General features: G+C 50.9%; 3 protein-coding genes and 1 pseudogene across 4 annotated transcripts; 3 read left to right on the top strand and 1 right to left on the bottom strand.

The window, feature by feature from the left end:
• Nucleotides 1–2,419: 2,419 nt before the first annotated feature.
• On the top strand, nt 2,420–3,334 carry LOC309448788 (olfactory receptor 14J1-like; the record flags this gene model as incomplete). The annotated part of the gene is made up of 1 exon (XM_082070540.1): nt 2,420–3,334. One exon carries the CDS (start codon nt 2,420–2,422, stop codon nt 3,332–3,334), a length of 915 nt encoding a protein of 304 aa, XP_081926666.1.
• A 21,182-nt stretch (nt 3,335–24,516) lies between these two features.
• On the top strand, nt 24,517–25,451 carry LOC309448659 (olfactory receptor 14A16-like; annotated as a pseudogene). The gene has a single exon. The product of its transcript is annotated as an olfactory receptor 14A16-like (transcript).
• Nucleotides 25,452–47,926: 22,475 nt separating this feature from the next.
• Nucleotides 47,927–48,883, bottom strand: LOC309448660 (olfactory receptor 14A16-like; the record flags this gene model as incomplete). The annotated part of the gene is made up of 1 exon (XM_082070390.1): nt 47,927–48,883. The coding sequence occupies one exon, from the start codon at nt 48,881–48,883 to the stop codon at nt 47,927–47,929; it is 957 nt and encodes a 318-aa protein (XP_081926516.1).
• Nucleotides 48,884–60,455: 11,572 nt separating this feature from the next.
• LOC309448661 (olfactory receptor 14J1-like) lies at nt 60,456–61,418 on the top strand (the record flags this gene model as incomplete). Its single annotated transcript, XM_082070391.1, has 1 exon — nt 60,456–61,418. One exon carries the CDS (start codon nt 60,456–60,458, stop codon nt 61,416–61,418), a length of 963 nt encoding a protein of 320 aa, XP_081926517.1.
• Nucleotides 61,419–70,871: the final 9,453 nt, after the last annotated feature.

The following is a 70,871-nucleotide window of genomic DNA, read 5'->3' on the forward strand; positions in this document are numbered from 1 at the left end:
AGAAAGGGACATCATGGGCTGCTCCTGTGCTGCTGAGCTGGGCTGGGCTCCTGGGACACAGGGAGCGCATGGCAGCGGCAGCGCTGCAGAGAGACAGCTCTGCCCAGGAGCAGCTCCTCTGCACACGCAGCAGGGCTGAGGGCTCTGCCTGCAGCACCCAGGGCACAGGAGCCAGGCACAGAGAGGGAAACGCAGTCTGGGCTGGGAGGATGCTGAGAGGTCACTGGAAATGAAATCCTCTCAGATATGAAGCCTGTGGCTGCAGGGCATTGCATCTGCAAGTCTTGGTAGGATCTTAGAAAGCTGTCCCATTGCAGAGCCTGCGAGAGATGTAAGTACAGCTCTCAGAGGTTCTCTGATCAGAGGGGAGGATGTGCTGCAGAGCAGGGATTGCCTTCTGCACTGTCAGTGACAAGACGTGAATGCTGCGTTCTCCCCAGGGTGGCTGTGGGGTGGAAATGTCAATGTGCAGGATGGGTGCCCAGGGCTGTCCTGCAGAGCAGGGTCCCTGCACCCCAGGGCTGTGCCGGGCAGGGACTCTGCCGCCTGCCAGGGTCAGTGCTCAGCCTGCCCGGGAGAGCCCAACAACACTGAGGGAAGAAGCTGTGGGGGGAAGGAGCAAACCCTATTGTGCAGGAAAGGTACTTCTGCTGTGGAGGGTGCTGTGTGGGTCAGGGCTGCTCACAGCTCCAGATCACCCCCAGGATTTTTCCAAGGGGATGCCTCCAGGAGAAGATCAATGCAAGGTTTACCAGACAGATAAGGAGTTTTCCTGAGCCTGTCTTTTCAGTTTCGTCTCCCAAGGGCTGGGGGGTGCAGGAAAGGATAAAATGAAAATGAGCTCTCATGCTTAAACAAGTCACTGAGACTCCTGAACTGCAACTCTGAGTGATCAGTACATCTGCCAGCAGGCTCATGACATCCCTTCCCCACCCCTCTGCCTGTGCACAGCACCTGCATCACCTTGGCTGGACCCGTCAGCCTTAGTCTGACCTGTCCTGTTTTCCAGCCTGCAGACAGGAAGATGCCCCCAGGCAGTGCCCTGTGAACAGGCAGGATCTGTAGGGCCAGGGGGAGGGCACAGAGGGTGGGATGGTCTGTGAGCACTGACAGGGAACAGACATGGACAGGGAAACACCTCCCAGGGGAGAATCTCCAGGCAGCAGGGAAATGATCAGAAAGGAGAGGAAACTGAACCCGGAATGGTTATGGGAGGGAGAACAGAGAAAAGTCCCTGTGACCCCCTGCAGTGCAGATCCCTCCTGTGAGCAGCCCCCTGGCCTCCTGTCCCACCCAGCAAAGCCTCTGCCCTCAGGGCCGGGGGCTCCAAGGCATGAAGCAGCTCCTGTGCAGCCAGAGCTGCAGTTCCTCTGCAGAGCACAGGGGCTGAGAGCAGCTGCCCGGCAGTGTTGGTGTCTGGGAGGTGGCTGCACAGCTGGGGAAGGGTGACGCTGTCTGAGTGCCCGGCTGCCTCTGCCCTGGCCTCTCTCACACCCACCCTCACCGCATTGTCCTTCTTGCTCCCCTGCTCTGGGTCCCTGCTGTTGGGATCTTGTTCTTGCTGTCAGGCTCTCTGGGGATGGCAGTTTCAGCTGCAGAGTCACAGCCTGATCTTGTGGGTCCTTTCCTGCAGGTGTGTCCATGGGAACACGTGTCCCAGCTTTGCTCTGACCTGTGGGCTGTGGGCAATGCAGTCTGTGGGGCTGGGGAATGAGCTGAGTGTGTCCTGGGCTAAGCATGGGGTGCTGAGACCTTAGGAAAGGGTGAGACCTGTCATGGTCTGAGGTGGATCGCTCTGCTCTCAGCAATGCCTGGTGGCTTTTCAGGGTAACATGGGAGTGTGATCAGCCCCCATCTCAGAAAGGTGCCAGCCCAGGGCAGCTGGAGCAGGACAGAGGGACAGAGCAGCTGCCCTCACCCTGCACTGACCCACAGGCACCCTCTGGTCTTGCAGGACTCGCTCTGTTCTCCCTGAGTGCAGCAGAAATGCTGAGGGTTTCTGACACCCAACAACACTCTGCAGTGAATATGAAGGCAGATGTAAAAAAACCTGGAACTCCTAAACTGCCGTCACCATCTCTGTTCCCTATCACTGGGAAAGCAAGTGCTGGCAGCCCTTCTGTGTTAGCAGAACCAGGACAGTCCCCACCATTCCCATGGCCCCACTTCTGCAGATCTGGGCTGACTTATCGACGGCCCATGGGCACAGGCCCTGCTCTTGGTTGCACATTTTCCAGCCCCAAGCAGGGCTGCAGCCACAGTGCTGAAAAAGGTTCTCCTAGAAAAACACAAGAGTGTCTGTGTGTGACAGGGGAGGGTCTATGGGAGCTGGTTTGATTTTTGTCAGAGAGCTCTGCCCTGGATTCTCACTGTCTTTATTTTTTTTCTCATGACAGCACCCCATGCTCAGGAAAAGCAAATGTCCAACAGCAGCTCCATCACCCAGTTCCTCCTCCTGCCGTTCACAGACACACGGGAGCTGCAGCTCTTGCACTTCTGGCTCTTCCTGGGCATCTACCTGGCTGCCCTCCTGGGCAACGGCCTCATCATCACCACCATAGCCTGGGACCAGCACCTGCACACCCCCATGTACTTCTTCCTGCTCAACCTCGCCCTCCTTGACCTGGGCTCCATCTCCACCATCGTCCCTAAGTCCATGGCCAATTCCCTCTGGGATTCCAGGGCCATCTCATACTTGGGATGTGGTGCCCAGCTCTTTTTGTTTCTCTTCTTGGTCACAGCAGAGTATTGTCTCCTCACCATCATGTCCTACGACCGCTACGTTGCCATCTGCAAACCCCTGCACTACGGGACCCTCCTGGGCAGCAGAGCTTGTGTCCACATGGCAGCAGCTGCCTGGGCCACTGGGTTTCTCACTGCTCTGCTGCACACGGCCAATACATTTTCACTGCCCCTGTGCAAGGGCAATGCCCTGGGCCAGTTCTTCTGTGAAATCCCTCAGATCCTCAAGCTCTCCTGCTCACACTCCTACCTCAGGGAACTTGGGCTTATTGTGGTTAGTGTCTCTTTAGCATTTGTCTGTTTTGTGTTCATTGTGGTGTCCTATGTGCAGATCTTGAGGGCCGTGCTGAGGATCCCCTCTGAGCAGGGACGGCACAAAGCCTTTTCCACCTGCCTCCCTCACCTGGCCGTGGTCTCCCTGTTCCTCAGCACTGCCATGTTTGCTGACCTGAAGCCCCCCTCCATCTCCTCCCCATCCGTGGACCTGGTGGTGTCTGTTCTGTACTCGGTGGTGCCTCCCGCAGTGAACCCCCTCATCTACAGCATGAGGAACCAGGAGCTCAAGGCTGCCCTGTGCAAACTCTTGACTTAGTGTTTTCTGAAGCAATAAACTGCCCATCTTTTTCTACATAAGAGTTTAATGTAACTAATTACAGATCCAGCCTTTCATCTCTATTTTTTCTTGTTGATGGTAGTTTTTTTGTGATAATGTTGTCATCCCCCATTCACTGCCTGCTTTTCTGGTATAACTACTGTCCATTATATCATGTATTTAAACAAAATAAAGGGCTCTGTCGTGACTCATTTTCATGGTATCCTTCCTGCAAGGCCTATTTGGAGCTGCAGGGACAGTTCCTGTATGGAGGGAAAAGAGTCCATCCTGGCAGCCCTGCCAGGGAGCAGCAGCGCTTGTTCTTCCAGAGCTGTTCTGGTTCCACTCCACACTCTCCTTCTCATCCCTGGTGTTGGTGCAAGGCCTGAGTGCTCTGGCAGCTTGGTCACCGTCCTGCTGTGTGTCAGTCCTGTGGGCGCAGGCAGGGACAGGCAATGGGCACTGCTGTGACAGAGCTGGCCTCCGTAACAGTACTTGCACAAGGAAAAGTGATCTTCTATGGGGAGTGCATGATGGTTTATATCTTCTTGCAATGTTTCTCTCAAGCTTATTCCTACAAAAGTCACCCACTTAAAAAACGCCATTGTGCATCTGAGCAGTGTGTGTGTGCAGGGCTGGCACACCGCAGTGTCCTCTCACAGCCAGGCTCCTGCCTGAGACCTGCAGGACCAGCAGAGCAGGGGCTGGGCTGTGCCCCTGTGCACTGGACACCCCACAGAAGCTGCCCCAGGGCATTGTCATGAACTGGTCCTCACAACCACCATTTCCAGCACTGGCCTCTCTCCCCAGCTCACAGAGGTTGTTCTTCCCTCCATGGAGGGACACTGAATGAGAAGGTCAGCAATCCATGTTTGCATTGTACAGATGAGATGTGAGCACGCACATGATGGATGTGAGGTGAGATGAACCCAGTGAGTGCAAATAACATCAGCTCTTTTTGGGGGTTCCATGAAGGCCTGTGGGACAGACAATGTCTCAAGGTCACTTCACGTTGGGAGTAACAGCCCATGGGAAACCATCCACTGGGTTGTGCTTCCTTGAACTGTGATCCCCATGTCCATTCCTCATGACGTGAGACATCTCAGATGAGTGCAGAGCAGGGTGACACACCACAGGGCTGAGGTGCCTCTCATCACTTTGGAGTGGCAACAGGAGTCCAAGGAGAAACTGAGACCATGACCTCTATGTGCAAATTGGAAAGATTCTGTCTCTTAACACCCCTGGGTGAAGAAGGAGTTCCAGAGTCCAGTTCAGACATGGATGCTTGACGGAACGCTGGCATTTTTCTGTGTGACTGCAGGAACAAACCTCAGTGGTTTAGTCAAATTCATCTCAGCTGCTGGGATAGGCTCACTACAAGTGGTTACCCGTGATTCTGGATTGTGGTCTCAATGGAACAGCAGAATCAGAGAAGTTCTGAGTTCCTTGGGAAAGGAAGATGTCAAACCCATCTTCAAGAAGGGCAGGAAAGAGAATTTGAAGAATTATGGGCTGGTCAGCCTACCTCCATCCCTGGGAAGGAGATAGTCCGCGTCTTCCTGCACCAATCTGCAGGCACCTGAAGGAAAAGGAAGGAATTGCTGAACAGAAATGAGCAGAAAATCCAATGAGTCCCAAGAAATGTTGTGAACTCATTCGAGAGCTTTAGACCCCCAGGAAAGAGCTCAGTGACAGTGCAGCCCATGCTGTTGCATCTGTGTCCCTCACTGAGCAGCACAACCAGTGTGCAGTCGCCCCATGGTCCTGCAGCCAACCTGCTCTGCAGAGCATCAGTGCCAGGTTGGGGCCCTGTGGGGAGCACAGGATGGGGCCAGGAGCACCAGAGCAGATCAGAGGAGGGATGGGGGAGATCAGACAGGAGCTGACCTGGGCTGGAAATTGCCTTGGAGAGAAAAGTGCTGGTGTTCAGCTGTCCCAAGATAATACCCAGAGTTTAGGGTGCAGGGCCAGAAGTCCTTGCTGTCCTGGTTCTTCACCAGGCCTGGGAAGTAGCTGGAGAAGGATTGGTGTCCCCCACTTGCCATCTTCTAGTGCATCATCCCTCGTGAAGGGTGGCATGGAAAGCAAGTCTGGGACCCTGTGTCTGGACTTGCACCGAAGAAAGTATTCACCCAGAAGCCACATCATTTTGCTCTGGTACTTCAGTCCTGGTGCTCATCACATGTCCTTAAGACAAACTTATGCACCCCTCTTGTCAACCTTACCCCAAACGTCACCCCTAGGCTCATGAGCTGGGTCCGAGCTGGAGAACTGGTGTCCAGCTGTGACCAGAGGAAGGACAAGGCCTGTCCTGGGTCCTCTAATGGGGTGGCAGCCTCTGTGATCTCCACCAGAAAAGGCAGCATGCAGGAAACTGTAGACCATCCCCATGCCCCTTGGAGGCCCTTAGGAAGAGTTCCTCTCTCCAAATATCCAGCCCATCTTGTTGCTGCATGAACAACGAGGAGAAACTGCCCCAGGACCCTCATGCCAGACCCCATCTCCTCCACCCCATACAGGCAGTGCTCTCCCCCTTGGCACTGAGGTGGTTCCAGGGACCCAAGAGACACCTGTAGGAGGAGATGTTGGGTAGGGATATGGTGTCCTTCAGTGCTCCTCATGGTACCTCCTGCTGGGCTTCGTGCCACTGGTCACAACCCTCTGAGCCTGGATGTTCAGCCAGTTCTCAGTGGTGCTAAACAGGAAGATGCCCATGAGCACATTGGGCTGCACTGGGAGGAGCATGGCCACCCAGACAAGGGCAGTTATTGCCCATCGTGACTCAGCACTGGTGTGGTCACACTGGAGCCGTGTGTCCCAGTGTGAGGTTCCCCATTCTGGAGGAACGGGAGGAGCTGTCGTGTGGCCAGAGAAAGTCTGGGTCATGTGTGGAGATGTTGAGAGACCCAAACTTCTTTAGCCTGGTGAACGGGAGCCTGAGGAAACGTGCTGGTTTTACTGAAATTGGGTTAATTATCTTCATGCATTTTGAACCTCTCTCCTTCACAGCCAGTACAGTCTTTTGTTTAGATTTACTATGAGAATAATGAGATAACGCTGTTTCTTCCCTGGGATAGAGTTAATTTTTAATTTCAACAGCTTTACAGTGTTTGCCACTTGCTATGACAGGAATGTCAGAACTCACTGGTATCTTGGCTGTTGTCAGGGAAACCAAGGACTTCTTTGGCCATCCAGACACAGATGGAAATTGGCAGGAGGGGACACAGACAGGACAGCACCTGGATTGACGTGCAGGCTGATCAATGAAATGTTCCCTATGATTAGCGCCACGCTCAGTCTAAAGCTGGAGCCGGCTTTTAGGGCTTGTTACATCCGTTACTTTGGGTTTTCCAGCTGGTTTGGTCAGTTCCATTCAGAAGTTTCATCCTGTCAGGAGTTCGATGTCAGTTCGGCCTTTTGCCGTTCTGCCATTTTGCCATTGGCCTTTGGGCCTTTCTGCCTGTTGCCCTTTTGCTCTCTCTCGCTGGGATGGGCTGTTCAGAACCAAGGTGCTCCCTTCTGCAGGACTGGCTGCTCTGTGTGACTGGAGTTACACGGGGGATTGCACTGAGTATATATTTCAATTTAATTTATCTATTTCTATTTAATTTACCTTGACCATTGTCAGTGAAACCAAGGACTTCTCTGGAGTGCAGCTGCAGGTGCAAATTGGCAGGAGGGGACACAGACAGGACAGCACCTTGATTGACATCCAGATCAATCAATGAGCTATTCTCTACCATTAGCGTCATGCTCGGTATAAAGCTGGAGTTGCCTTTTCCAGCCCATTAGTTTTGGCTTTCCGGCTGCTTTCCTTAGCTGTGTTCGGAAGTTCCATTCTATTGGGAGTTCAGTGTTAGTTCAGTTTTATGATGTTTTGCTGTTTTTCAATTGGCCCTCGGGCCTCTCTGCCTTTGGCACTTGTACTTTCTCTTGCTGAGATCAGCTGTTCAGGACCAGGGTGCTCTCTTCTTTTGGGCTGCCTCTTCAGCACAACTGCAGTTCTGAGGGGGATTGCACTGAGTATCATATATTTTACTTTATGTAAACATAAATAGTATATTATTATTAGTAGGGTGTGTTATTTTTATTGTCGTATTATTTTTTTGTCTAAACCCACAAGTTTCTCCCTTCCCATTCAGTTCTCTCCCTTATCCCACCTGGGGACTGTGAGCAGGATGTGAGCAGCTCTCATGGTCTTAGTTGGTGGCTGTGGTAAAACCATGACAAGAAAGGGCAGTAGTAGCTTCAGAAAACTTGAAAATCACTTTCCAAGATGATGCCTTTTATTTTAATTTATTTTACTATTTTTGGTAGAGGGAACAGCATGAGAAAGGAAAGCCACCAGAAACTGCAGCTCTGGAGGTCCAGAGTAGACCTCAGGATAAAGAAATGTCATTCTGAGCACAGTGCTGTGGTCACTCAGAAGGACTCTGGATCAGCCATGACTTTGTGTTTCCAGGAACAGCTGGTGAGGATGGAGAGACAGCAGCACAGGTGGGGACACACTGGGGTGAGAACAAGGTGGGAAAGCGCATGGGGTGTCTGCAGCCTGTGGGGAAACAGCCATAGGCCTGGGACAGTGCAAAATGGACCATGGTGGACGTGGCCAAGGGCGCTGGCAAGGCTGGATATCCCTGAAAGACACAAGGTCTTTGTCCCCTTGGCTATGGCTGATGTCCCTGCCACCAAAGACTAAAAGGAGACACACTGTTTTCATGGCCATGGCACCCCATTGCCTCCTTGCACCCCCAGGGAGTGTCACACCATTGTCCTGCACTGGGCATCACACTCCCCACAGCCCCAGGAAGAACCTGAGCCACACGTGAGGAGCTAAAGGCTTGGCCATTGTCCTTCATCAGACAAACCAAGGGCTTTCTCAGCATCAGAGCTGCTGCACTTTGCCTTTGCCTGATGCAATCACAGCCTCCAATTATCTGCTCTAATGAGTCCCTGGGGAGGCTTTGTCAGTAACAGCCCTCAGTGGGGCCCATTAATGCTTCAAGGTACTTTGGAGTTTGCTTCTGACTTGGTCTTCTTGAGCAGATTTTTCAGTCTGTCTTTGGTATCCGAGGTTCATGGACTCAGCACCAAATACGCCATGGGGCTCATTAAAACACAGAAAGCCCTAATGAGCAATGTTTCTTCCTGTAATTTTCTTTAAACCTTCCAGACTTGTAGAACTAACTGGAGAGGTTTCAATGGGACACCTAGTGATGAAGATTTCAAAGAAGATTTCATAAAGGAAGGCTTTTCTTTCCAGGGTGTTTTCTGTCATTTTCCAGTGTATAGAAGAAGTGACAGCAGCATTCTACACTGGACATTGATCCCAAGGGTCTCCTGAAGACATCTGGACAGGCAGGAGAACAGTCCCTTGAGGCTGGACACTGTATGGACAACCTGGCTCCTCACCCCCACCCCCAAGTCTGCCGGTTCCCTCATTGGCCACCAGAGATTGCATCACTTTTCCTACATCAGACTTCTCCACTGAGCTCTGCAGGAGATGCTGCAGCTCCTGTGCACCAGATCCACCTGCTCTCCTGTGCAAACACCGCACAGTTCAATAAACAGCAAAACACTTTCCTCAGCTGTGTGTGTAAGTGGATCTGATGAGGTCCAGCATCCACAAGGGACACCCACACAAGAACTGCTTTAGACAGAGAGATAGGAGAGGATAGAAATAAACACAATGAACGTGTTGACTGCCATGTTAATTAGAGCTCTGAAGAATGGGGCAAGTTTGTAACTCCCTGAAGCTCAAAGCAGAAACCAGACAGTTGAGAGGCCACTGAATGACCAAAGAGCAAGTGGAGGAGAAACCTGAGAGCACTGGGAAGGGCAAACGTCCAGACAGTGCTGGAAAGTTGTCCTTGGACAGGGACATTTAATCAGGAGAGGTGGGAACTCCTGAATGACGAGGGAGATGAAATACTAGAGTGTTGGTAATAGAAGTACAGGGGAAGACAAATATTTCTTCTCCTTCCGTTATTAAACTTCCCCATAATTCCCTTTTTGGCCTTTTTCTTTTAAATTTTAATATGTTAAAAAAACAACTAAAGAAAAGTCTCCAATCAAAGAAAATAACAAACCAAACAAAATAATCAAAAACACTTACAAAACCAAAGCAAAACAAAAATCAAACCAACCAACCAAGAACAACAAACAAAAACAAAACGCAAACCAACCAACGAACCAACCAAGCAAAAATCCCAAAACAGAAAAAACAACAACAAAAGAGTGGAGGTTTCCAGACAGACATCAGTCATCAGCTGTCTCACCATAAACAGCCAGGGCCATTTTAGGGCCGCAGTGTACCTGAGGTGCTGGCCTGGGATTGGCATCTGTCACAGAGGACCTGGGGAGACCAGAGCACCTTGCAGTGCAGTTGGAGCCTGGGCAGGGGTTCCAGGGGCATCTACACTGGCACCAGGTGTTTGTGTCCCTGGAGCTGAAGACATTTGTGTCCTAAATTCATGCCCAGATTTGGAGAACTCTTTAATTTCCAAAGAAAAGAAACTCCCCTACAAAGACTTGAAAATAAATAAATAAATAAATAAATAAATAAATAGTATGTTTACACCTTCCTTTGCTTTGGATCTTTGTTTTCAGTTCTTCTTATTTTAACTTTCATTGACATCAACTGACATCTGATGGGCCTGCAGGCATGAAGCCAAGATCATGTTGTGTCTTGCACAGCGCCCCATGCCCTCTGAACCTTCCCTGCCCAGGACTCCTCACACGTTGCCCAGAGCGAGTCACACTGAGGTGTTGGCTGGTTCACTGGCTGAGATGTTGGTTTAGATGGTCACCTACAGCACAGGTGGATCCTGCCCCATCATCGCCTGCTCTGCTCCAGTCTGAAACAGAGCCCAACATCACAATGGGATCATAAGAGAACTGAGGTTGAAGGGGCCTCAGGAGTCTGCAGTCCAGCCTGTCACCAACTGGGTCACACCAAGGTGTTCAAGCCTTGATTCAATCAGAGCTTTAGCAGGACTAGAGAAGTGATCATCCCTTTGTACTCGGCACTGGTGAGGCTGCACCTTGAATCCTGGGGTCAGTTTTAGGCCCCTCATGGCAAGGAAGACATTGAGGTGCTGGAGAGAGTTCAGAGGAGGGTGACAAGGCTGGTGAAGGGTCTGGAGCACCAGTCTGACGAGGAGCGGTTGAGGGAGCTGGGGCTGTTCAGCCTTGAGAACAGGAGGCTGAGGGGAGACCTTGTCGCTGTCTACACCTACCTGAAAGGAGGTTTTATCATGGAGGGTGTTGGTCTCTTCTCCCAAGTAACAAGTGATAGGACAAGAGGAAGTGGCGTCAAGTTGCACACGGGGAGGTTTAGATTGGATATAAGGAAAAAATTCTTCAGGGAAAGGGTTTTAAGCAATGGAGCAGACTGCCCAGTGAGTTTGTGGAGTCCCCATCACTGAAGGTGTTTAAAAGACATACAGAAGAGGTTCTTAGGGACATGGTTTAGTGCCAGATTTAGGTTATGGTTGGACTCGATGATCCTAAGGGTCTCTTCCAACCACAATTATTCTATGATAAGTCATTTTTGCAATTTTCTTTCTCAGAGGACCATGCAGCCTCCCTGAGAGCCAGGACTTTTCTGAGGTGTTGGAGAGATGTCTCACGGTCACACCAGCCAGTTCCACCAGCCCCTGTCTGTCCCTTCCCAGACCAAACCTTTTCTCCATAACCCAACCTTCCAGGCGAGTTTCTGGGACACAGCAAATGCTGTCCAGGTCCTCTGGGCCTGTTCAGAGAGAGCAGCTTGCCAACATGTTGATGGGCTCTCTGTGCACCTCAAAGCTTCCCTGACCATTTTTCTCAATGTCCCGCTTGTACCCAACCTTTCTGGTCTTTAGGCAGTGGATGAGGGGATTGAGCAGGGATGTGGGGAAGGTGTAGAACACAGGAGCACTTGCAATGAGCCGTCCCAGCACCTGAGATGAATGTCACTGGGCCACTGGGGTTGTTCCTGGAGTCACACACAGAAATGCCAGGGTTCCATCAGAGCTGGCCTCGTGGACTCCTTATGCACCCAGGGATGTTCAGAGACAGCCCTTTTACACACAAAGGCAGGAATCACAGTGTCCCTCTAGCCTCCTGTTGCCACTCACAAAAGGACGGGAGACACCTCAGCCCTGTGGTGTGTCACCTGCTCTGCACTCATCTGAGATGTCCCACGTCACGAGGAATGGACACAGGGACATTGGTTAAAGGAAGCACGTCCCAGTGCTGCATTCAAACAGTTTCCATGCTATGTTATTCCCAATGAGACCCTGTCTGTCCCACAGGCCATCATGGAACCCCAAGGAATAGCTGATGGTGTTTGTGCTGACTCAAGTTCATGTCAACTCATGTACCTGTTCTGCATGCTCACATCCCATCTTTACAATGCAAACATAGATTTCTGTCATACTCATTCCGTGTAATTCCATGGAGGGACAAAGACCTCTGAGCTGGGGTGAGAGGCCAGTGCTGGAAATGGTGGTTGTGAGGGGCCAGTCCAGGTGATTGACCTGGGGCTCCTTCCATGGGGTGTCCAGTGCACAGGGGCACAGCCCAGCCCCTGCTCTGCTGGTCCTGCAGGTCTCTGGCAGGAGCCTGGCTGGGAGAGGACACTGCTGTGTGCCAGCCCTGCACACACACAATGTTCAGCTGCACACTGATGTTTCCTCTGTGGCCACTTCTGTAGGAATAAGCTTGACAGAAACGTTGCAAGAAGATATAAACCATCATGCACCACCCAAAGAAGATCACTTTTCCTTGTGCAAGTACTGTTACGGAGGCCAGCTCTGTCACAGCAGTGCCCATTGCCTGTCCCTGCCTGCGCCCACAGGACTGACACACAGCAGGACGGTGACCAAGCTGCCAGAGCACGCAGGCCTTGCACCAACACAGGGATGAGAAGGAGAGTGTGGGAGTGGAACCAGAACAGCTCTGGAAGAACAAGCGCTGCTGCTCCCTGGCAGGGCTGCCATGATGGACGTTTTTCCCCTCCTCTCATGAACACAGGAGCCATCCCTGGAGCTCAAAAAATGTGCTTGCAGGAAGGATATAGTGAAAAACAAGTCACTAAAGAGCCTTTTATTTTGTTTAGAGACAAGGAGAGCACGGCTCCTCATTTACACAGCCAACAGTTATAAAAGAAAAGCCAATAATGAATTAGAAAGGGGATGACAACATTATCACAATAAGAAAACAACTACTAAAACCAAAAAATCCAGATTACAGGCTGGACCTGTAATTAGCTACATTAAAACGCCTATGAAGAAGCAGATGGGCAGGTTATTGCTTTACAAAACAATAAGATATGAGTTTCCACAGGGCATCCTTGAGCTCCTGGTTCCTCATGCTGTAGATGAGGGGGTTCACTGCTGGAGGCACCACTGAGTACAGAACAGACACCACCAGGACCACAGATGGGGAGGAGATGGAGGGGGGCTTCAGGTGGGAAAACATGGCAGTGCTGAGAAACAGGGAGACTACGGCCAGGTGAGGGAGGCAGGTGGAAAAGGCTTTGTGCCGTCCCTGCTCAGAGGGGATCCTCAGCAAGGCCCTCAAGATCTGCACATAGGACACCACAATGAACACAAAACACCAGAGGTCAAAAAATACACTAACCACCATAAGCCCAAGTTCCCTGAGGTAGGAGTGTGAGCAGGAGAGCTTGAGGATCTGGGGGATTTCACAGAAGAACTGGCCCAGGGCATTGCCCTTGCACAGGGGCAGTGAAAATGTATTGGCCGTGTGCAGCAGAGCATTGAGAAACCCAGTGGCCCAGGCAGCTGCTGCCATGTGGACACAAGCTCTGCTGCCCAGGAGGGTCCCGTAGTGCAGGGGTTTGCAGATGGCAACATAGCGGTCGTAGGACATGATGGTGAGGAAACAATACTCTGCTGTGATCAAGAAGAGAAACAAAAAGAGCTGTGTCGCACATCCCAAGTATGAGATGGCCCTGGAATCCCAGAGGGAATTGGCCATGGACTTGGGGAGAATGGTGGAGATGCAGCCCATGTCAATGAGGGAGAGGTTGAGCAGGAAGAAGTACATGGGGGTGTGCAGGTGCTGGTCCCAGGCTATGGTGGTGATGATGAGGCCGTTGCCCAGGAGGGCAGCCAGGTAGATGCCCAGGAAGAGCCAGAAGCGCAAGAGCCGCAGCTCCCGTGTGTCTGTGAATGGCAGGAGGAGGAACTGGGTGATGGAGCTGCTGTTGGACATTGGCTGCCTGTGGGCATGAGGATCTGTCATAGGAGGAAAAGATAGTGAAGGTTTAGATGAGACTTCTCTGGGAATAATCTAAACCATTTCCCACAGACCCTCCCACCCCGTCACACAAAGAGACACTTTTCTTTTTCCAGGAGAACGTCGTGGCTGGAGCCCTCGTCGGTGCTTGATGAGTGTGCAATGAAGAGCAGGGTCTCTGCCCAGGGGCTCCTGAGGAGTCAGCCTGACCCTGTGTGATCGGGTGGGCAGGGGCCAGTCCTGGGGTTCAGCTTTGTCAGCTGGAACCGCTCCTAGTGCAGAAGGGACTGTCAGCATCTGTACCCCCAGGCCTGAGAAACGGAGTTTGAGAGGTTTGAGGTTTCTACAGCTCCTTCTCCCCTCCCACCCTGGGGAGTGTTGTTGGGTGTCAGAAACCCTCAGCATTTCTGCTGCACTCAGGGAGAACAGAGCGAGTCCTGTGAGAGCAGAGGATTCCTGTGGGTCAGTGCAGAGTGAGGGCAGCTGCTCTGTCCCTCTGTCCTGCTCCAGCTGCCCTGGGCTGGCACCTTTCTGAGATGTGGACTGATCACACCCCCATGTTACCCTGAAAAGCCACCAGGCACTGCTGAGAGCAGAGGGATCCACCTCAGACCATGACAGGTCTCACCCTTTCCTAAAGTCTCAGCACGCAACGTTCAGCCCAGGACACACTCAGCTCATTCCCCAGCCCCACAGACTGCATTGCCCACAGCCCACAGGTCAGAGCAAAGCTGGGACACGTGTGCCCATGGACACACCTGCAGGAAAGGACCCACAAGATCAGGCTGTGACTCTGCAGCTGAAACTGCCATCCCCAGAGAGCCTGACAGCAAGAACAAGATCCCAACAGCAGTGACCCAGAGCAGGGGAGCAAGAAGGACAATGCGGTGAGGGTGGGTGTGAGAGAGGCCAGGGCAGAGGCAGCCGGGCACTCAGACAGCGTCACCCTTCCCCAGCTGTGCAGCCACCTCCCAGACACCAACACTGCCAGGCAGCTGCTCTCAGCCCCTGTGCTCTGCAGAGGAACTGGAGCTCTGGCTGCACAGGAGCTGCTTCATGCCTTGGAGCCCCCGGCCCTGAGGGCAGAGGCTTTGCTGGGTGGGACAGGAGGCCAGGGGGCTGCTCACAGGAGGGATCTGCACTGCAGGGGGTCACAGGGACTTTTCTCTCTTCTCCCTCCCATAACCATTCTGGGTTTGGTTTCCATCATTTCTGATCATTTCCCTGCTGCCTGGAGATTCTCCCCTGGGAGGTGTTTCCCTGTCCATGTGTGTTCCCTGTCAGTGCTCACAGACCATCCCACCCTCTGTGCCCTCCCCCTGGCCCTACAGATCCTGCCTGTTCACAGGGCACTGCCTGGGGGCATCTTCCTGTCTGCAGGCTGGAAAACAGGACAGGTCAGATTAAGGGTAAGGTGTTCAGCAAAGGTGATGCTGGTTCTGCATAGGCAGAGGAGAGGCAAGGCGTTCCAGGATTCTCTTGAAGACCTACTGCAGTTCATGTGTCTCATGTATTTGTTTAAAATTAAGAACAGCCTTAATCACCACCCATTCCCCAGAGTAGGAGACTGAAAACACAGACTCAGAGAGGTTCCTTATCTTTGTAGTACTCTTTGTCTTCTTCTTCTCCTTGAAACCTCCTCTTGTCAATATTCTGGAATGAGCTGGAGCTGTGAGCAGCCCCGACCCACGGAGAACCCAGCAGCAGAAGGACCCTGCCCTGCCGGGGGTCGCCCTTCCCCCCACAGCTTCTCCCCTCAGTGTTGTTGGGCTCTCCCGGGCAGGCTGAGCGCTGACCCTGGCAGGTGGCAGAGTCCCTGCCCGGCACAGCCCTGGGGTGCAGGGACCCTGCTCTGCAGGACAGCCCTGGGCACCCATCCTGCACATTGACATTTACACCCACAGCCACCCTGGGCAGAACGCAGCATTCACGTCTTGTCACTGACAGTGCAGAACGCAACCCCTGCTCGGCAGCACATCCTCTCCTCTGATCAGAGAATCTCTGAGAGCTGTACTTACATCTCTCGCAGGCTCTGCAATGTGACCGCTTTCTGAGATCCTAACATGATTTGCAGACACAATGCCCTGCAGCCACAGGCTTCATATCTGAGAGGATTTCATTTCCACTGAACTCTCAGCATCCTCCCAGCCCAGACTGCGTTCCCCTCTCTGTGCCTGGCTCCTGTGCCCTCGGTGCTGCAGGCAGAGCCCTCAGACCTGCTGCGTGTGCAGAGGAGCTGCTCCTGGGCAGAGCTGTCTCTCTGCAGCGCTGCCGCTGCCATGAGCTCCCTGTGTCCCGGGAGCCCAGCCCAGCTCAGCAGCACAGGAGCAGCCCATGATGTCCCTTTCTCTGTCCCCTCTGGGCTCCTCCAGGTGTCCCCGGGGCTCCAGAGGCACAACTTCGAAGCTGAAATAATCAGTGATGTTGATTCTCTCTCCTCTTCAGAGACACTTCTTCCCCCATTGTATTTTTCATTTTACAAAATAAATCGGTATGAGAATCATATTTTCTTGTCCCATCATTAGACAGGACGCCAGGAATGTTACAGCAAACTATCTAATTTCTCCAAACAAGGGGAGGAATATCTTCAGTTGAATGAGTTCAGGCATTTTGTTCTGGTTTTACACTCCCAGGTCTAGAGAGACATTCATCAGTCTTTGGCCATGTCATGTCTGTGCTCTGATTCAAAGCCTTTGCACACATGGGCTCTTGGACACTTGGTACCAGGTTTCTTGTGCAGGTCAGAGCTGGGCTGGTGCCACAGCTGGGGTGGCTCAGCCCAGATGTGAGGCAATGTCCTCAGCCAGGGACCTGACTGGGGGAGCTGGAGCTGTCAGTGCTGCAGACAGAGCTGTGACACGGATGGAATGAACTGCCAGGCAGGGTGGCAGGAGTGAGTTCATCTGGTCTGCAAGGACAGCAGCCTCCAAGCACAGCAACAGTCCAGATCAGAACTCAGTCCAGACCTGTAAGGCAATTCAAGGGCCCCATAATGAGCTGTTACTACTGCAGGACCAGTTAAAGGAGAAACAAAGACACCGTGTGGCCACTGAATAATTTAATAAGAGAAATAAGTTATATTCTCTGTGTCCCTTGCCTTCCCTCTTCACCAGCATGTTCTTCCAGGCCTCTGTGACTAAAGGCAGATATCTGGAGAACAACCAGCAGTGGATGGAGATCAAGTTAGGGTCACTGGAACTAACACAGTCCTCTCCACTCTATGGGACAGCAGGGGCAGCATCCCAGGAGCTGGGACAGCAGGACCATGTCACAGTGAGGCCACTCTCCACCATCTTGGAAAGCTCATGGAGACTGGGGGGACTCCCTGACCACTGGCAGCTCTCACACAGTGTGTGCACTTTTCAAAATGGCCAATGGGTGAGCAGAGAAACTAAGGGCTGTGCCCCAGAGCATGTCCACTGGGACCCCATTTCTGGGTGTCTGGATGAGAAGGTGACGGGGTTTGCCCAGGGCAGGTTGTGCCTGTCCATCCTCTTTGCTTTCTGTGAGGAAAGGACAGGGTTGTGGACATGGGCAGAGCAGTGGTGGTCTGGTACCTGGAAGTCAGCAAGGCATTCGGTATCACCCTCTGTAATATTATTGTGTCCAAGGTGGGATATTATGGTATATGTCAGTGTGTAAGTAGATGGTTAAAATCAATTTGCATGGTTGTGTTTTGAAAGGTGCTGTAGAAAGGGAGAAACTTTCCAGTCCTGAGGACAGTCAAGCACTGGAAGCTGTTACCCAGGAGTGCGCACTCACTCTGTCCCAGAAAGTGACCAAGATGTGTTTGGATAAAGCCCTGAGTAATCTGGTCTGACCCTGCTGTGAGCAGGAGGTTGGTCAAGACACCTCCTGAGGTCCCACGCAGCCTGAATGATGCTGTCCTTCCTGACCCTTCATGTTTTCAATTTAGACAAAGCTTTCAGGATCTCTGTGACCACAGAAATAATTCACATGAGGTGCAGGGCTGCTTTACAAGTGCCCTCAAACAGTCCTGAGCACAACTTTTGCATCCCTTTTCATTTGCCCCAACCCAGGGTCTTTTTTGCTGTCCTAATACCCTTCCAGAAAGAACTGCCCATGTTCTTAACCCTTTCAGAGCAGGTTGTTCAACAGGTGTCAGCATCCATGTACAGAGTCTGCACAGCAGCCAGACACAAATCCATCATTATAGAAATGAAAACGAGGAACTTGACCAGCTCCTTGCACCCAGATATCAGCGTGACATGTCTGCTGAGATTCCTGGGAACACCTGAACTGTAAGAGCAGAGCATGTGAGTCCTGGTTGGGTATCCTGGCTTGTCTCCTGACCCATGTGGTGCTTCAGGCTGTGAAGAGAATCAAAACCAGCCATTGGACTGGGGTAGTTCCATTGTACACGTGTCACACAGGGCAGATGAGGGAGCTCAGAACTCCAGACTCTGCTGCACAGTTGGGACTGCAGAGACTGGAAATGCAGGTGACAGTGTGTGTCAGGGCACACACATAAAGATTCTGGCTTCCTTTGGGCCTTTGCCTGACCTGGGATCTGCTCCTTGGCCACCTTTGTCTCAAAATAAAATATTCCCCTACACCACCTCCACTGCACACCACGGAAAAAAAAGAAGAAAAGTTATGAAAGAAGGATGAGTTTGGGGTAATTCTGTCCAAGAGTTGTAGTCTTTAAATTATTAAAAAAAAAAAGTGAGAGAAAAATCATTGTTCTAAGAGCTTCTTTCAAGACGCAACTACTGAGGTGTAGGACATGTTTTCAAAAGTAAGAATGACTGTTAGGAATGAAATTAAAGAGTTTTATTTCATCATCATAATCACCAGTGAGAATGAGGAGTTCCCAGTTACTGTTATCAGTGACAGCACCACTGTTCACAAACATCCTTCAGCCCATCTCCATTTTTCCTGGGTTCCAAAGCTCAGCCTGCTCAGAGTTTGACAGGATTGCTGCAAACCCCTGTGACCCAAATCTCTACAACTGCCTCTGCTCAACAGCCTTTTACCCCAGGAAGGGGAAAACTGCCAATGCAGACACCGAACCAGTGCCCAACCTGCCTGGAGAGCCAGGACAGTTGTGCCACACAACAGCAGCCTCTGAGGGAAGCTGGAGGTAATGCAATTGAAATGGTTTCAATCCAAATCAGAGAATCAGAGAATCATGGAATCATTGAGGCTGGAAAAGATCATTAAGACCATGGAGTCAAACCATAAATCAAACACTGCGCAGTCCACCACTAAACCATGACCCAAAGCGCCACATCTGCATGTCTTTTAAACACCTCCAGCAATGGAAGGTCCAATCCTGAGCTGGCAGGACACCACTGGCTGCAGTTGGACAGAAGATACTGGTCATGGCTGTGAGTTCAGCCCTTGCTGCAGAATGTCTCACACCCTCACTGAGGAGGGCAGGGGGCTGGGAGATGGGAGCACGTTTCAGTTTCCAGATCGCAGCACAGAGCCCAAACCATCCTGCCCTTGGACTCTGGATCCCATTTCCTGACATGTAAAGCTGGTGGCCTTTGAGGATAATCATGTTAAAAGGCATGAATAATCCTTCAAGTGTTTGTGTAATTTGTCTAGGAATGTCAGTTTTATATGCTTATATTTAAATATCTATAAAATATTACACTACATCTGTGGTCGCCCCTCTGGCTATGACAATTGAATAGGCATTTGCACTATAAGGCTCCATACCTCATCCACAAGCACACATCTAAGTGGTTCAGGTGACGGGTGGTCTGGCAAACGTCACCCTTTGTGTCCCCAGGTGATGGACACTGCTCATGTGCCTCTGCAGAGAGTGGCAGGAGCTGGATCCCCTTCTCGGGACAGACTCCTTCCAGGAGAGACACAGACACAGGGGAACTCATCAGGGATTTACGGCATTTCACTCGGCATCAGTTTTGACATATTGGGTGCTGCCCTGTGACTGCCCTTTCTGCACAAATCATCATTCAAACACAACCATTTAGTGAAGCATGGTCATAAAGGGCTGTTATGGACAAGAAAGCTCACCATGAACTGTGGAGAGAGCAAGGAAGTTTATAATAAGCAGCAGGAAGAACCAAGAAGCTCAAGGCCTCTTCTGAAGAGCGGGAGGCCTGAGCGGACGAGATTGGCCATTGTAGGTGTGGGAGAGGGTCAGGGCATGTCAGGGAGAAGCAATGAGATGGCTGATGGCTTCAGTGAACCCTTCCAGCCATGTCTGAGCCCAGAAATGGAAAGCAGTTGATGTCTGCAGGTGGAGGAGGAACAGGAGGAAGATTTTCCTGGGAATATGGAAGGAAGAAAGGCCTCTCTTGGGCTAATCACGTATGGCAGTGACATTTCTGTATTATGGGCATGGCTGTGCCTGGGAGATGGGGAACGGCTGCTGCTGGGGTGGCTGTGCTCAGTCATGGCCCATGAGCTGACCCTGCTCTGCTCCTCTCTTACACTGCCCACACTTGGATGGTCCTCAGGAATCATCCATGAGCCTGGTGGATCCGTGAACCTCCTGGAGTGATGGCTATGGATCCAAATAGGGGATTCAAGCAAGTGTGGAACTGGGACATTGAGGTGACTGGTGACCATTGCCAGGTGTATCAAAGAAGCTGGATGAGTTGTGAGGAGCTCACAGGCATTTCCAACTCCTCAGAAATACAGAGCCTTGCAGTTAAAGCAACAGCACATGACATAAACACCACCCCCAAAACACAAAACACTCACCCTGACCACAGGAAAAGCCTTGAAAAACATTGGAGAAAAATCTACCGGGTCCCAGGGGTCAGGGCTCAGCCATTCTGGTAATGAACAAGCATCAAGGGCTGACATGGCATCAGAGTCACCTCCACATGGCCCTCACCACCTGGAACCAGGGTCTCCAAGTCTTTCCTTCACCAGCCTCCAGGGACAGGGACCTGCACTGGTTGTTTCCTTCACAGCTGTGTCAGTGATGTCCCTTCATGGGGTCCAAACACCCTCAGAAACTTGGGGTTTGCTTCTGCCTTTCACTTCATTAGAGGTTTGTTCATTCTCTCAGTAGCTGCAGTTCAGGATCATGGCAGCAGAGGGCACATTAACATCGAAAATGCTCTTACAAGCCAAGGCTCTGTGCATCATTATCCTAAAGGCTTCAAGTCTGGTGTGGATGATTAGGGAGATTTCAGGAATAGCCAAACAGAGAGCATTTCCACAATAAATAGCAATAAAGCCAAATTTCTTCTATTTCCTTCCCTGTTCACCCTTTCCTCCCTTTACAGAATAGGTAGTATCAGCAGCCTCCAGTTCATATTGATGTGTTGCATCTCCTGATAAAGACTGAATATGTCAGAAAAGTGGGTACCTAAGTCACCATGTGAATCAGGAGATACTCCAGGACACCTTAAGAGGAGTCAGACACCTCTGGACCAAGAGGTGGGTGTTCCTGGCAATCTCAGGTGCCACAGCACAGTGATACTTGTGTTCAGGAGCTGGTCAAGTGACCCATTTCCTGTTCTGTAACGGTGTCTGAGTTTGCTCAGGTCACCCCTGACTTGAGCCCCATCCACTGCTGGGTGTTCTCCAGACTCCTGCCTTCAGGAACAAAGTCCCAGGAGACCTTGCTGGTGAAGATGGAGGCAAAGCAGCCGTGAAGAACCTCAGTCCCATCTGATTCTACTCTTACAAAGTTCAGCAGCTGGCCCATGTTCACCCTGTCTATTCTCTTACTGCAAGTGAAGCTCTGTCAGGTCATCTTGCTGCCCTTCCCGTGCAGGTATCAAGTCCAGGGCAGCTTTGTCACCATCCCCACATCCATGGACAAGGTTTCTAAATTCCTCCTTTGCAGCTTCCCCTGCTCCCACCTCCTGTGTGCTGCCTCTGTGCCCTCCAGCTCCATCAGTTCAGAGGAGCAGCCTCACAAGATAAATGCTTCTGTTCATGGGTACTTGGAGAGATCATTCTTCTGCTTGGAGCAGCCTGACCTGTAAGGATGATCAGATTTCCTGAGCTCCTTCACCCTTCAGATCTACTTCCATGTCACCACTTTGCCCACCATCCCCCAGTATGTCCAAGTCTTCTCCTCTGGATTCCACCAGCCTGTGCTCTGCTGCTGGCCTTCCTCCCTCCCCTCTGGTGCCTGGGACCCCTCTGTGTCCTGCTCATGACAGCCAAGGTGGACACTGATGTTCACATCCCTCACCAGGGTTTCCTTGTTTCCCATTTCCAGATCCAGGTGAACATCACCCTTGTTGGCCCATCAGGCAGACATGTTGAGCAGTTGGCCCAAGATCCCCTGGACTGTTGGCAGCTGCAGCTTTGCCTGGCCAGTGAATGTCAGAGCAATTACAGTTCCCCAGAGGAACCTGCTCATTGACTGGTGACTTCCTCAGGTTGCTGACAGAAGATCTTTTCCATTTCTTCTCCATGATCAAGTAGTTTGTGACAGCCAACACACTGTTACCCTGTACTGGGTTTATATGGAAAAGTCTTGGAACTGGGGGTGAGTGTGGGTGTGCTACAGTTGTCACCTCTCTGAGAAGACAACAGGAGTTTGACTGATGTCAGACAGAGCTGATTTCAGCTTCTCCAAGATGGACCCGCTCCTTGCCAAATCTGAGCCACTCAGTGATGCCGGCAGCACCTCTGGGATATTGTATTTGAGAAAGGGTAGAAAACACTGCACAACAGCAGGTGGGAGAGAGGAGGGAGGAGATGTGAGAGAAAAGCTCTGCAGACACCAAGGTCATACCCCACAGGACCCAAGCAGGTCCCTCAGCAGCCAAATCCTGCTCTCCTGAAATCCTGCTCTTGGCCTTGTTCTCATCTCCCAGGAGCCTCAGCTCCACTTTCCCATCCCTGACTGTTCCATTCTGACCAACTCTTTCTGGTTTGTAAGTGTGAACTCCCAGAGGGCACCTCACCCCACTGACTCCTCAGTCACCCGTGTCAGGAAGATGTTGTCAATGAGCTCCAAACCCCTCCTTGTCCCCAGCCAGGAACCTGGGAGGTGTGGGACCATAGTCCTGCCCTTGGCCTTGCACAGCCCCACATCACACTGTCCCAGGAAGGGCCCTGGGCAACGCGGGAGGGACAGGATCTGACTTCCTAGGGCTGGGGGTCAGGGCTTAGTCCTTTGGTTAATGAAACACATCCAGGTTTCCTCAGCATCAGAGAGACCTTTACTTTGCTTTCCCTGACCTGTCATCTCTACCTCCAGTTTCCTTCTCTAAACAAACATGAATATTGTTTCTCAGCAGGTTCCCTCAGTGTGAGCCATTAACTTTATAAGAAACTTTGGAGTTTGAATCTGACTTCTTGAGAAGTTTCATCACCTTCCTCCAGGGTCTGAGGTCCATGGACTCAGCAGCAAACCCACCAGAGGGGTCATTAAAGCGCCTTGGGCTGCTCCTGAGCTGCTGAGCTGGGCTGGGCTCCTGGGACACAGGGAGCTCATGGCAGCGGCAGCGCTGCAGAGAGACAGCTCTGCCCAGGAGCAGCTCCTCTGCACACGCAGCAGGGCTGAGGGCTCTGCCTGGGGATCTCAGGAGACCAGCAAGGCAGAGAGAGATTAAAGGTGGTCAGGACTGGGAGGATGACTGAGAGCTCACTGGAGGAGAAACCTTTGCAGCCCTTGTCATGGTAAGTCTCTGGTGCAGGGCAGTGCAGCTGTAGCTCCTGGAGGCATCTCCTAAAACTGGCACAGGCACAGCTGGTGGGATCTGTAAGGATGGGGCTCTTGTCAGGCCATGTTGAACAGCTGTGAAGCCGGGTGAGCACCCAGGGGTGCCCAGGGCTGTCCTGCAGAGCAGGGTCCCTGCACCCCAGGGCTGTGCCGGGCAGGGACTCTGCCGCCTGCCAGGGTCAGCGCTCAGCCTGCCCGGGAGATCCCATGGCAGCAGCTGTGGGGGGAAGGAGCGACCCCCGGCAGGGCAGGCAGGGAGCTTGTGGGTTGAAGGGGACTGTGTGGGTCAGGGCTGCTCAGAGCTCCAGATCCCCCGACAGACATGGCAGAGGGGCCTTCTGAACAACGACATCAAGAAAGGCACAGCTGCCAGGGAAGGAGTCTGTACTTTCAGTTTTCCACTCTTGCTCGTCTGAGTGTGCAGTGGGAGATGGGGATTTATTTCTCTGCTTTGGAGAAGACACTGAGACCCCAGTTCTCGTTAGGACTTGTCTGAGCTGCTCCTGAGCCCCTGCACACACAGAGCTGCCCCTGGGCAGTGCCAGGAGGTGTGAGCAGGACAGAGCTGAGCACACAGCGGGTGGGACGGGGTCTGTGACACTGACAGGGAGCAGACCAGGGACAGACACACAGCTGCAGGCAGCACAGACATGGGCAGGGAGTGGGAGCTCGGGAGGGGATTCAGGCCCCCCTGCCATCCCCCACAGTTCAGACACATGTCCCAGTGCAATCCCTGGTCTCCTCTCCTCCCCAGCAGACCCTCTGCCCCAAAGCCATGGGGTCCAGGTCACGAGTCTCCACCTCAGCAGCTGGACCTCCAGGTGAAGGGTTCCTGCAATGTGGTACACAAAAAAGGTGCTAAAAGTACTTGCTCTACAGTGTCATTATGTGAGTGCAGCAGCACAGCTGGGTCAGGAGAAGGTCCACAGCATGCCCATCTGCCTTTCTGTCCTTGCTTTATTTTCTGGTAGCACTGCAGTGTCCCTCCCTGTTTCTCCACTTGTCCTGGGTGCTCTTGCTCTCTGGGATGGGAGTGTGGGTCAGTTTTTGTTCTGACACCAACACAGGGGGTCTTGACCCAGAGGTGTGTTCATGGTATCTAGATGCCCAAGCTGCATTTTAAGCTGTAATGAACTGTTATTCAAACTTAGTAGAAAGAAGGAATGAGCGGAAACATCCCTCCATGAGGGAGAGGGTTTTCCATGAGAATCAGCCTGTTTATTTTCCCCAGAGAAGTCACCCCTAACATGTAACTGTCTTTCCTCCTTGCACAGGTCCTCATGCCCACAGGCAGCCAATGTCCAAGAGCAGCTCCATCACCCATTTCCTCCTACTGCCGTTCACAGACACACGGGAGCTGCAGCTCTTGCACTTCTGGCTCTTCCTGGGCATCTACCTGGCTGCCCTCCTGGGCAACGGCCTCATCATCACCACCATAGCCTGGGACCAGCACCTGCACACCCCCATGTACTTCTTCCTGCTCAACCTCGCCCTCCTCGACCTGGGCACCATCTCCACCATTCTCCCCAAGTCCATGGCAAATTCCCTCTGGGACACCAGGGCCATTTCCTACACAGGATGTGTTGCGCAGCTATTTTTGTTTTTCTTTTCCATTTCAACCGAGTATTTTCTTCTCACCATCATGTCATACGACTGCTACATTGCCATCTGCAAACCCCTGCACTACGGGACCCTCCTGGGCAGCAGAGCTTGTGTCCACATGGCAGCAGCTGCCTGGGCCACTGGGTTTCTCAATGCTCTGCTGCACACGGCCAATACATTTTCACTGCCCCTGTGCAAGGGCAATGCCCTGGGCCAGTTCTTCTGTGAAATCCCCCAGATCCTCAAGCTCTCCCGCTCACACTCCTACCTCAGGGAACTTGCCTTATGGTGGTTGGTGTCTGTTTAGCATTTGGGTGTTTTGTGTTCATTGTGGTGTCCTATGTGCAGATCTTGAGGGCCGTGCTGAGGATCCCCTCTGAGCAGGGACGGCACAAAGCCTTTTCCACCTGCCTCCCTCACCTGGCCATGGTCTCCCTGTTCCTCAGCACTGGCATGTTTCCCTACCTGAAGCCCCCCTCTATATCCTCCCCATCCCTGGATCTGGTGGTGTCTGTTCTGTACTCGTTGGTTCCTCCAGCAGTGAACCCCCTCATCTACAGCATGAGGAACCAGGAGCTGAAAGTGGCACTGAAGAAGCCTATTCAATCATTTTTCTGTCAGCAGCAATAAGTTACCCACATCTCTTCAGAAGTGATTTCCAGTTCATCTCAGGAACCTCCTGTGCATTGAGCATTTCATCTGTGATAACCATGTTTGTCAAGGAATTTCTTCCCCCACGGCACTTCTCCAGAGCAGTGACTCAGAGGCCTGTCTACCTGTTTCTGGGGCCCTGGTACAGCTGGTGTCCTCTGTCACATCTCTGCAATACAGGTGTGGACCCATTTTGAAATCACTGTATTTATGAAATTGGGGCCATCTTTTTGAAACACCCCACAAAAGGGGATTTCCTCAGTCTCAGTATTTGGAGCTTGGGCTCTTCTTCTAAAGCTGTGGTCAGCCTGAATAAATTTCCCCCACAAGGCCATGCTGCTGTACTTGTGTTTTTCATGGCTCAGGGGAGGACATGGGGCACCATGTTACGTCATGGTGCTGGTTTGAGTGTCCATCTGTGGGTGCCCAGTGTTCCTGGAGATGGTGAAGGACCTTCAGTGATCTGCCTTGGACTGTCTCGCTGTGGTTTCCAGGCACCACAGCCTGCTCCCTGTGCTCTGTGCTTCAGCAGGAGAATGAATGACCCACAGAACCCTATTTCTGCATTCCCCAGCTCAGGGCAGGCTGCTCTGTCACTGCGGTAGCAGGAGCAGCATGAAGAGCTCCTGGCCAGGAGTCGTGTGCTGGTGAGAGGGGCTGATACAGGAGGGCTGCCAGCAACGGGTGTAAAGGATCTCTGGAAACAAGAGCAGGGGACAAAGGGGGGCTGGCCTTGCTTCCATCATGCCATGGCTGGCCCCAGCCCTTAGACTGATAGGCTGATCCTCCTCTCTGTCCCACTCCCATCCATCCATCCATCCATCCATCCATCCATCCATCCATCCATATCAGTACTCCATCTGGGAGAGCTGCCTCACCATGTTTCTCATCCCAATGAGATCATAGAATAATTTAGGTTGAAGGAGACCCTCAAGATCACTGTGTCCAACCATTAACTCAACTCTGGCACTAAACCGTATTCCTAAGAACCTCATCTATATGTAGTTTAAAGACCTCCAGGGGTGGTGACTCAGCCACTCCTTGGGCAGCCTGTTCTGATGCCTCACAAACTCTTCTAAGAAGAAGTTTTTCCTAATATCCAAACTGAACCTTCCCAAGTGCCACTTCAGGCTGTTTCCTCTCCTTCTCCTATTGCCATATGGGAGAACAGACCAACACCCTCCATGTTCCAACCTTCTTTCACGTAGCTGTAGACAGCAATACGGTCTCCCCTCAGCCTCCTGTTCTCCAGGCTAAACAGCCCCAGTTACCTCCACTGCTCCCCATCTGACTTGTTCTCCAGACCCCTCACCAGCTTTGTTGCCCTTCTCTGAACTCACTCCAGCACCTCAAGGTCTTTCTTGTAGTGAGGGGCCCAAAACTGAACACAGGATTTGAGGTGCATCCTCACCAGTGCCAAGAACAGAGGGATGATCACTTGCCTGGTCCTGCTGGCCACACTATTCCTGATGCATGCTGGGATGCTGGTGGCCTTCTCGGCCACCTGGGCACATGCTGGCTTATGTTCAGTCACTGTCCACCAACACCCCCAGGGCCTTTTCCATTGGGCAGATTTCCAGCCGCTCTTCCCTGACCCCGTAGTGCTGCCTGGGGTTGTTGTGACCCAAGTGCAGGACCCAGAACTTGGCATGAAATTGAACAAGTCCAAGAGTTGGATTGTTCACCTGGGATAGAGTAACACTGAGTGCAAGTGTAGATTGGGAGAGAGCGGCTGGAGAGCAGCCCTGCAGAAAGGGATCTGGTGTGATGGTTGGCCACAGGGTCAATAGGAGGCAACACTGTCCCCCAACAGTCAAGACAGTAACCCCCACCCTGGGGTGCATCAAACACAGCATGGTCATGTGGTCAAAAGAGGTGACTATGCTGCTGTGTTCAACATTAGTGCGGCCTCACCTTGAGTTCTGCGTGCAGTTCTGGGCACCACATACTATTACAACTAGGATGTAAAGGTCCTTGAATGCATCTACATCCCTAAGCCCATTGGAGGCCCTTAGGAAGAGTTCCTCTCTCCAAATATCCAGCCCAGCTTGCTGCTGCATGAACAACCAGGAGAAACTGCCCCTGGACCCTCATTCCAGACCCCAGCTCCTCCACCCCATACAGGCAGTGCTCTCCCCCTTGGCACTGAGGTGGTTCCAGGGACCCAAGAGACACCTGTGGGAGGAGATGTTGGGTGGGGATATGGTGTCCTTCCGTGATCCTCATGATGCCTCCTGCTGGGCTTTGTGCCACTGGTCACAACCCTCTGAGCCTGGATGTTCAGCCAGTTCTCAGTGGTGCTAAACAGGAACATGCCCATGAGCACATTGGGCTGCACTGGGAGGAGCATGGCCACCCAGACAAGGGCAGTTATTGCCCATCGTGACTCAGCACTGGTGTGGTCACACTGGAGCCATGTGTCCCAGTGTGAGGTTCCCCATTCTGGAGGAACGGGAGGAGCTGTCGTGTGGCCAGAGAAAGTCTGGGTCATGTGTGGAGATGTTGAGGGACCCAAACTTCTTTAGCCTGGTTAAGGGGACCTGAGGAAACATGCTGGTTTTACTGAAATTGAGTTAATTTTCTTCATGCATTTTGAACCTCTCTCCTTCACAACTAGTACAGTCTTTTGTTTAGATTTACTATGAGAATAATGAGATAACACTGTTTCTTGCCTGGGATAGAGTTCATTTTGTCTTTCAGCAGCTTTACAGTGTTTGCCACTTGGTATGAAAGGAATGTCAGAACTCACTGATATCTTGGCTGTTGTCAGGGAAACCAAGGACTTCTTTGGCCATCCAGCTGTGGATGCAGATTGGCAGGAGGGGACACAGACAGGACAGCACCTGGATTGACATGCAGGCTGATCAATGAAATATTCCCTATGATTAGCGCCATGCTCAGTCTAAAGCTGGAGCGGCTTTTAGGGCTTGTTACATCCGTTACTTTGGGTTTTGCAGCTGGTTTGGTCAGTTCCATTCAGAAGTTTCGTTCTGTCAGGAGTTCGACGTCAGTTCGGCCTTTTGCCGTTCTGCCATTTTGCCGTTGGCCTTTGGGCCTTTCTGCCTGTTGCCCTTTTGCTCTCTCTTGCTGGGATGGGCTGTTCAGGACCAAGGTGCTCCCTTCTGCAGGACTGGCTGCTCTGTGTGACTGGAGTTACATGAGGGATTGCACTGAGTGTATTCTCTTAATTTCATTTATCTATTTCTATTAATTTACCTGGACTATTGTCAGTGAAACCAAGGACTTCTCTGGAGTGCAGCTGCAGGTGCAAATTGGCAGGAGGGGACACAGACAGGACAGCACCTTGATTGACATCCAGGTCAATCAACGAGCTATTCTCTACCATTAGCGTCATGCTCGGTATAAAGCTGGAGATGCCTTTTCCAGCCCCTTAGTTTTGGTTTTCCGGCTGCTTTGCTTAGCTCTGTTCGGAAGTTCCATTCTATTGGGAGTTCAGTGTTAGTTCAGTTTTATGATGTTTTGCTGTTTTTCAGTTGGCCCTTGGGCCTCTCTGCCTTTTGCACTTGTACTTTCTCTTGCTGGGATCAGCTGTTCAGGACCAGGGTGCTCTCTTCTTTTGGGCTGCCTGTTCAGCACAACTGCAGTTCTGTGGGGGATTGCACTGAGTGTCATATATCTTACTTTATGTAAAAAGAAATAGTAAAAGTATATTAGTAGGGTGTCACTTTTATTATTTTTATTGTCTTATTATATTTTTTCTAAACCCACAAGTTTCTCCCTTCCCATTCAGTTCTCTCCCTTATCCCACTTGGGGACTGGGAGCAGGATGTGAGCAGCTCTCATGGACTTAGTTGGTGGCTGTGGTAAAACGATGACAAGAAAGGGCAGTAGTAGCTTCAGAAATCCTGAAAATCACTTTCCAAGATGATGGGAGCAGGGAAACAGCATGAGGAATGAAAACCATCAGAAACTGCAGATCTGGAGGTCCAGAGTAGACCTCAGGATCAAGAAATGTCATTCTGAGCGCAGTGCTGTGGTCGTTCAGAGGACTCTGGATCAGCCATGACTTTGTGTTTCCAGGAACAGCTGGTGAGGATGGAGAGACAGCAGCACAGGTGGGGACACACTGGGGTGAGAACAAGGTGGGGAAGCGCATGGGGTGTCTGCAGCCTGTGGGGAAACAGCCACAGGCCTGGGACAGTGCAGGATGGACCATGGTGGACATGGCCAGGGGCGCTGGCAAGGCTGGATGTCCCTGAAAGAGCCAAGGTCTTTGTCCCCTTGGCTATGGCTGATGTCACTGCCAAAGAGGCCTAAGAGGAAACACATGGTTGTCATGGCCATGGCACCCATTGCCTCCTTGCACCCCAGGGAGTGTCACACCATTGTCCTGCACTGGGCATCGCACTCCCCACAGCCCCAGGAAGAGCCCTGAGCCACACGTGAGGGACAGGATCTCCCTTCCCAGGGGCAGGGGCTCAAGGCTTGGCCATTGTCCTTCATCAGACAAACCAAGGGCTTTCTCAGCATCAGAGCTGCTGCACTTTGCCTTTGCCTGATGCAATCACAGCCTCCAATTATCTGCTCTAACGAGTCCCTGGGGAGGCTTTGTCAGTAACAGCCCTCAGTGGGGCCATTAATGCTTCAAGGTACTTTGGAGTTTGTTCTGACTTGGACTTCTTGAGCAGATTCTTCAGTCTGTCCTTGGTATCTGGGGTTCATGGACTCAGCACCAAATATGCCATGGGGCTCATTAAAACACAGAGAGCCCTAATGAGCGATGTTTCTTTCTGTAATTTCATTCACATCTTCCAGACTTGTACAACTAACTAGAGAGGTTTCAATGGGACACTTGCTGATGAAGATTTCAAAGAAGATTTCATAAAGGAGGGTTTTTCTTTCCAGGGTGTTTTCTGCCATTTTCCAGTGTATAGAAGAAGTGACAGCAGCATTCTACACTGGACATTGATCCAGAGGGTCTCCTGAAGACATCTGGACAGGCAGGAGAACAGTCCCTTGAGGATGGACACTGTATGGACAACCTGGCTCCTCACCCCCACCCCCAGTCTGCCAGTTCCCTCATTGGCCACCAGAGAGTGCATCACTTTTCCTACATCAGACTTCTCCACTGAGCTCTGCAGGAGATGCTGCAGCTCCTGTGCACCAGCTCCACCTGCTCTCCCGTGTAACCACTGCACAGTTTAATAAACAGCAAAACACTTTCCTCAGCTGTGTGTGTAAGCTGGATCTAATGAGGTCCAGCATCCACAAGGGACACCCACACAAGAACTGCTTTAGACAGAGAGATAGGAGAGGATAGAAATAAACACAATGAACGTGTTGACTGCCATGTCAATTAGAGCTCTGAAGAATGGGGCAAGTTTGTAACTCCCTGAAGCTCAAAGCAGAAACCAGACAGTTGAGAGGCCACTGAATGACCAAAGAGCAAGTGGAGGAGAAACCTGAGAGCACTGGGAAGCGCAAACGTCCAGACAGTGCTGGAAAGTTGTCCTTGGACAGGGACATTTAATCAGGAGAGGTAGGAACTCCTGAATGACCAGGGAGATGAAATCATAGAGTGTTGGCAACAGAAGTACAGGGGAAGACCAATATTTCTTCTCCTACCCTCAGTACATCAGTCATCAGCTGTCTCACCATAAACAGCCAGGGCCATTTTAGGGGCCCAGTGTACCTGGGGTGCTGGCCTGGGATTGGCATCTATCACACAGGACCTGGGGAGACCAGAGCACCTTGCAGTGCAGGTGCAGCCTGGGCAGGGGTTCCCGGGGCATGTACAGTGGCACCAGGTGTTTGTGTCCCTAGACCAGAAGACATTTGTGTCCTAAATCCATGCCCAGTTCTAGAAAACACCTTTTCAAAGAAAAGACACCACATCAAAGAAACAAAAAAAGTATGTTGACACCTTCCTCTGCTTTGGATCTTTGTCTCAGTTCCTCTTATTTTAATTTTCATTGACATTAACTGACATCTGATGGGCCTGCAGGCATGAAGCCAAGATCAATTTGTGTCTTGCACAGCGCCCCATGCCCTCTGAACCTTCCCTGCCCAGGACTCCTCACACTTTGCCCAGAGTGTCACACTGAGGTGTTGGCTGGTTCCCTGGCTAAGATGTTGGTTTAGATGGTCACCTACAGCACAGGTGGATCTTGCCTCATCATCGCCTGCTCTGCTCCAGTCTGAAACAGAGCCCAACATCACAATGGGATCATGAGAGAACTGAGGTTGAAGGGGCCTCAGGAGTCTGCAGTCCAGCCTGTCACCAACTGGGTCACACCAAGGTGTCCAAGCCTTGATTCAATCAGAGCTTTAGCAGGACTAGAGAAGTGATCATCCCTTTGTACTGGGCACTGGTGAGGCTGCACCTTGAATCCTGGGGTCAGTTTTAGGCCCCTCATGGCAAGGAAGACATTGAGGTGCTGGAGAGAGTTCAGAGGAGGGTGACAAGGCTTGTGAAGGGTCTGGAGCACCAGTCTCAGGAGGAGCGGTTGAGGGAGCTGGGGCTGTTCAGCCTTGAGAACAGGAAGCTGAGGGGAGACCTTGTCACTGTCTACAACTACCTGAAAAGAGGTTTTATCATGGTGGGTGTTGGTCTCTTCTCCCATGTAGCAAGTGATAGGACAAGAGGAAATGGCCTCAGGTTGCACACGGGGAGGTTTAGATTGGATATGAGGAAAAAATTCTTCAGGGAAAGGGTTTTGAAGCAATGGAGCAGACTGCCCAGTGAGGTTGTGGAGTCCCCATCACTGAAGGTGTTTAAAACACAGATAGATGGGGTCTTAGGTACATGGTTTAGTGTCAGAATTAGGTTATGGTTGGACTCGATGATCTTAACGGATGATCTGAGAGGATTTCATTTCCAGTGACCTCTCAGCATCCTCCTGGCCCAGACTGCGTTCCCCTCTCTGTGCCTGGCTCCTGTGCCCTCGGTGCTGCAGGCAGAGCCCTCAGCCCTGCTGCGTGTGCAGAGGAGCTGCTCCTGGGCAGAGCTGTCTCTCTGCAGCGCTGCCACTGCCATGAGCTCCCTGTGTCCCAGGAGTCCAGCCCAGCTCAGCAGCACAGGAGCAGCCCATGATGTCCCTTTCTCTGTCCCCTCTGGGCTCCTCCAGGTGTCTCTGGGGCTCCAGTGGCACAACTTTGAAGTTGAAGTAATCAGTGATGTTGATTCTCTCTCCTCTTCAGAGACACTGTATTGTATTTTTCATTAAAAAAAATAAATTGGTATGACAATCATCTTTCTTGTCCCATCATTAGACAGGACACCAGGAATGTTACAGCAAAGGATCTAATTTCTCCAGGCTAGGGGAGGAATATCTTCAGTTGAATGAACTTACGCATTTTATTCTGGTTTTACACTCCCAGGTCTAGAGAGACATTCATCAGTCTTTGGCCATGTCATGTCTGTGCTCTCATTCAAAGCCTTTGCACACATGGGCTCTTGGACACTTGGTACCAGGTTTCTTGTGGCAGGTCAGAGCTGGGCTGGTGCCACAGCTGGGGTGGCTCAGCCCAGATGTGAGGCAATGTCCTCAGCCAGGGACCTGACTGGGGGAGCTGGAGCTGTCAGTGCTGCAGACAGAGCTGTGACACGGATGGAATGAACTGCCAGGCAGGGTGGCAGGAGTGAGTTCATCTGGTCTGCAAGGACAGCAGCCTCCAAGCACAGCAACAGTCCAGGTCAAAACTCAGTCCAGACCTGTAAGGCAATTCAAGGCCCCATAATGAGCTGTTACTACTGCAGGAACAGTTAAAGGAGAAACAAAGACACTGTGTGGCCACCGATGAATATAATAAGAGGTGAGAATCCCTGTGTCCTCTTGTCCTCCCTCTTCACCAACATTGTGTCCCAGGCCTCTGTGACTGGAGTCAGAACACCCAGCAGTGGATGTGGATCAAGTCAGGGGTCACTGGAACTAACACAATCATTTCTGGTCTATGGGACAGCAGGGGCAGCATCCCAGGAGCTGGGACAGCAGGACCATGTCACAGTGAGGCCACTCTCCACCATCTGTGAAAGCTCATGGAGACTGGGGGGACTCCCTGACCACTGGCAGCTCTCACACAGTGTGTGCACTTTTCAAAATGGCCAATGGGTGAGCAGGGGAACTAAGGGCTGTGCCCCAGAGCATGTCCACTGGGACCCCATTTCTGGGTGTCTGGAAGAGAAGGTGACGGGGTTTACCCAGGGCAGGTTGTGCCTGTCCATCCTCTTTGCTTTCTGTGACAAAAGGACAGGGTTGTGGACATGGGGAGAACATTGATAGTCTGTTACCTGGAAGTTAGCAAGGCATTCAGCATCATCCCCCACAATATTCTTGTGCCCAAGGCAATATATTCTGGTCTGTGTCAGTGTGTAAGCAGATGGGTGAAAAGCAATCTGGATGGTTGGGCTTGGAAAGGTGCTGTAGAAAGGGAGAAACTTTCCAGTCATGAGGACAGTCCAGCACTGGAAGCTGTTTCCCAGGACTGTGCACCCACTCTGTCCCAGAATATGTCCAAAATATGTTTGGATAAAGGCCTGAGTAATCTGGTCTGACCCAGCTCTGAGCAGGAGGTTGGTCAAGACTCCTCCTGAGGTTCCATTCAGCTTGAATGACACTGTCCTTTCATCTCCTTCATGTTTTCAATTTAGGGAGAGCTCTCAGGTTCTCCCTGACCACAGGAATAATTCACATGAAGTGCAGGGCTGCTTTACAAGTGCCCCCAAACAGCCCTGACTACAACTTTTGCATCTCTTTTCATTTGCCCCAACCCAGGGTCTTTTTTGCTGTCCTGCTGTGGAAAGAACTGCCCACCTTGCTAACCCTTTCATAGCAGGTTGTTCAAGAGGTGTCAGCATCCATGTACAGAGTCTGCACATCAGCCAGACGTCAAAGCCACCTTTACGCAAATGGAGACAAGACACTTGACCAGCTCCTTGACCCCAGACATGTCTGCTGAGATTACAGTGAACACCTAAACTTGAAGAGCAGGACGTATGAGTCCTTGTTGGGTATCCTGGCTCAAATCCTGACCCTTATGGTGCTTCATGTTGTGAAGAGAATCAAAACCAACTTTTTGACGGGGTTAGTTTATTTTACATGTGTCACACAGGGCAGATGAAGAGAGCTCGAAACTCCAGTCTCTGCTGCACTATAAGGCTTGATACCCCATCCACAGGTACATATCTAAGTGGTTCAGATAAAGGATGGTCTTGCAAAAGTCACCCTTTGTGTCCCCAGGTGCACGGACACTGCTCATGTGCCTCTGCAGAGAGGGGCAGGAGCTGGATCCCCTTCTCAGGAGAAACTCCTTACTGGAAAGACAGAGCTACGGGGCTGGCTCCACAAAGTTTTATTGCATTTCGCTCAGTATCAGATTTTTATATATTGGATGCTTTTCTGTGGTAACACCTTTACAGATTATCACAGAAAAACAACAGTTTCATAAAAGATGGTTACAAAGGGCCCGTCATGAACAGGAAATCTCACCATGAGCTCTGGGGGGAGTGAGGAAGATTATAACAAGCACCAGGAAGAACCAAGAAGCTCAAGGCCTCTTCTGAAGAGTGAGAGGCCCTGAGAAGCCATGATTGGCCATTGTAGGTGTGGGAGAGAAGGTAAGGGGATGTGGGGTAGAAAAGGGCTGATGACTTCAGCAAATGATGATGGCTGATGACTTCAGCAAATCCTTACAAGCATGTCTGAGCTGGAAGTGGAATGTGGCTGATGTCTGCAGGTGAAGGAGGAATAGGAGGAAGATTTTGGAGGGTTATGGAAAGAAGGCAGACTTCTCTTGGACTAATGATGTATGGCAGTGCCATTTCCATGCTGTGGGCATGGCTGTGCCTGGGAGATGGGGAACGGCTGCTGCTGGGGTGGCTGTGCTCAGTCATGGCCCATGAGCTGACCCTGCTCTGCTCCTCTCTTACACTACCCACACTTGGATGGTCCTCAGGAATCATCCATGAACCTGGAGGAAGCACCAACCTCCTGGAATGTTGGCCCATTACGGAAGGACAAGAGTGGAAGGTTTGTGAGACACATGGGAGTGCAGGAAGAGAGTGGTCCATGCGTAGCAGTAAGTGTGTTAAAGAAGAAGACCTAAAGACCATGGTCTGGTCATGCTAATGTGCAATAGACTGATTTTTCTTTTTTATTTTAGGGCAGCAGAAGAAGGAACGTGTGCATTTCAGTGCTGGGACAAGGATTCAAATTGAGAATTCAAGCAAGTTTGGGACTGGGACAGCTCAGGTGATTGGTGACCATTGCCAGGTGTATGAAAGAAGCTGAATGGGTTTTGAGGACCTCACAGGCATTGCCAAATCCTCAGAAAACCAGAGCCTTGTGGTTAAAGCAACAGCACTTGGCACCAAACCCACCTCCAAAACAAATACCCTCCCAGTGACCACAGGCAGAGCCTGAGAAATATAAGAAAGAAATGGTCTCCTTGGTCGGGTCCTGGGGTCAGGGCTCAGCCGTCGTGATGATAAACAGACATGAAGGGCTGACATGGCATCAGAGCCACCTCCACATCACCTTCCACACCTGGAACCAGGGTCTCCAAGTCTTTCCTTCACCAGCCTCCAGGGACAGGGACCTCGACTGGTTGTTTCCTTCACAGCTGTGTCAGTGATGGCCCTTCATGGGGTCCCAAACACCCTCAGAAACTTGGGGTTTGCTTCTGCCTTTCACTTCATGAGAGGTTTGTTCATTCTTTAAGCGTCTGCAGTTCATGATCATGGCAGCAGAGGGCTCATGAACATACAAAATGCTCTTACATGCTAATCCACTGTGCATCGTTTTCCTAAATGCTTCAAGTCTGGTGTGGATGATTAGGGAGATTTCAGGTATAGCCAAACAGAGAGCATTTCCATCATAAACAGCAAGAAAGCAGTATTTCTTCTGTTTCATTCCCTGCTCAACCTTCCCTCCCTTTCCAGAACAGGCGGTCTCAGCAGTCTCCAGTTCATATTGTTCTGGAGCGTCTCCTGATAAAGACTGAGTATGTCAGAAAAGTGGGTACCTAAATCACCATGTGAGTGAGGAGACAGGCCAGGACACCTCAAGAGGAGTCACACTCCTCTGCACCAAGAGGTGGGTGTTCCTGGGAAGCTCAGGTGCTGTGCACAGTGATACTTGTGTTCAGGGAGCTGGTCAAATGACCCATCTCCTGTTTTGCACAAACACCATCAACTGTTCTTTGGGGTTCCATGAAGACCTGTGGCACACACAAGGTCTTGAGGTCACTTCATGTTGGGAGAAACAACCCTTGGGAAATAACCTGATTGCAGCACTGGGTTGTGCTTCCTTGAACTGAGCTCCCTGTGTCCATTGCTCATGACGTGGGACATCTCAGATGAGTGCAGAGCAGGTGACACACCACAGGGCTGAGGTGTCTCCCGTCCCTTGGGAGTGGCAACAGGAGGCCAGAGGGACACTGTGACTCCTGCCTCTGTGTGTAATAGGGACAGACTCTGTCTCTGAGCATCCCTGGGTGCATAAGGAGTCCATGAGGCCAGCTCAGATGTGGACACCCGACAGAACCTGACATTTCTGTGTGTGACTCCAGGAACAAACATCACAGGCCCAGTGAGATTCATCTCAGCTGCCTTGACCAGGCTCTTTGCAAGTGCTCCTGTCTGCTACATCACCCTTGCCTGTGATTCCGGATTGTGCTCTCAAAAGTGCCATAGAAACCAGAATGGTTCCAGGGTCCTTAGAAACCGCAGACCTCAAACTCATCTTCAGGAACAGCAGGAATAGGAACTGGGAGAATAACAGGCTGGCTACCCTACCTCCCTCCCTGGGAAGGGGATGGGACACATCCTTCTGCAGCCATTTCCAGGAATGTGAAGGACAAGGAAGGGATTGCTGAACCCAAATGGACAGGGGAAAGAAAGGCATGTTGTGTACAGGGCGTTTGCAAGGCTCAGCCATGGTCTCCTTCTGGCCAGAGTGGTGCTGATGGGGCTCAAGAAGTGGATGCTGGGTGGGAAGTTGGCTGAACCATCAAGCTCAAATATCATCAGTGGTACAAAGTCCTCTGTGCAACCAGTTACTAGTGTCATGTCTCAGTGACCAGCACTTGGACCAGCACTATTGAACATCTTTGTTCTCCCCTTCTATGATTTAACAGAGTGCAATTTCAGTGCCTTTGAGGAAGATGCAAAGCTGGGAGGAGGCCTTGAGCAACCTCACCTGGTTCACCCTGCCCTGAGCAGGAGAGTGAGACAAGATGAGTGAGACAAGGGCTCTCCGCAAACCTGAGTTATTCTGTGATTTGCCTTGGAGAGATTTCTGGAGAGAGAATAGGCAGTTGTTAATGTAAATAGAGCAGTTCCAGTGAGGAGTGCTTTTCACTCACATTGTTAGTAGGAAATATATTTGACAAATTTGAAGAAGGAGAGGAAGTGGGATGGGTGTCTACAGCCTGTGGGAAAGAGGGGCAGGTGTAGGAGTGTGTTTCAGTCTTGGTCACGTCCTGGGTGCTAAGGAGGGGGATGGATGGGTGTGGTATTATGAGGTCAGTTGTGTCTCAGACACTCATATTCCAGTCAGAATCCTGTGGCTGTGAAGGGACAGTGAGGTCAGTTCTGTGTCTGGAGGTGACAGCCCAGCAGCAGGGACATGGCTGGGAAAGAACCTCATGTCTCTCAGAGAAGCTGAAAGGCCAGCAGCACTCATGAGATTTAGAAGATCATGGTGAGGTTAGTTCTCCCTGGTCAACTGGAAGACCAGAGGAAGCCTAACAGGTTGGGTTCCCTGCTTCACGGGCAGTTTCTGAGGTGGTGAAGCTTTCCCAAGTAGCGGGAAAAAGCATGAGAGAAAAAAAAAAAAAAAAAACCACCAAATGTAGATTGGGAAGTGGAGACTGGATATCAGGAGGAAGAAATGTCACTGGAAGGGCAGTGCTGTGGTGCAAGAGGTCACCCAGAGGGAGCTGGATCAGCCTGTGGTTTGTGTTCCAAAGAGCAGCCAGTGAGGGTGCAGACACAGCAGTGAAGGTGCAGAAATGCTGGGCTGAGAGCAGGTGGGGACAAGGAGGCCATGAGGCCCCTGTGCTGCAAGGACAAGGTGTCTCCTCACAGGCATCAGAGGTGCAGACAACAGCCACAGCCAAGGGGAGAAGGAGCTCATGTCTGGTGGGGCTTTCAGCCTCTTTCCATCCCGTGATCATCTCCACGACAGCCTGTCCTGTGCTGTGGCATCCCCTGCACCTCTGTCCCTGCAGGCTGGAGACATCCCCCCTGCTGCCCCACCTTGCTCCTGTCTGAGCATCTTCCTTCCTTTGCTGAGATCTCTCCATCCTCCCCAGCTGGTCCTTGAAGCACAAAGCCTTGGGCTGAAGCAGACTCCCTCTGCTGACCTGCTCCACCACAGCACTGCCCTTCCATCACATTCCTTTCTGCTCATGTCCAGCCTGGACCTCCCCAGCTGCACTTTGGGACATTATTTCTTTCTCAAGCTCTTTCCCACTATGCAGAAAATCTCCACCATCTCTGAAACCGCCCTTCAAGCACTCTCAGGCTACTCCTGCACTGCTGCAGCCTCCCCAGCGCTGCTGGGCCAAAGCAGCCCAGGTCCCTCAGCACCCCACACCATGTGCACAAGGTGCTGAACCTGCCTTGGCACAGCCCTGCACTCTCCAGTTCCTCCCTGCTGCTCCAAACTGGGAAGCTGCACACTGGCACACACCCGTGTGTGTGGGTCACACCAGTGCTGAACCGACTGGGATGAGAACTGCAGGTGTCTGGGTCCCCACGCTCCTCCTCAGGCAGCCCCGTGTGCAGCTGCCTTGTTCATGGTGAGCGTGCACCACGGGCTGGTGTGGGGACCTTGTAGTGCCCAGGCCCTTCTCCTCAGGGTCACTGCTCAGCGTGTCAGGTTCTGGTTTGTCCTGATGGATGGGGTTATTGTCCCCCCTGATACATCACTGCCCATTTCTCCTTCTACAAATTAAGAGTTTTCTGTTGGGTAAATCCCAGATTTTCTCAAGGTCTGGACTCTCCCTGGACTGAATCTCCATTCGCTCAGCTGTTAAAGTTTGCATGCAGATTGTTTATTCTGATGGGGCTGTATCTCCCAACATAACAGCATGAGGAGTTATAGGACACTATAAATACCATCTCCTGCAGAAACTGTGGGGACTTGTGCATCTGGTGCTCATAATGCCAGAGGTCTAGAGTCAAAGAGAGAGGTTCTGTTTATATGGCAGAGCAGCAGGAATGTGTGGAGCTCTGTCTGGGGTTGAGCAGTCAGCATGAGAGGGCAGAACAACATGGGCAGTGTTGTGGTCACTGGACATCAGGTACAGACTCACTGATGAGGAAAAGGAATGAGATGAGGCCTCCTTCAGACAAATGAAAGAAGCCTCATGTTTCCAGGGCAGTGTCCTCATGGCAGACCTGAGATATCCCAATATCTGCAAGGCACCAGCCATCCAGGAGGGTTTGGAGCTCATTGACAACATCTTCCTGACACGGGTGACTGAGGAGTCAGTGGGGTGAGGTGCCCTGTGGGACTTCACACTTACAAACCAGAAAGAGTTGGTCAGGATGGAACAGTGACAACTGTAGCACACCCACACTCACCCCCAGTTCCAAGACTTTGCCATGTAAGCCCAGGACAGGGTAACAGTGTGTTGGCTGTTACAAACTACTTGATCATGGAGAAGAAATGGAAAAGATCTTCTGTCAGTAACCTGAGGAAGTCACCAGTCAATGAGCAGTTTCCTATGGGGAACTGTAATTGCTCTGACACTCACGGGCCAGGCAAAGCTACAGCTGCCAACAGTCAAGAAGCTCTTGGACCAACTCCTTAACATGGCTGCGTCATGGGCCAACAAGGGTGATTCTCACCTGGATTGGGATCTGGGAAACAAGGAAGAGCTGGTGAGGGATGTGAACATCAGTGTCTACCTTGGCTGTCATGAGCAGGACACAGTGGGGTCCCAGGCACCAGAGGGGAGGGAGATAGGCCAGCAGCAGAGCACAGGCTGGCGGGCTCCAGAGGAGAAGTCTTGGACATATCTGGGGGGGCTGATTCAGGTGGTGTTATGGGAATCAGCTCAGAAGGCTGAAGGAGCTCAGGAAATCTGATAATCCTTACAGGACAGGCTGCTCCAAGCAGAAGAATGATCTCTCCAAGTACCCATGAAAAGAAGCATTTATCTCGTTAGGCTGCTCCTCTGAACGGATGGAGCTCCAGGGCACAAAGGCAGCACACAGGAGGTGGGAGCAGGGGAAGCTGCAGAGGAGGAATTTAGAAACCTTGTCCATGGATGTGGGGATGATGACAAAGCCTCCCTGGACTTGATACCTGCAGGGGAGGGAAGTAAGATGAGCTGACAGAGCTTCACTTGCAGTAAGAGAATAGACAGGGTGAACGTGGGCCTGCTGCTGAACTTCAGAAAAGTAGAATCAGACAGGACTGAGGTTCTTCATGGCTTCTTTGCCTCCATCTTCACCAGCAAGGTCTCCTGGGACTTTGTTCCTGAAGGCAGGAGTCTGGAGACACCCAGTAGTGGATGGGGCTCAAGTCAGGGGTGACCTGAGCAAACTCAGACACCATTACAGAACAGGAGATGGGTCACTTGACCAGCTCCTGAACACCAGTATCGCTGTGCTGTGACATCTGAGATTACCAAGAGAACCCACCTTTGATCCAGAGGAGTGTGACTCCTCTTGTGGTGTTCTGGACTATCTCCTCATTCAAGCGGTGATTTAGGCACCCACTTTTCTGACCTATTCAGTCTTCTCAGGACACGTTCCACATCCATTTGAACAGGACAGTGGTTATACCACCTGTTCTGGAAAGCGAGGGAAGGGTGAACAGTCTTTACTTTTATTTATTAAGGAAATGCTCTGTGTCTGGCTATTCCTGAAATCTCCCTAATCATCCACACCAGACTTGAAGCCTTTAGGAAAATGATGCACAAAGCCTTGGCTTGTAAGAGCATTTTAGATGTTAATGAGCCCTCTGCTGCCACGATCCTGAACTGCAGCTACAGAGAGAATGAACAAACCTCTAATGAAGTGAAAGGCAGAAGCAAACCCCAAGTATCTGAGGGTGTTTGGACCCCATGAGGGGCCATCACTGACACAGCTGTGAAGGAAACAATCGGTGCAGGTCCCTGTCCCTGGAGGCTGGTGAAGGGAAGACTTGGAGATGCTGGTTCCAGGTGGTGAGGGCCATGTGGAGGTGGCTCTGGTGCCATGTCAGCCCTTGATGCTTGTTCATCACCAGAACAGCTGAGCCCTGACCCCTGGGACCTAGTAGATTTTTCTCCTATGTTTTTCAAGGATTTTCCTGTGGTCAGTGTGAGTGTTTTGTGTTTTGGGGGTGGTGTTTATGTCAAGTGCTGTTGCTTTAACTGCAAGGCTCTGGTTTTCTGTGGAGTTGGACATGCCCGTGAATTCCTCATAACTCATCCAGCTTCTTTCATAAACCTGGCAATGGTCACCAGTCACCTCAATGTCCCAGTCCCACACTTGCTCGAATCCTCTATTTGGATCCATACCCATCACTCCAGGAGGTTTATGGATCCACCAGGCTCATGGATGATTCCTGATGATCATCCAAGTGTGGGCAGTGTAAGAGAGGAGCAGAGCAGGGTCAGCTCATGGGCCATGACTGAGCACAGCCACCCCAGCAGCAGCCGTTCCCCATCTCCCAGGCACAGCCATGCCCATAACATAGAAATGTCACTGCCATATGTGATTAGCCCAAGAGAGTCCTTTCTTCCTTCCATATTTCCAGGAAAATCTTCCTCCTGTTCCTCCTCCACCTGCAGACATCAACTGCTTTCCATTTCTGGGCTCAGACATGGCTGGAAGGGTTCACTGAAGCCATCAGCCATCTCATTGCTTCTCCCTGACATGCCCTGGCCCTCTCCCACACATACAATGGCGAATCACATCTGCTCAGGGCCTCCCGCTCTTCAGAAGATGCCTCGAGCTTCTTGGTTCTTCCTGCTGCTTATTATAAACTTCCTCGCTCTCTCCAGAGTTCATGGTGAGTTTTCTTGTCCATAACAGCCCCTTTATGACCATGTCTCTCTAAATGGTTGTGATTGTATGATCATTTGTGCAGAAAGGGCAGTCACAGGACAGCACCCAATATGTCAAAACTGATGCCGAGTGAAATGCCGTAAAGCCCTGATGAGTTCCCCTGTGTCTGTGTCTCTCCTGGAAGGAGTCTGTCCCGAGAAGGGGATCCAGCTCCTGCCACTCTCTGCAGAGGCACATGAGCAGTGTCCATCACCTGGGGACACAAAAGGTGACGTTTGCCAGACCACCCTTCATCTGAACCACTTAGATGTGTGCTTGTGGATGGGGTATGGAGCCTTATATTGCAAATGCCTATTTAATTGTCATTGCCAGAGGGGCTACCACAGATGCAGAGTACTATTTTATAGATATTTAAATATAAACATATAAAACTGACATTCCTAGACAAATTACACAAACATTTGAAGGACTTTTCATGCCTTTTAACATGATTATCCACAGAAGTCCCACCAGCTTTGCATCTCAGGAAATGGGATCCAGAGTCCAAGGGCAGGATGGTTTGGGCTCTGTGCTGGGATCTGGAAACTGAAATGTGCTCCCATCTCCCAGCCCCCTGCCCTCCTCTGTGACGGTGTGAGACATTCTGCAGCGAGGGCTGAACTCGCAGCCATGACCAGTATCTTATGTCCAACTGCAGCCAATGGTGTCCCGCCTGCTCAGGATTGGAGCTTCCATTGCTGTTTAAAAGACATGGAGATGTGGCGCTTTGGGACATGGTTTGGTGGAGAACTTGGAAGTGTTAGATTTACAGTTTGACTCCATGTTTTTAAGGGTCTTTTCCAGCCTAAATGATTCTATGATGCTATGATTCTATAATTTGTGTTTAAACCATTTAAATCCCATCATCTCCAGCTTCTCTCGGAGGCTGCTGTTGTGTGGCACAACTGTCCTGGCTCTCCAGGGAGGTTGGGCACTGGGTTGGTGCCTGCATTGACAGTTTTCCCCTTCCTGGGGTAAAAGGCTTTTGAGGAGAGACAGTTGTAGAGATTTGGGTCACAGGGGTTTGCAGCAATCCTGTCAAACTCTGAGCAGGATGAGCTCTGGAGCCCAGGAAAAATGGAGATGCACTGAAGGATGTTTGTGAACAGTGGTGCTGTCACTGATAACAGTAACAGGGAACTCCTTCTTCTACTGATGATGATGATGATAAACTAAGCCTCTTTAATTTCATTCCTAACAGTCATTCTTGCTTTTCAAAACATCTACCACACCTCAGCAGTTGTGTCTTGTAAGAAGTTCTTAGAATAATGCTTTTTCTCTCCCTTATTTTTTTTTTTTTTTTGTAATCATATAAAGAGTACACCTCTTGGACACGATTAACACAAAATCATGCATCTTTCACAACTTTTCTCTTTTTTCCCTGTTGTGAGTGTTGTTGGCATAGGGAAATACTTTCTTTTTGAGACAAAGAAGGCCAAGGAACAGATCCCAGGTCAGAGCAAAGGCCCAAAGGAAGCCAGAATCTTTATGTGTGTGCACTGACACACACTGTCACCTGCATTTCCAGTCTCTGCAGTCCCAACCATGCAGCAGAGTCTGGAGTTCTGAGCTCCCTTCATCTGCCCTGTGTGACACGTGTAAAATGGAACTACCCCAGTCCAATGGCTGGTTTTGATTCTCTTCACAGCCTGAAGCACCACATGGGTCAGGAGACAAGCCAGGATACCCAACCAGGACTCACATGCTCTGCTCTTACAGTTCAGGTGTTCCCAGGAATCTCAGCGGACATGTCACGCTGATATCTGGGTGCAAGGAGCTGGTCAAGTGTCTCGTCTCCATTTCTGTAACGGTGGCTTTGGTGCCTGGGTGCTGTGCAGACTCTGTACATGGATGCTGACAACTCTTGAACAACCTGCTCTGAAAGGGTTAACAAGGTGGGCAGTTCTTTCTGGAAGGGTATTAGGACAGCAAAAAAGACCCTGGGTTGGGGCAAATTAAAAGGGATGCAAAAGTTGTGCTCAGGACTGTTTGGGGGCACTTGTAAAACAGACCTGCACCTCATGTGAATTATTTCTGTGGTCACAGAGAACCTGAGAGCTTTGTCTAAATTGAAAACATGAAGGGGATGAAAGGACAGCGTCATTCAGGCTGGATGGGACCTCAGGAGGTGTCTTGACCAACCTCCTGCTCACAGCAGGGTCAGACCAGATTGCTCAGGGCTTTCTCCAAACACATCTTGGTCACTTTCTGGGACAGAGTGTGTGCGCACTCCTGGGAAACAGCTTCCAGTGCTGGACTGTCCTCATGACTGGAAAGTTTCTCCCTTTCTACAGCACCTTTCCAAGCCCAACCATCCAGATGGCTTTTTACCCATCTACTTGCACACTAACACAGACCATAATATCCTACCTTGGACACAAGAATATTGTGGGGGACGACACTGAATGCCTTGCTGACTTCCAGGTAACAGACCAGCAATGTTTTCCCAAAGTCCACAACCCTGTCCTTTCCTCACAGAAAGCAAAGAGGATGGACAGGCACAACCTGCCCTCGCAAACCCCGTCACCTTCTCTTCCAGATACCCAGAAATGGGGTCCCAGTGGACATGCTCTGGGGCACAGCCCTTAGTTCCCCTGCTCACCCATTGGCCATTTTGAAAAGTGCACACACTGTGTGAGAGCTGCCAGTGGTCAGGGAGTCCCCCCAGTCTCCATGAGCTTTCACAGATGGTGGAGAGTGGCCTCACTGTGACATGGTCCTGCTGTCCCAGCTCCTGGGATGCTGCCCCTGCTGTCCCATAGACTGGAAATGATTGTGTTAGTTCCAGTGACCCCGACTTGATCCACATCCACTGCTGCTTGTTCTCCTTCAGATTCCTGTCTCAAGTCACAGATGCTCGGGAGGCAGCAATTTCTCAGAAGAAAGATTCTTCCATTCGGAGTGCTGGTAGGAAATGTATTTTGCTGAGTAACTTGATACAATTATATATTTTACTATATACTTACCAACACGTAAATATTTTTTTCCTTATGATCTCATAGACAGAAAACACAGATCTGTTGAGATCACTGTCAACATGGCACTCTAAAAAGAGCACGGTTCAATTAACAGTTCAGTTATCTTTCTTAATGCTGTCGGCTTTGCTAGGATAGAAATCTTGAGAACATTTTTTTTTTTTTAAATGGAGGGAAAAGGAAACCAAATGAAAGATTTAAAGTGAAGATAGTGTCTTCTTGCAACCTTAAGAATCAAATGTTATTGGTGTTTTATTTCTCTATTCTTTGTTTTGAATACTCTAAATATCAGTGTTTTCTCATGAGATCAAAATGAGACTTTTCAGGATGTGCATTAAGAACGAGAGGAGAACTTCTGATCCTCCACTAGATTTGCCTTCTCAGCACTCTCTCTCTTATCTGTGCATCTCGTCCCCCTCTTCCTCCAGGTATTTCCTCCTGCCCTGACTAAACTGACCATGTCTGCAGTCCCATTTCCAGCAGCTGATCTGCACACAACACTTGCGATTGCCCTCTGGGTTTCTGTTCCTCTTACTGTTTGATCACTCACACACTTGTCAACAACCCAGTTGCTGTTTTCAGCTTCAAGGAGTTAAAAGCTTCCTTGTCTTTCAGTAGTCTGCCTAATTCTGTCTTTAACCAACTCCTTTCTTGTGTTTATTTTATGATTTCCTTTCAGTCTAAAACATTTCTTGCATGGTTCTGCCTTGGAGAAGGTGACCTCAGTGGTGGCAGCTTGTCCTTGGTGTAAAGTTGAGGAGTGTGTTTTCTTTTAATCATGACTCTCACCAGTTGTATTTTGTTTGTTCAAGGGTAAAGCAAAGTCCCTCTTTGCTGTGAGCACTTGGGTCTGCAAGGAGAGCAGGTGGGAGCTGGTGCAAAGGAGCTGGCACATCCAGCTGCAGATGCAGTGAAGTCTGGGGTGAGGAAAAGGGATGCAAGGCCCAGGGGCCAATGAGAGAAACGATGGGGTTGGGGAGGTGAGGAGCAAGGTTGTCCACACGGTGTGAGACCTCAAGGGACAGCTTCTCCAGCCAGTCCAGACCTCCTTAGGAGAGACCCTGGATCAACATCAGACAATGCTGCAATCACATCTTCTCCAAACTGAAAAGGATTAAAATACACCCTTTACAATAGAAAGACTTTTTTTATCAGAAGCTTTTTGAAATCTTTCTCCATAATTACACAAAGAAAACTCTCTAATTAACTTCCCAGCGATGGAGGTAGGCTTAGCAACCCCTAAGTCACCCAGTTCTTATTCTTGCCTATCTTGAAGATGGCTTTGATATCTGTCTTTTCCAAGGACCCCAGAACCGCTCTGATTGCTTTGGTTCTTATGAGAGCACAATCCAGCACATTGGGCAAGGGTGATGTAGCAGACAGGACCACTTGCAATGAGCCTGTCCAAGGCAGCTGAGATGAATCTCACTGGGCCAGTGGGGTTTGTTCCTGGAGTCACACACAGAAATGTCAGGGTTCTGTCAGGCTTCCACATCTGAGCTGGCTTTGTGGAGTTCTTCTGCACCCAGGGATGTTCAGAGAGTCTTTCCCTTTTACTTACAGAGGTAGGATTCACGGTGTGTCTCTGGCCTCCTGTTGCCACTCCCAAAGGATGGGACCACTTCATCCCTGTGCTGTGTCACCATACTCTAAACTCTTCTGGGATGCCCCACCTCATTAGCAATGGACATAGGCACCTCCGTTCAGGGCAGTAAATGGGCCACTCCATGATAATCGATCTGGGGCAGAGTCCCCAGGGTGTCCAGCACACATGGGCAGAGACCAGACCCTGCTCTCCTGGTCCTTCAAGCCTGTCACAGGAGGCCTGGCTGTGAGAACACGTTTGTGTGCTCCAACCCTGCACACCACACTGTTTAGCTGTACAATGGTGTTTTGACCTGCAGGCCACTTTCTTGGGAAGACTCTTGAGATAAGCTTTGGAAGAAGACCTAAATCTTCAGGAATTGCCCTGAGGAGATCACCTTTCTTTGTGGAAGTCTGTTATGGAGCCCAGCGTTGTCACAGAAATGCCCATTGCCTGTCCCTGTCTATGGCCACAACACTGCCACACAGCAGGACAGTGACCAAGCTGCCAGAGCACTCAGGCCTTGCACCAATGCCAGAGATCAGAAAGAGTGTGTGGGAGTGGAAAGAGAACAACTCAGGAGACCAAGTGCTGGTGCTCCCTGGCAGTGCTGCCACGACAGGACATGTTCTTCTCCACCCATGAACAAAGGAACTGTCCCTTGAGCTCCAAAAATGCCTTGGAGGTAGGATCTCAGGAAAAAAAAGTCACTGCAGGGCCCTTTATTTTGTTTAAACACAGAGAGCACAGCTCCTTATTTACACAAACACCCGCTTGGAAAATAAAAGCCGACAGTGAAATAGAAAGGAGAGGATACTATCAGAATTGAAAAAACAACAACACCACCAACAACAGAAAGAAGGAAACAGTCTGAGTCTCCAATGAGTTAAATTTTCGCTGTTATGCAAGATAATATGGGCAGAAAACCTCCAGTCATTTGTTTGCACAGGGCATCCTTGAGCTCCTGGTTCCTCATGCTGTAGATGAGGGGGTTCACTGCTGCAGGCACCACCGAGTACAGAAGCGCCATCATCGGGTTCAGAAATGGAGAGGAGGTGGAGGGGGGCTTCAAGTAGGCAAACATGCCAGTGCCAAGAAACAGGGAGACCACGGCCAGGTGAGGGAGGCAGGTGGCAAAGGCTTTGTGCCGTCCCTGCTCAGAGGGGATCCTCAGCACGGCCCTGAAGATCTGCACATAGGACACCACGATGAACACAAAACAGCTGAATAGTACTAAGAGACTAACCACAATCAGCCCAGCTTCCCTGATGTAGGCATCTGAGCAGGAGAGCTTGAGGATCTGGGGGATTTCACAGAAGAACTGGCCCAGGGCATTGCCCTTGCACAGGGGCAGTGAAAATGTATTGACTGTGTGCAGCAGAGAATTGAGAAACGCAGTGGCCCAGGCAGCTGCTGCCATGTGGACACAAGCTCTGCTGCCCAGGAGGGTCCCGTAGTGCAGGGGTTTGCAGATGGCAACGTAGCGGTCGTACGACATGATGGTGAGAAGACAAAACTCTGCTGAAATGAAAAATCCAAACAAAAAGAGCTGTGCAGCACATCCTGTGTAGGAGATGGCCCTGATGCCCCAGAGGGTATTTACCATGGATTTTGGGAGAGTGGTGGAGATGGAGCCCAGGTCGAGGAGGGCGAGGTTGAGCAGGAAGAAGTACATGGGGGTGTGGAGGTGCTGGTCCCAGGCTATGGTGGTGATGATGAGGCCGTTGCCCAGGAGGGCAGCCAGGTAGATGCCCAGGAAGAGCCAGAAGTGCAAGAGCTGCAGCTCCCGTGTGTCTGTGAATGGCAGGAGGAGGAACTGGGTGATGGAGCTGCTGTTGGACATTTGCTCTTCCTTGACATGGAGGCACTGTTCTGAAAAAAGGAAATGACAAAACAAGGGAAGACTCCTCTGAGATGGCCACTGCATTTTTTCGTAGGAATCACCCAGAACTGAAATGCATTCCCTTTCTCTGGTCTGTGCTGGCTGAGTGTGCTGCCAAACAACGAACTTTGCTGCAGTGGGGACCTGACAGCTAGTTTGTGACAGTTTCAGCGTTTACAGGGAATGTCAGAAGTAATCCATCTTTAATGAAAATGTTCAGTATCTGCATTCATGATTCTCAGGAGTGTGGGTTGGAGAGGGGAAGCTTAGCATGTCTTTATTGTAGTTCTGTCTGTGTTTTTTATTTCCCACCACCCATCTTGCGAGTGGTGTTTTCGCTGTAGAAATTCTAATTTTAATGACTGAAAATGTGAAGATTCTCGAGACAGAACATGCAAAAGGGCTCAGCTATCTGTAGCTTAGTGCAGAGTCAGGTGAGCACCAGTGTCCATCAGAATTTTTCTCATCTGCCATATGCTTTCACCTGTGGCACCTTGAGATCAATTCACACAGAAATTACCCTTAAAAAAAAAAAACCCAAAACTGGACTCCTATGTGAGCAGGGGAGCACTGTTCAAAAAGGCAGATCTGCTAATCTTCTCTGTCCAAGCCCAGAGGTGGAGATGTGATGGAGAGAGCAGGACATGACGTGTCCCAGAGAGAAGCAAAAGCCTCTGAGAGGAGAGTGCAGACCCAAGGAAAGGCTCGGCACTCCTGGGATCCTACAGCAGAGCTGGGCCTTTCTGGGGGCAGCTTGCAAACCCAGCAGGACAGGCAGAGCAGAGTCAGGGCTGCTGAAGATGGGATGTGCTCAAGGGACAGTCAGATCATTGCCCAGCAGACAGCACCCAGCATCATCTGCAGAGAAGGACCAAGAGAGGTGCTGAGCACCCCCTGCTCTGCTGCCTGGAGCTGTCCCTGCCTGCAGCTGTGTCTGTGTCCCCAGGGCTCCTCCTGTCAGTGTCACAGACCCCATCCCACCCGCTGTGTGCTCAGCTCTGCCCTGCAGACCCCTCCCAGCAGCCAGCACTGCCCAGGGGCAGCTCTGTGTGGGCTCTGATGGGAACATCAGACCAACAATGATGAGCCTGGAAAAGTGATCCTGATGCTGTCTGTAATCCAGGGTGTGTCAATTTCTGATACTCACAGGTTTATTCACCTCTCAGAGTAACAGATTAGGAATTTCAGTGCCTCCTGCTGAACTGAGACATGAGTTTCTGTTTCCCATTGGCCACATAGACACCTCAGAGTATGAGACTGATAGAAGAGGATCCTTCCCTTTCACAGAGCCCCTGTCTTGTTGTGCTTCTTTAAAAGCCTCCTGGGCATGTCCTAAAGTGATCTGGAGCTGTGAGCAGCCCTGACACACACAAGACCCACTCCATAGGAGAACCCTGCCCAGCCAGATCTTGCTCCTTCCACCCAGCAGATTCTCCCCACAGCACCGTGGGGATCTCCCGGGCAGGCTGAGCACTGACCCTGGCAGGCGGCAGAGTCCCTGCCCGGCACAGCCCTGGGGTGCAGGGACCCTGCTCTGCAGGACAGCCCTGGGCACCCCTGGGTGCTCCCCGGCTTCACAGTTGTTCAACATGGCCTGACAAGAGCCCCGTCCTTACAGGTCCCACAAGCTGTGCCTGTGCCAGTTTTAGGAGATGCCTCCAGGAGCTACAGCTGCACTGCCCTGCACCAGAGACTTACCATGGCAAGGGCTGCAAAGGTTTCTCCTCCAGTGAGCTCTCAGTCATCCTCCCAGTCCTGACCACCTTTAATCTCTCTCTGCCTTGCTCGTCTCCTGAGATCCTCAGGCAGAGCCCTCAGCCCTGCTGCGTGTGCAGAGAAGCTGCTCCTGCGCAGAGCTGTCTCTCTGCAGCGCTGCCGCTGCCATGAGCTCCCTGTGTCCCAGGAGCCCAGCCCAGCTCAGCAGCACAGGAGCAGCCCCAGGCGCTTTAATGACCCCTCTGGTGGGTTTGGTGCTGAGTCCACGGACCTCAGACCCTGAGGGGAAGCTGAAGAAACTTTTCAAGAAGTCAAAGTCAGATTCAGACCCCGAAGTTTCTTGTGAAGCTAGTGTCCCCATTGGGGAACACTACTGAGGAACTGTCCCAAGGGTTGGTTAGAGCAGAAAACTGGAGGCAGTGATGACAGGTCAGGAAAAGCAAAGCAAAGGTCTCTCTGATGCTGAGTAAACCTGGATGTGTTTCGTTAACCAAAGGACAAGCCCAGACATCCAGCCCCTGGGAAGTCAGATCTGTCCCTCCCACATTGCCCAGGGCCCTTCCTGGGAGTGTGATTTGGGGCTGTGCAAGGCCAAGGGCAGGACTATGGTCCCACCCCTCCCAGGTTCCTGGCTGGGGACAAGGAGCCATGAGGCCCCTGTGCTGGAAGGACAAGGTGTCTCCTCACAGCCATCAGAGGTGCAGACAACAGCCACAGCCAAGGGGAGAAGGAGCTCATGTCTGGTGGGGCTTTCAACCTCTTTACATCCCGTGATCATCTCCACGACAGCCTGTCCTGTGCTGTGGCATCCCCTGCACCTCTGTCCCTGCAGGCTGGAGACATCCCCCCTGCTGCCCCACCTTGCTCCTGTCTGAGCATCTTCCTTCCTTTGCTGAGGTCTCTCCATCCTCCCCAGCTGTTCCTTGAAGCACAAAGCCTTGGGCTGATGCAGACTCCCTCTGCTGACCTGCTCCACTACAGCACCGCCCTTCCATCACATTCCTTTCTGCTCATGTCCAGCCTGGACCTCCCCAGCTGCACTTTAGGCCATTATTTCTTTCTCATGCTCTTTCCCACTATGAAGAAACCTCCACCACCTCTGAAACCGCCCTTCAAGCACTCTCAGGCTTCTCCTGCACTGCTGCAGCCTCCCCAGCGCTGCTGGGCCAAAGCAGCCCAGGTCCCTCAGCACCCCACCCCATGTGCACAAGGTGCTGAACCTGCCTTGGCACAGCCCTGCACTCTCCAGTTCCTCCCTGCTGCTCCAGACTGGGAAGCCGCACACTGGCACACACCCGTGTGTGTGGGTCACACCAGTGCTGAACCGAATGGGATGAGAACTGCAGGTGTCTGGGTCCCCACGCTCCTCCTCAGGCAGTCCTGTGTGCAGCTGCCTTGTTCATGGTGAGCGTGCACCACGGGCTGGTGTGGGGACCTTGTAGTGCCCAGGCCCTTCTCCTCAGGGTCACTGCTCAGCATGTCAGGTCCTGGTTTGTCCTGATCCATGGGGCTATTCTCCTGCTCCAATACAGAACTGGTCAGTGACTCACTGTCTCACTGGTCATGAAGAGGAATGAGATGAGGCCTCCTTCAGACAAATGAAAGAAACCTCACGTTTCCAGGCTGTGTCCTCGTGGCAGACCTGAGATATCCCAATATCTGCAAGGAACTGGCCATCCAGGATGGTTTGGAGCTCATTGACAACATCTTCCTGACACGGGTGACTGAGGAGTCAGTGGGGTGAGGTGCCCTGTGGGACTTCACACTTACAAACCAGAAAGAGTTGGTCAGGATGGAACAGTCAGGGATGGGAAAGTGGAGCTGAGGCTCCTGGGAGATGAGAACAAGGCCAAGAGCAGGATTTCAGGAGAGTAAGCTTTGGTCTGCTGAGGGACCTGCTTGGGTCCTGTGGGATATGACCTTGGTGTCTGCAGTGCTTTTCTCTCCCATTTCCTCCCTCCTGTCTCCCACCTGCTGTTGTGCAGTGTTTTTTACCCTTTCTCAAATACAATATCCCAGAGGTGCTGCCGGCATCACTGAGTGGCTCAGATTGGGCAAGGAGTGGGTCCATCTTGGAGCAGCAGAAATCGGCTCTGTCTGACATCAGTCAAACTCCTGTTGTCTTCTCAGAGAGGTGACAACTGTAGCACAGCCGCACTCACCCCCAGTTCCAAGACTTTGCCCTGTAAACCCAGTACAGGGTGACAATGTGTTGGGTGTTACAAACTACTTGATCATGGAGAAGAAATGGAAAAGATCTTCTGTCAGTAACCTGAGGAAGTCTCCCCCTGGGAGTTTCATCACTTTTCTTTACATCAGATTCTCCACTGAAGTTTGCGCCTGGTTGTTACAGCTTTTCTGCAGTTGGCAAATGTGATGCCCATCTACAGGAATGGCCAAAAGGAGGATCTGGGGAACTACTGTCAGTCTAACTTCTGTGCTGGGCAAGGTCATGGAGCAGATGATCTTGAGTAACATCACATTGCACTTATAAGAGAACCTTGTGATCGGGCTCAGTTAACATGAGTTTGTGAAAGACAGGTGTTTTTTAACCAACCTGATCTACTTCTATGACATGGTGACCCCCCCTAGTAGATGAGGGAAAGGCTGTGGATGTTGTGCACTTAGACTGCAGTAAAGCCTTTGACACTGTATCCCACAGCATCTCCTGGAGAAGCTGCAGCTCATGGCCTGGATGGTGTATCTGTGATGGATCAAGAACTGGCTGGAGGGACGAGCCCAAAGAGTTATGGTGAACGGAGCCAAATCCAATTGGTGACCAGTAATGAGTGGTGCCCCCAGGACTCAGTATTGGGGCCAGTTCTGTTTAATCTCTAGCAATGACCTGGGTGAGGTGACCGAGGGCACCCTTAGTAAGTTTGCAGATGACACCAAGTTGGGTGGGAGTGTTGATCTGCTGGAGGGTGGAACGGCCATGCAGAGGGATCTGGAGCTGCTGGATCATTGGGCTGAGGCCAATTGTCTGAGGTTGAACCAGAACAAGTGCCAGGTCCTGCACTTTTGTCACAACAACCCCAGGCTCAGGGAAGAGTGGCTGGAAAATTGCCTGGTGGAAAGGGATCAGGGGGTGTTGATTGACAGCAGCTGAACATGAGCTGTGTGTGCCCAGATGGCCCTGAGCACCCCTGGGTGCTCCCCCTGCAATCACCCTCAGCAGAAGCTGCCATCATGCCCTGTCCCTCTGACAGTGCAGCAGGGAAGCGCTGGTCTGGACCATGTTCTTGTCCTTTACATGAGAAATACTATGAGAGAGACCTGACAGATCCTGTAAATTGTGGGATGTATCATCTTTAGGAGATCCCTCCAGGAAATGCAGCTGCATTGTCCTACAGCCAGAGACTTACCATGTTAGAACTGTGAAGATTTGTCTCTCAATGAGCCCTCAGCAACCAACCCCCCACATTGCCTTTCCCCTCTCTGTGCCTGGCTCCTGTGCCCTCGGTGCTGCAGGCAGAGCCCTCAGCCCTGCTGCGTGTGCAGAGGAGCTGCTCCTGGGCAGAGCTGTCTCTCTGCAGCGCTGCCGCTGCCATGAGCTCCCTGTGTCCCAGGAGCCCAGCCCAGCTCAGCAGCACAGGAGCAGCCCAGGGTGCTTTAATGACCCCTCTGGTGGGTTTGGTGCTGAGTCCATGAACTTCAGACCCTGGAGGAAGCTGATGAAACTTCTCAAGAAGTCAAAGTTAGATTCAAACTCCAAAGTTTCTTGTAATGTTAATGGGTCCCACTGAGGGAACCTACTGAGAAACAATATCCAGGTTCGGTTAGAGAAGAAAACTGGAGGCAGTGATGGCAGGTCAGGAAATGCTTCATACCGATATGAACTGGAGTCTGCTGATACCACCTGTTCTGGAAAGGGAGGGAAGGGCGAGCAGGGAAGGGAATAGAAGAAATTTGGCTTTATTGCTCTTTATTATGGAAATGCTCTCTGTTTGGCTATTCCTGAAATCTCCCTAATCATCCACACCAGACTTGAAGCCTTTAGGAAAATTATGCACAGAGCCTTGGCTTATAGGAGCATTTTCGATGTTAATGAGCCCTCTGGTGCCAAGATCCTGAACTGCAGCTACTGAGAGAATGAACAGACCTGTAATGAAGTGAAAGGCAGAAGCAAACCCCAAGTTTCTGGGGGTGTTTGGGACCCCATGAAGGGCCATCACTGACACAGCTGTGAAGGAAACAACCAGTGCAGGTCCCTGTCCCTGGAGGCTGGTGAAGTGAAGACTTGGAGACGCTGGTTCCAGGTGGTGAGGGCCATGTGGAGGTGGCTCTGATGCCATGTCAGCCCTTGATGCTTGTTCATCACCAGAATGGCTGACTCCTATCCCTTTGGAACTGGTAGATTGTTCTCCAATGTTTTTCAAGGCTTTTCCTGTGGTCAGTGTGAGTGTTTTGTGTTTTGGGGTGGGTTTTATGTCAAGTGCTGTTGCTTTAACTGCAAGGCTCTGGTTTTCTGTGGAGTTGGAAATGCCCGTGAATTCCTCACAACTCATCCAGCTTCTTTCATACACCTGGCAATGGGCACCAATCACCTCAATGTCCCAGTCCCAAACTTGCTTGAATCCTCTATTTGGATCCATGCCCATCACTCCAGGAGGTTTATGCATCCACCAGGCTCATGGCTGATTCCTGAGGTCCATCCAAATGTGGGCAGTGTAAGAGAGGAGCAGAGCAGGGTCAGCTCATGGGCCATGACTGAGCACAGCCACCCCAGCAGCAGCCGTTCCCCATCTCCCAGGCACAGCCATGCCCACAGCATGCAAATGGCACTGCCATATAGTATTAGCCCAAGAGAGGCCTTTCTTCCTGCCATATTTCCAGGAAAATCTTCCTCCTGTTCCTCCTCCACCTGCAGACATCAACTGCTTTCCATTTCTGGGCTCAGACATGGCTGGAAGGGTTCACTGAAGCCATCAGCCATCTCATTGCTTCTCCCTGACATGCCCTGACCCTCTCCCACACCTACAATGGCCAATCACGGCTGCTCAGGCCTCCTGCTCTTCAGAAGAGGCCTTGAGCTTCTTGGTCCTTCCTGCTGCTTATTATGAACTTCCTCGCTGTCTCCAGAGTTCATGGTGAGCTTTCTTGTCCATAACAGCCCCTTTATGACCATGTCTCACTAAATGGTTGTGATTGTATGATCATTTGTGCAGAAAGGGCAGTCACAGGACAGCACCCAATATGTCAAAACTGATGCCGAGTGAAATGCCGTAAAGCCCTGATGAGTTCCCCTGTGTCTGTGTCTCTCCTGGAAGGAGTCTGTCCCGAGAAGGGGATCCAGCTCCTGCCACTCTCTGCAGAGGCACATGAGCAGTGTCCATCACCTGGGGACACAAACGGTGACGTTTGCCAGACACCCTTCATCTGAACCACTTAGATGTGTGCTTGTGGATGGGGTATGAAGCCTTATAGTGCAAATATCTATTTAATTGTCATTGCCAGAGGGGCTACCACAGATGCAGAGTACTATTTTACAGATATGTAAATACAGGCATATACAACTGACATTCCTAGACATATCACACAAACACTTGAAGGATTATTCATGCCTTTTAACATGATTATCCTCAGAAGTCCCACCAGCTTTGCATCTCAGGAAATGGGATCCAGAGTCCAAGGGCAGGATGGTTTGGGCTCTGTGCTGGGATCTGGAAACTGAAACGTGCTCCCATCTCCCAGCCCCCTGCCCTCCTCAGTGAGGGTGTGAGACGTTCTGCAGCGAGGGCTGAACTCACAGCCATGACCAGTATCTTATGTCCAACTGCAGCCAATGGTGTCCTGCCAGCTCAGGATTGGAGCTTCATTGCTGGAGGTGTTTAAAAGACATGGAGATGTGGCACTTAGGGATATGGTTTATTGGTGGAGTTCTTATGTTTGAGTTCCATGTTCTTATGTGTCTTTTCTCAACTAAATGATTCTATAATGCTGTGATTCTATGATTGGAGTTTAAATAATTTCAATTGTCACTAACCGTAGCTTCTGTCCAGGGTGGCTCTTGTGTGGCACAACTGTCCTGGTTCTCCAGGCAGGTTGGGTATTGGTTTGGTGCCTGCACTGGAAGTTTTTCCCTTCTTTGGGTAAAAGACTTGGGTCACAGATGTTTGAAGCAGTCCTGTCAAATACAGAGCAGGCTGAGCTTTGGAGCCAAGGGATAACAGCGACGTTTTCAGGGATGTTTTTGAATAGTGGTTCTATCAGTAACAGAACACTCCGTATTCTTGGTTATGGTGAGGAACTAAAGCTCCCAGCAGTCATTCTCACTTCTCAAAATACATGTTGTGTTTCAGTAGTTGGCCTCTTGTATGAAGTCCTTAGAACAGTGCTTTCTCTCACTTCCACCTTTTTTATTATTGGAAGAATACACCTATTGGCCAGAATTTCTCCCAAATCATCCCTCTTCCATCCATTTTCTCCTTTCTTTTTCTGGTGTGAGGGGCAGGTGCCATAGGGGAGTTGCTTCCTTTGTAGCCATAGAAAGCCAAGGAACAGATCCCAGCTTAATGAAAAGGCACAAAGGAAGCCAGGATCTTTATGTGGTGTGCACTGACACAACATCATTCCCTGTATTTCTAATCTCTGAAGTCCCAACTGTGCAGCAGAGATTGGAGTTATAAGCCCCATTCGTCTGCCCTGTTTGGCACCATGTAAAATGGAACTACCCCAGTCAAGAAGTTGGTTTTGATTCTCTTCACAGCCTGAAGCACCATATGGGTCAGAAGATGAACCAGGATGCTCAGAGAGGACTAAAAAGTCTCGCTTTCCTAAAGTTCAGATGTTCCCTGGAATCTCAGCAGACAAGCTGTGCCAATTGCTCAGTGCAAGGAGCTGGTCAAGAGCCTCGTCTCCATTTCTGTAATGATGGATTTGATGTCTGGCTGTTGTGCAGACTCTGTACATGGATGCTGACAACTCCTGAACAACCTGCTCTGAAAGGGTTAACAAGATGGGCAGTTCTTTCTGGAAAGGCTGGACAGCAAAAAAGAAGATTTTGGGTCAGGGCAAAAGAAAAAGGATGCAAAAGTTGTGGTCATGGCTGTTTGGGGGCACTTGTAATGCAGCCCTAGACCTTCTCTGAATTATTCCTGTGCTCAGGGAGCACCTGAGAGCTGTCCCTAGATGGAAACCATGAAGGAGAAGGAAGGACAGCGTCATTCAGGCTCAAAGGGAGCTCAGGAGGTGTCTTGACCAACCTCCTGCTCACAGCAGGGTCAGACCAGATTGCTCAGGGCTTTATCCAGACACATCTTGGTCACTTTCTGGGACAGAGTGGGTGCGCACCCCTGGGAAACAGCTTCCAGTGCTGGACTGTCCTCATGACTGGAAAGTTTCTCCTTTTACCTACTGTCCTTCTAAGCCCAACCATCCAGCTTGCTTTATAGCCATTTACTTGAACCTCAAAGCAGACCATAATATCCTGCCTTGGACACATGAATATTGCAGGGGATGATGATGCATGCCTTGCTGACTTGCAAGTAAAATACCATAACTATTGTCCCCACATCCAGCAACCCTGTCGTTTCCTCACAGAAAGCAAAGAGGATGGACAGGCACAATCCACCTTGCGGAAACCTCTTTACATATTTAGACTGAGTTTTGATCTGGACTTTTGCTGCTGTGCTTGAGGACCAGAAGAACCTACTCCTGCCATCCTGCCCGGCAGTTCATTCCATCCGTGTCACAGCTCTGTCTGCAGAACTGACAGCTCCAGCTCCCCCAGTCGGGTCCCTGGCTGAGGACATTGCCTCACATCTGGGCTGAGCCACCCCAGCTGTGGCACCAGCCCAGCTCTGACCTGCACAAGAAACCTGGTACCAAGTGTCCAAGAGCCCATGTGTGCAAAGGCTTTGAATCAGAGCACAGACATGACATGGCCAAAGACTGATGAATGTCTCTCTAGACCTAGGAGTGTAAAACCAGAATGAAATGCCTAAAGTCATTCAACTGAACATATTCCTCGCCCAGGTTAGAGAAATTAGATCCTTCGCTGTAACATTCATGGTGTCCTGTTTACAGACAGGACAAGAAAAGATTATTCTAATACCAATTTATGTTTTAATAGAAAGAATACAGTGCTGGTGAGAAGTGTCTGTGCAGAGAAGAGAAAATCAACATCACTGGTTACTTCCGAATGTTTCATGGGCCATTCCCCTAGAGCCCCAGGGACAGTGGGAGGGAGCCCAGAGGGGACAGAGAAAGGGACATCATGGGCTGCTCCTGTGCTGCTGAGCTGGGCTGGGCTCCTGGGACACAGGGAGCTCATGGCAGCGGCAGCGCTGCAGAGAGACAGCTCTGCCCAGGAGCAGCTCCTCTGCACACGCAGCAGGGCTGAGGGCTCTGCCTGCGGATCTCAGGAGACGAGCAGGCAGAGAGAGATTAAAGGTGGTCAGGACAGGAGGATGGCTGAGAGCTCACTGGAGGAGAAACCTTTGCAGCCCTTGCCATGGTAAGTCTCTGGTGCAGGGCAGTGCAGCTGTAGCTCCTGGAGGCATCTCCTAAAACTGGCACAGGCACAGCTGGTGGGATCTGTAAGGACGGGGCTCTTGTCAGGCCATGTTGAACAGCTGTGAAGCCGGGGGAGCACCCAGGGGTGCCCAGGGCTGTCCTGCAGAGCAGGGTCCCTGCACCCCAGGGCTGTGCCGGGCAGGGACTCTGCCACCTGCCAGGGTCAGCGCTCAGCCTGCCCGGGAGATCCCATGGCAGCAGCTGTGGGGGGAAGGAGCGACCCCCGGCAGGGCAGGCAGGGAGCTTGTGGGGTTGAAGGGGGCTGTGTGGGTCAGGGCTGCTCAGAGCTCCAGATCCCCCCACAGACATGGCAGAGGGTCCTTCAGAGCAACAACATCAATACAGCAACAGCCACAAGGGAAGGAGTCTGTGCTTTCAATTTTCCACTCTTGCTCATCTGGGTGTGCAGTGGGAGATTTATTTCTCTCTTTGGAGAAGACACTGAGACTCCAGTTCTCGTTAGGACGTGTCTGAGCTGCTCCTGAGCCCCTGCACACACAGAGCTGCCCCTGGGCAGTGCCAGGAGGTGTGAGCAGGACAGAGCTGAGCACACAGCGGGTGGGACGGGGTCTGTGACACTGACAGGGAGCAGACCAGGGACAGACACACAGCTGCAGGCAACAAGGACAGGGGCAGGGAGAGTTAACTGCTACCAGAAATGCTGGGGAGGGCATTTAGGAATCTCTCTCACATGCTCTCGATTGCAGACACATTTTCCAGTGCAACCCCAGGTCTCCTCTCCTCCCCAGCAGACCCTCTGCCCCAAAGCCATGGGGTCCAGGTCACGAGTCTCCACCGCAGCAGCTGGACCTCCAGGTGAAGGGTTCCTGGAACTGGGTACACAAAAAAAGTGCTAAAAATACTTGCTCTCCAGTGTCATTATGTGCGTGGCAGCAGCACAGCCGGGTCAGGAGAAGGTTCCACAGCATGCCCGTCTGCCTTTCTGTCCTTGCTTTATTTTCTGGTAGCACTGCAGTGTCCTGCCCTGTTTCTCCACCTGTCCCTGGTGCTCTTGCTCTCTGGGGTTGGGCTGGGAGTGTGGGTCAGTTTTTGTTCTGATACCAACACAGGGGGTCTTGACGCAGAGGTGTGTTCATGGTATCTAGATGCCCAAGCTGCATTTTAAGCTGTGATGAACTGTTATTCAAAATTAGTAGAAAGAGAGAATGAGCTGAAATATCCCTCCATCAGGGAGGGGTTTTTCCATGAGAAACAACATGTTTATCTTCCTCAGAGAAGTCACCCCTAACATGTAACTGTCTCTCCTCCTTGCACAGGTCCTCATGCCCACAGGCAGCCAATGTCCAATAGCAGCTCCATCACCCAGTTCCTCCTCCTGTCGTTCACAGACACACGGGAGCTGCAGCTCTTGCACTTCTGGCTCTTCCTGGGCATCTACCTGGCTGCCCTCCTGGGCAACGGCCTCATCATCACCACCATAGCCTGGGATCAGCACCTGCACACCCCCATGTACTTATTCCTGCTCAACCTCGCCCTCCTCGACCTGGGATTCATCTCCACCACTGTCCCCAAGTCCATGGCCAATTCCCTCTGGGACACCAGGGCCATCTCATACTCAGGATGTGCTGCACAGGTATTTTTTTTCTTTTTCTATGCTACAGCAGAATGTTCCCTTCTCACCATCATGTCGTACGACCGCTACGTTGCCATCTGCAAACCCCTGCACTACGGGACCCTCCTGGGCAGCAGAGCTTGTGTCCACATGGCAGCAGCTGCCTGGGCCACTGGGTTTCTCAATGCTCTGCTGCACACGGCCAATACATTTTCACTGCCCCTGTGCAAGGGCAATGCCCTGGGCCAGTTCTTCTGTGAAATCCCCCAGATCCTCAAGCTCTCCTGCTCACACTCCTACCTCAGGGAACTTGGGCTTCTTGTGTTTAGTCTGTTAATCAGTTTTGGCTGTTTTGTGTTCATCGTGGTGTCCTATGTGCAGATCTTGAGGGCCGTGCTGAGGATCCCCTCTGAGCAGGGACGGCACAAAGCCTTTGCCACCTGCCTCCCTCACCTGGCCGTGGTCTCTCTGTTTGTCAGCACTGCCATGTTTGCCTACCTGAAGCCCCCCTCCATCTCTTCCCCATCCCTGGACCTGCTGGTGTCTGTTCTGTACTCAGTGGTGCCTCCAGCAGTGAACCCCCTCATCTACAGCATGAGGAACCAGGAGCTCAGAGATGCCTTGAGGAAACTACTTCAATACTCACTACTTCAGGTTTATAAGGTTTGCGTTATCTCCCTAGGGCTGTAATAGAAATAGCCAGAACTAGCTTTTCATCTTATGATGTGTCTATATTTTTCCATAGTGCTTTTGCTGGGCTTTGTTTTTTGGTTCATGTCTATAATAATATATTTCTTGGCCTCCTGTGAGTCTTTTATTGAACCAAAGACCTCATGTACATATGTATATGTACTCACTGGTTTTGTTAAAGTCAATAAATAAAGCAATAGAAAACAATTTGTCTCAGGTCCCATCTCTTCACTCTCCTCTGGAGCTGAGGGATCAGCCCCAGGATGCAGGAGGGTTAAGGAGGCAAATGCTTCCCCATGGAGGAGCTGGCCCGGTGGCCTTGGGGCTGCTCATGGGCACCTCAGTTGTCGCTCCCTCTCTGCTGCCTGTGACTCGAGGCTGCTGCTTCCCTGGAGCCGTGGCCAAGGGCAACAGCAGGATGCTGCCTTTTCAGTGCTGGTATCTCCTCAGAAAGACATCGATTTTGTTGAACCTGCAGTGGAACTGGAGCACAGGATTGATTTTGAGCTCAAGGAAGGTCTCATGGAGAGTAGATACTGGTCTGCAGTCACATCACACACTGCCTACTGGTCATCTATGGATATCACTCTTGTCCTTCTAACCTTTGTGTGCAAACATGACCAAGAACACACTGACACATCCAGTTTATATACTCTTTGAATTTTGAACTGGGGATGGGGCAGGATGGGAAAGGCAATTTGAAAACAAATGGCTGTGCCCTTGGATTTGTGGGGCTCCTAAGGTCTCATGTAACTTGAGACAGTCCTGTTGTCCCTACAGTGGCATCCCTGAGGCTGCAGACAGGAGTAGGCCATGGGAACCACTTGATCAGAGCTGTGTCTGTGCAAACAGCACCATAAACACCGAGGCTCCTCAGGGCAGGGCAGAAGACTGGACGCCTCTTCCAAAGCTGGTGTCAGGAATACAGCCCAGGTGCTGCTCCCTCAGGAGGACTCCTGCCCTCTTGGGGTTCTTGATGGATTCAGGGGGACAGGCTCAGAGTCCCAGGGGGGTGTGTTAGGGACCAAGGACCGCACTAAGAGCTTCCTTCTTCTTTGCACATGTCCAAGAAGACTGTAACAGGTCTTGGACTTATCTGCCTGTTGCTGCCCCACCTGCAATAGGAGTGATGGCAGATGTCTCCTGGAGAGTAACTGTATGCACCCAGGAGAGCTCAGGGGATCTCCAGGGACAGCATGGGAGTAAACTTTGGAAGGAGGGGCAGGTTACTCAGGAGGAATAGAAGAATTCTGTGAGGTTATGGAGGGAGAGAACTAGAAGGACCAAAGCCCAACCGGAGCTACACCTGGGTACTGCTGTAAAAGTCAACATGAAAAGTTGCTATAAATGTATAATCAACAAGAGGAGGGCTAAGGGGAATCTCCATCCCCTGATGGATGGAGAGGGAAACACAGTGACAAAGGATGAGGGAAAGGCTGAGGTGCTAAATGCCTTCTTTGCCTCAGTCTTTAATAGTCAGAACAGTTGTGCTCCAGGTACCCAGCCCCCTGAGCCGGAAGACAGGGACAGGGAGCAGAGTGACTCCCAAATATTACAAGGGGAAATGGTTGGTGACCTGCTACACCACTGGGACACCCACAAGGCTATGGGGCCAGATGGGATACACACAAGGGTGCTGAGGGAGCTGGTGGAAGTGATCACTGAGCCACTTTCTGTTATCTGTCAGCAATCCTGGCTAACTGGGGCAGTCCCAGTTCACTGGAAGTTGACTAACATGACACCCATCTAGAGGAAGGGCCAGAAAGACGATCTGGGGAACTACAGGCTTGCCAGTCTAATCTAGGTGATGGGCAAGGTCATGGAGCAGATGATCTTGAGTAACATCACACAGCACATACCAGAGAACCATGTGATCAGGTCCAGTCAACATGGGTTTAAGAAAGGCAGGTCCTGTTTGACCAACCTGATCTCTTTCTATGACAAGGTGACCCAATTAGTGGATGAGGGAAAGGCTGTGGATATTGTGTCCTTAGACTTCAGTAAGGCCTTTGACACCGTATCCCACAGCATCTCCTGGAGAAGCTGCAGCTCATGGCCTGGATGGTGTATCTGCGATGGGTAAAGAACTGGCTGAAGAGCCAGGCCCAAGGAGTTGTGGTGAACGGAGCCAAATCCAATTGGTGAGAGGTCATGAGTGGTGTCTCCAGTGCTCAGTATTGAACTCAGTTCTATTTAATCTCTATCAATGATCTGGATGAGGGGATTGAGTGCACCCTCAGTAAGTTTGCAGATGACACCAGGTTAGGTGGGAGTGTTGATCAACTGAAGGGTGGGAAGGCCACACAGAGGGATCTGGACCAGCTGCATTGTTGGGCTGAGGTCAGTTGTCTGAATTTTAACAAGACCAAGTTCCGGATGCAGCACATGGGTCACAACAACCCCAGGCAGCGCTACAGGCTCAGGGACAAGTGGCTGGAAAATTGCCTGGTGGAAAGGGATCTGGAAATGCTGAATGACAGTGGCTGAACATGAGCCAGCGTGTGCCCAGGTGGCCAAAAAGGCCACCAACAGTATCTTGGCTTGTATCAAGAATGGTATGGCCAGCAGGACTACAGAAGTGATTGTGCTGCTGTACTCTGCACTGGTGAGGCCCCACCCTCACTCCTGTGTTCACTTTTGGGTCCCTCTTCATTAGAAGGACATTGAGGCACTAGAGGGAGTGCAGAGGAGGCAACGAAACTGCTGAGGGGCTGGAGCACAAGTGTGGTGAGGAGCAGTTGAGGGAGCTGGGGCTGTTCAGCCTGGAGAACAGGAGGCTGAGGGGAGACCTGATCTCTGTCTACAACTACCTGAAAGGAGATTGGAACATGGAGGGTGTTGATTTCTTCTCCCAAGTAGCAAGTGATAGGGCAAGAGGAAATGGCCCCAAACTACACCAGAGGAGGTTTAGATTGAATATTAGGAAAAAAAGTCTTCCTGGAAAGCGTTGTCATGTGGTGGAACAGGCTGCCCAGGGCAGTGGTGGAGTCACCATCTCTGTAGGTGTTTTAAAGGCATTTAGATGAGGTTCTTAGGGACACGGATTAGTGCTAGATTTAGGTTGTGGTTGGACTCAATGGTCCTGAGTGTCTCTTCCAACTGAAATAATTCTATGATTCTCTATTATCAACTGGAATATTCTTCTATCACATCTTCTAAGTGCTCTTCACATATCTGCCTCTTCACCTACAGTCCTGAAACTTATCTAATTAGATGCACAAGTGTTGAATACTAATTGTAAATGATGAAAGCACCATCACTCTATCAGTCTTGTCTGACACCTGCCCGTCCCATGCAAACACCTCAGGTACATGGGGGCCTCTTGAAGTTTGCACTGGGTGCTTATAGTGAGACCATGGAGCTCAGCCCAAAAACCTGAGAACTCCCCTCAAAACTTAAAAACCAAACCAACAAAAACAACAACCAAAAGAACAAAAAACCCCATACTCATTTTTTCATCCGATGAAATAATTCAATATTTCCAATAAAATGTCTGTGGAATTTCTATCCTGCCAAAATATGAATTTTCAGAATGTGTATGGACTGTGGGAGATGAAACGTTGGCCTTTCCCTGTGCTTGCAGTGCCAGAACTCTGTCTATCACTACGTGTGTTTAATCCCCTGGACATCCAGGAGTTTCCACCCGTCCTTCCCCAGCTCACCATGTCTGAACTCATCTCTTCAGAAGCCTATCTGGACATTTGCACTTTCCATCGCTCCCCAGAGGTTCTTCACCTCTCACTCTTGGCTCATTCAGAGCCTCTCAGCTCTCACTCTGCTTTGAGCTTCAGGCAGGTAAAGTCTTTCAGCAGTTGCTCTCGTACTCCCTACAGGCAACTCTTGAGTTATGGCAATGGACCTCGCTGGAAACTACTTAATTTAACCACAGAACTGAGAAGCATCATTAAGTTCTACTGTGTTTTTTGTTCTGTTTCCTCTAATTAAAAATTCCCCGGTGCCTGTTTACATCCAGTTCTCTAAGGAAACATGAAGCAATTCCTGCGAAGAAGCTGTAACAATCAGGTGCAAACTTCAGTGCAGAATCTGATGTAAAGAAATGTGCTGGAAATCCCAGGGGCCAATGAGCAGAACAGGGAGTTTGGGGAGCTGGTTATAGATTTCCTGCTGACAGTCTGAGCAGAGAAACATTCTTCACAGAACTGCTCTGTTTATTTGACATCTTTTAGGTCTCCTCCTCTGCCTGTATTTTTATTTTCTTGTTCCTCCACCTCTTCCTTCTTCCAAAACCTTTCCAAGGGAAAGATTCCTGGAATCACAGAGTAACTCAGGTGTGAACATCATCTTGTCTCACTGTCCTGCTCAGGGCAGGGTGACCCAGGTGAGGTTGTCCAAGGCCTCTGCCCAGCTTTGCACCATCCACTAAGGAGCAGGGCCTCTTTCCCTGCAGGCTGCAGACACCCATCTCGCTTCCCCACCTGCTCTCACCCCAGCATTTCTGCACCTTCACTGCTGTGTCTGCACCCTCACTGGCTGCTCTTTGGAACACAAACCATGGGCTGATCCACCTCCCTCTGGGTCACCTCTTGCCCCACAGCACTGCCCCTCCAGTGACATTTCTTCCTCCTCTTATCCAGTCTCCATCTTGCAAGTCACTTTGTGACTTTTTATCCTCTTTCTTGCTTTTTTTCTGCTACTCAGCCATCTCAGAAATTGGTCTTCAAGCAAAGAACCCAACCCGTAAAGCTTCTTGTGGTCTTTCACCTCACCAGAGAGAAGTCACCTCACCATGATCTTCTAAATCCCATGAGTGCTGCTGGCCTTTCAGCTTCTCTGGGAACAGCCATGTCCCTGCTGCTGGGCTGTCACCTCCAGTGACACAACTGACCCCACTGTCCCCTTCACAGCCACATGATTCTGACTGGATTATGAGTGTCTGAGACACAACTGACCTCACAATCCCACACCCACCCATCCGCCTCCTTAGCACCCAGGATCTGACCAAGACTGAAGCATGTTCTATATATTCCTACACTTGCCCCTCTTTCCCACAGGCTGCAGACACCCATCTCGCTTCCTCACCTTGTTCAAATATGTCAAATATGTTTTCTACTAGCAACGTGGGTGAAAAGCACTCCTCACTGGAATTCTAAATCTCCTCTGTTGCATTGTTTTTTACTATTCCTCTAACTATTCCTTCTCCAGAAACCTCTCCAAGGGGAAAATTCTGTCAAATCACAGAAAAAACTCAGGTTTGCAGAGAGGCCTTGTCTCACTCATCTTGTCTCACTCTCCTGCTCAGGGCAGAGTGAACCAGGTGAGATTGTTCAAGGCCTCCAGCCAGCTTTGCAACATCCTCAAGGCTCTTAAAGTGCTCTCTGTTATATTTTAAAAAGGGAGAATAAAGATATTCAACAATATTGGGCCCTGAGGGATGACACCAGTAACTGGCTGCATGGAGGACTTTGTACCACTGATGACATTTGTGCTGGATGGTTCAGCCAACTTCCCACCCAGCATCCACTTCTTGAGCCCCATCAGCACCACTCTGGCCAGAAGGAGACCATGGCTGAGCCTTGCAAACGCCCTGTACACAACATGCCTTTCTTTCCCCTGTCCATTTGGGTTCAGCAATCCCTTCCTTGTCCTTCACACTCCTGGAAATGGCTGCAGGAGGACGTGTCCCATCCCCTTCCCAGGGAGGGAGGAAGGGTGGCCAGCCTGTAGTTATCCCAGTTCCTATTCCTGCTCTTCCTGAAGATGGGTTTGAGGTCTGCGGTTTCTAAGGACACTGGCACCATTCTGGTTTCTATGGCACTTTTGAGAGCACAATCCGGAATCACGGGCAAGGGTGATGTAGCAGACAGGAGCACTTGCAAAGAGCCTGGTCAAGGCAGCTGAGATGAATCTCACTGGGCCTGTGGCGTTTGTTCCTGGAGTTACACACAGAAATGTCAAGTTCTGTCAGATGTCCACATCTGAGCTGGCGTCATGGACTCCTTGTTCACCCAGGGATGCTCAGAGACAGAGTCTATCCCTTTTACACACAGAGGCAGGAGTCACAGTGTCCCTCTGGCCTCCTGTTGCCACTCCCAGGGATGGGAGACACCTCAGCCCTGTGGTGTGTCACCTGCTCTGCACTCATCTGAGATGTCCCACATCATGAGGAATGGACATGGGGACCTCAGTTCAAGACAGCACATCCCAGTGCTGCATTCAGGTGATTTCCCATGGGTTGTTTCTCCCAACATGAAGTGACCTAAAGACCTTCTGTGTGCCACAGGTCTTCATGGAACCCCCAGGAACAGTTGATGGTGTTTGTGCAGAACAGGAGATGGGTCATTTGACCAGCTCCCTGAACACAAGTATCACTGTGCACAGCACCTGAGATTGCAAGGAACACCCACCTCTTGGTGCAGAGGAGTGTGACTCCTCTTGAGCTGTCCTGGCCTGTCTCCTCACTCACATGGTGATTTAGGTACCCACTTTTCTGACATACTCAGTCTTTATCAGGAGATGCTCCAGAACAATATGAACAGAAGACTGCTGAGACCGCCTGTTCTGGAAAGGGAGGGAAGGTTGAGCAGGGAATGAAACAGAAGAAATACTGCTTTGTTGCTGTTTATGATGGAAATGCTCTCTGTTTGGCTATACCTGAAATCTCCCTAATCATCCACACCAGACTTGAAGCATTTAGGAAAACGATGCACAGTGGATTAGCATGTAAGAGCATTTTGTATGTTCATGAGCCCTCTGCTGCCGTGATCCTGAACTGCAGACGCTGAAAGAATGAACAAACCTCTCATGAAGTGAAAGGCAGAAGCAAACCCCAAGTTTCTGAGGGTGTTTGGACCCCATGAAGGGCCATCACTGACACAGCTGTGAAGGAAACAACCAGTCGAGGTCCCTGTCCCTGGAGGCTGGTGAAGGAAAGACTTGGAGACCCTGGTTCCAGGTGTGGAAGGTGATGTGGAGGTGGCTCTGATGCCATGTCAGCCCTTCATGTCTGTTTATCATCAGGATGGCTGAGCCCTCACCCAGGACCCGACCAAGGAGACCATTTCTTTCTTATATTTCTCAGGCTCTGCCTGTGGTCACTGGGAGGGTATTTGTTTTGGAGGTGCGTTTGGTGCCAAGTGCTGTTGCTTTAACCACAAGGCTCTGGTTTTCTGAGGATTTGGCAATGCCTGTGAGGTCCTCAAAACCCATTCAGCTTCTTTCATACACCTGGCAATGGTCACCAATCACCTGAGCTGTCCCAGTCCCAAACTTGCTTGAATCCTTAATTTGGATCCGTGCCCCAGCACTGAATTGCACATATTCCTTCTTCTGCTGCCCTAAAATAAAAAAGAAAAATCAGTCTATTGCACATTAGCATGACCAGACCATGGTCTTTAGGTCTTCTTCTTTAACACACTAACTGCTACGCATGGACCACTCTCTTCCTGCACTCCCATGTGTCTCACAAACCTCTCAATCTTGTCCTTCCGTAATGGGCCAACATTCCAGGAGGCTGTGCTTCCTCCAGGTTGATGGATGATTCCTGAGGACCATCCAAGTGTGGGCAGTGTAAGAGAGGAGCAGAGCAGGGTCAGCTCATGGGCCATGACTGAGCACAGCCACCCCAGCAGCAGCCGTTCCCCATCTCCCAGGCACAGCCATGCCCACAGCATGCAAATGGCACTGCCATACATGATGAGCCCAAGAGAGGCCTTTCTTCCTTCCATATTCCCAGCAAAATCTCCTTCCTGTTCCTCCTCCACCTGCAGACATCAACTGCTTTCCATTTCTGGGCTCAGACATGGCTGGAAGGGTTCACTGAAGCCATCAGCCATCTCATTGCTTCTCCCTGACATGTCCTGACCCTCTCCCACACCTACAATGGCCAATCTCGTCTGCTCAGGCCTCCCGCTCTTCAGAAGAGGCCTCGAGCTTCTTGGTTCTTCCTGGTGCTTATTATAAACTCCCTCACTCTCTCCACAGTTCATGGTGAGCTTTCTTGTCCATAACAGCCCCTTTATGACCATGTATTACTAAATAGTTGTCTTTTTATGATCATTTGTGCACAAAGGGAAGTCACAGGACAGCACCCAATATGTCAAAACTGATGCCGAGTGAAATGCCGTAAAGCCCTGATGAGTTCCCCTGTGTCTGTGTCTCTCCTGGAAGGAGTCTGTCCCGAGAAGGGGATCCAGCTCCTGCCACTCTCTGCAGAGGCACATGAGCAGTGTCCATCACCTGGGGACACAAAGGGTGACGTTTGCCAGGCACCCTTCATCTGAACCACTTAGATGTGTGCTTGTGGATGGGGTATGAAGCCTTATAGTCAAATACCTATTTAATTGTCATTGCCAGAGGGGCTACCACAGATGCAGTGTACTATTTTACAGATATTTAAATATAAGCATGTTAAGCTTTTATTTTTCTTTAAAAACTGACATTACTAGACAAATTACACAAACACTGAAGGATTATTCATGCCTTTTAACATGATTATCCACAGAAGGGTCACCAGCTTTGCATCTCAGAAAATGGGATCCAGAGTCCAAGGGCAGGATGGTTTGGGCTCTGTGCTGGGATCTGGAAACTGAAACGTGCTCCCATCTCCCAGCCCCCTGCCCTCGTCAGTGAGGGTGTGAGACATTCTGCCAGTGAGGGCTGAACTCACAGCCATGACCAGTATCTTATGTCCAGCTGCAGCCAATGGTGTCCTGCCAGCTCAGGATTGGAGCTTCCATTGCTGGAGGTGTTTAAAAGATGTGCAGATTTGGCACTTTGGGACATGGTTTAGTGGTGGTCTTGGCAATGTTTGACTTACGGTTGGACTCCGTGTTCTTAAGGGTCTTTTCCAGCCTAAATGATTCTATGATGTTATGATTCTATAATTTGGGTTGAAACCATTTCAATCCTATCACCTCCAGCTTTCCCTGGAGGCGTCTGTTGTGTGGCACAGCTGTCCTGGCTCTCCAGGCAGGTTGGGCACTGGGTTGGTGCCTGCATTGGCAGTTTTCCCCTTCCTGGGGTAAAAGGCTGTTGGCAGAGACAGTTGTAGAGATTTGGGTCACAGGGGTTTGCAGCAATCCTGTCAAACTCTGAGCAGGATGAGCTTTGGAGCCCAGGAAAAATGGAGATGCGCTGAAGGATGTTTGTGAACAGTGGTGCTGTCACTGATAACAGTAACAGAACACTCCGTACTCTTGGTTATGTTGATGAATTAAAGCTCTTTAATTTCCCTCCCAGCAGTCATTCTCACTTCTCAAAATACATATTGTGTTTCAGTAGCTGACCTCTTGTACGAACTTCTTAGAACAGTGCTTTCTCCCACTTCCACCTTTTTATTATTGAAAGAATACACCTGTTGGTCAGAATTTCTCCCAAATCATCCCTCTTCCATCCATTTTCTCCTTTCTTTTTCTGGTGTGAGGGGCAGGTGGCATAGGGGAGTTGTTTCCTTTTTAGCCATAGAAAGCCAAGGAACAGATCCCAGCTTAGTGA

Source organism: Streptopelia decaocto, assembly GCF_964273445.1.
Source record: "Streptopelia decaocto genome assembly, chromosome: 21".
In the NCBI taxonomy this organism is placed as follows: Eukaryota; Metazoa; Chordata; class Aves; order Columbiformes; family Columbidae; genus Streptopelia; species Streptopelia decaocto.